The sequence below is a fragment of the Cinclus cinclus genome, unplaced genomic scaffold, assembly GCF_963662255.1.
Source record: "Cinclus cinclus unplaced genomic scaffold, bCinCin1.1 SCAFFOLD_66, whole genome shotgun sequence".
NCBI lineage: Eukaryota > Metazoa > Chordata > Aves > Passeriformes > Cinclidae > Cinclus > Cinclus cinclus.
Genome location: NW_026912123.1, coordinates 320,708 through 392,077, shown reverse-complemented (window position 1 = coordinate 392,077; position 71,370 = coordinate 320,708). Strand labels below are relative to the sequence as shown.

Here is a 71,370-nt window from a genome sequence, read left to right as displayed (position 1 = left end):
GTGGCCGAAGAAAGACGGCTGCCCCGCGAATGTGGTGCCAGAAGGCAAGTTTCAGCAGGGCGTTGCGGGCGAGCCTAATGTGTAGCCGCAGTTGTTCTAGGCGAGATTGTAGCCGAGAAGCTTTCCGTCTCCATTCACGAGACAAGAAAAGCAGAAAGCCAATGGTCTAGAGGGTTGAGAAGAAAAGTGCTCGTAGCGAGCTCGTTGCGGCAGAAGCGAAAGCCAGGAGCAGCGTGCTCGGTGCGAGATGTAGACGGCGCTTCGCCTCCTTGGGAAGGAAATCGCGTCTGGGCACGAACGGCAGCCAGCGAAGCTTCAGAACAGCAGGCTGTTCTGCTCAGCGTACGAGCCTGAAGTGAGTGGCAAGGGCTAAGCGGACAGTTCCAAGGCATCTAGCTTTCCTGCTAGCAATGCCATTTCTACCCTGCTGTGGATAACATTGTCCTATGCCCTTATGCTCCGAGAGACAGAGAGCACCTCGGCAGACGCAGTGCAGAGGGAAAGGACACAGTATCCGAGGGAGCGTGGCGCCGCTTAGGCGGGCAAAGCAGAAAGGTGCCGCCCGGCACTGGCTTTGACTTCCTGAGCTTCCTTGCTAGGACAGCAGCTGCCGAAAGCTGGCAACTAGGCTGCCAGAGTGCAGAATGTAGGCGGTCTGGCACGCCTGCTTGCCGAAAGCCAGTATCAGCGAGACAGCGCGCTAGGCTCTGTTTCACAGCACCTTGGAGAACACGCCCTTGAAGAATGCCGTCTCTGTTCCGCAAAAGCTCTGCCACAGTGAAGGTGGAAGAAGCAGCTTGTGGCCACGGGCAGAGCTGGTCAACAGCTGCGCCTAACTTTCCCAAGCTGCGAGAGCATTCTCAGCCGAGTTCTGCTTTGACAGAGCTATTGCTGAACTTTTGCAGCCCCGGAGGCTGCTGAAACCAAGGCTGTGTTCTGCCTCTTCATTCTTGCCTTCCTGTGCTCCAGCGAGAAGTGAAGCTCTGGCACGGCATTCAGCTTTGCCGCCTCTCTGCACGGAAAGCACTAGACAGAACTAGTGTGCTTCGTGCATGCTCTCTCCTCGCTTTTATTGTCACTGCTCTGCTTTTTGCTTGGCAGCGTTCCAAGGCTCCACGGCATACCTCTTGCACAGCGAGAGGTGGCCGGCGAGGAATACTTGCTGGCTTAAGTCGTTCCATGCTCAAGGCATTCATCAGAGCAGCACAATGCGGGAAAAGAGGGGGGAACATGGCAGGACAAATTTCTATGCTGGATCATGATTTTCTGCGAGACAGCTCTTCGCAGCGCGAGTATTTGGCCAGGCTGAAATCAGCGCCACGGGAAGCCAATCTGACAAGCGGAGTGCAACGAGCCCGGAGATATGGGGCCACTTGGCAGGTGGCCGAAGAAAGACGGCTGCCCCGCGAATGTGGTGCCAGAAGGCAAGTTTCAGCAGGGCGTTGCGGGCGAGCTTAATGTGTAGCCGCAGTTGTTCTAGGCGAGATTGTAGCCGAGAAGCTTTCCGTCTCCATTCACGAGACAAGAAAAGCAGAACGCAATGGTTGCGGCAGAAGCGAAAGCCAGGAGCAGCGTGCTCGGTGCGAGAAGTAGACGGCGCTTCGCCTCCTTGGGAAGGAAATGGCGTCTGGGCACGAACGGCAGCCAGCGAAGCTTCAGAACAGCAGGCTGTTCTGCTCAGCGTACGAGCCTGAAGTGAGTGGCAAGGGCTAAGGGGACAGTTCCAAGGCATCTAGCTTTCCTGCTAGCAATGCCATTTCTACCCTGCTGTGGAAAACATTGTCCTTTGCCCTTCTGCTCCGAGAGGCAGAGAGCACCTCGGCAGACGCAGTGCAGAGGGAAAGGACACAGTATCCGAGGGAGTGTGACGCCGCTTAGGCGGGCAAAGCAGAAAGGTGCCGCCCGGCACTGGCTTTGACTTCCTGAGCTTCCTTGCTAGGACAGCAGCTGCCGAAAGCTGGCAACTAGGCTGCCAGAGTGCAGAATGTAGGCGGTGCTGCACGTCTGCTCGGAGAAAGCCTATAAGGGAGAGGTGGCGTGCTTGTTTTTGTTTCAGACCTCTTCAACAGTGAATGGGTGAGGAGTCGCTTATCGCTGCGGGCATATCTTGTCAACAGCTGCACCTTACTTTGCCAAGCTGCAAAAGCATTCTCGCTTGAGTACTGCTTTGATAGAAATATTGCTGCAGTTTTGCAGTTCCGGAGGCTGCTGAAACCATCTGTGTTTTCTGCCGCTTCATTCTTGGCTTTCTGTGAAACATCGATAAGTGAAGCTCGGGCAGGGCATTTAGCTTTTCCGCGTTTCAGCACGGAGGGCACTATACAGGAATACCGCGAGTCGTGAATGCTTTCTCCTGCCTTTAGCTCCACTGCTGTGTTTTCTAATTGGCACTGTTCCCGTAGGCCACGTAACTGCCGACCAGCGAGAAGTGGCCGGTGAGGAGTACTTGCTGGATTACTCGTTTCCATGGCCAAGGCAATCACTACAACAACAGCATGTGGGAAACCAGGAGGAAACATAGCAGGGCAAGTTTCTCCGCTGGAACATTTTTCTCTTGGAGACATCTCTGAGCCTTACGTCAAAGCGCTTTGCCATTAGGTTTCGAAATGCAAAGAACTCCTCGGCAGATGCAGTGAATAAGGAAAAGACACAATAACCTGGTGGGTGTGATGCGACTTACGCGGGCCAAGCAGGAAGGTATTGCCCTTCACCGTCTTTGATTTCTTGTCCCTGCCTTTTACTTCCAGGTTCTAATAACTAACTTCCGTGCTAGTTTGCTGTGGTGTCACTCCGTTCTGTCCAAGGAATGGAGAGAATTTCAGGAATTGGGCAACTATCTCATGTAAAGCCCGCTCTAGGACAGCTTCTCTTGCTAAGCTCTGACAGAACATAACCGTCACCCTAACCCCTAACCCGTACCCGAACCCTAACCCTAACCATAACCCCAACTCTATCCCTATCCCTATCCCTATCCCTATCCCTCTCCCTAAACTAAACGTAACCCATACCTGTACCCGAACACTAACCCCAACACCAACGCTAACCCTAACACTAAACCCAACACTAACCCTAAGAGTAATATTAACACTAATCCTAACCCTGACCCTAAACCTCATCCCTAAACCTAACCCCGCACCCTAACTCTAACGCTAAGCCTAAGCTTAATAATAACATTAACCTAAACTTAACCTGAAACCTAGAGCTAGACATAGGTGGCACTTTCCCCCAGGAAGCCAAACTCAAGAGCCCACAATGCTGATGTCTTTTTGTAGGGTACGTTTGGCCCTCCGTTTGTACACAGGGCCTGGGCTCAGCACACACCTGTGAGTCAGTTGAATAAATCCCGGTTTACATTTCAAGGGTTCTCCTTCTGGCACTGCATGCTTGCCTATCTGGACTGGCATGTTCATCTCCCCTCATGGACACATTCACGAACAACTGACCAGATTTGGCAGAGAACATCCAATAAAACTCAGAGTCCGGGAGCAGAAAATCTCTTGGCGTTTAGTTCCATCTCTCACCTGTTCCAAATGCAGGGAAGATGGGCTTTTGTCACACATCACAACAGCAGTGATGGATCAGGGCTTTTGTTAAATTTAATGAAAGGGTATTAAAAATAAACTAAGTGTGATATGTCTTTTAAGGCCATTAAAGCTTTTTAAAACCCAAGGAGATCATCACAATGCCCGAGTTCAGTCTCCTATTCGTACTGGTTTTGATAACATGAAATACATAGGGTTCTTTTAAGAAATGGTAATTTGTAGCATCTAAACCTCTGGCTCCTCTTGATTTGCACTTACAGCCCCTTGCAGGAAGCTCTGCAGCCTTTTTTTCCATCCTACATTGGAGAGAGGATGCGTATGAGTGACACACATATGCACAAACTGTCTTTCTGGCTCTTCAAAAAGTTAAAAACGCCTGTAAGAAAAATGATATAAAGCAATAATGTGTCTCAGACTGTTCAATAAAAAGGAAAACGGAGCTTTAATGTCCCTTTAATGAGAGGTGTTGAATAAAATCTTCTCCCTGAGTTTGCACACAGTAATAGCATTTTTTTTAACAAACAAAACTAAGATTTTTTTTTTGGACCAAATAAGTTAGGTCTGTATGAGAACAGCTCAGGAGGCTTTCAGGGCTCACAGCGATGATGGCAGAGCACAGAACATTAAAAATGAAGTGTTAGTTCCCTGACTTAATGCCCGGATGGAGCCAAACCATTTTGCAGAGAGACAAAAGAGCTTCTTCTCCTTGTTTCCGAGCTCCCAAGTCAGCCTGTAGTTCATCTCCTGCACCAGTGCAGACCAATCTGACGTGGGTAAGTAACAGATCCGGCTCCCGAGCTCCAAGCCACACGGCCCCGACGCGAACGCAAGTCAGGAATACAAAAACAGCTGTGCAAGAAAGATGAGAGAAAAATCAGAAGAGATATTCTCCTATTTCTACACAGCAATACCGAGCCAAGCTGTCTACATCCAGGACCAAGTTTTCAAACAGTTCCCTAACTCTTTACCTAGATGGAAAAGGTCAAGTGGCTTGGCCCATGCCAAGCCAATGATCCTATTCATGAGAAGGAACAAACCAGCTCCCTGTCAAATCAAACAATTTGAAATCTGACCTGTCAGGTGCTCTCATGGACCAGCAATAGGGATCAGCATCCAGGCCTACGTGGATTTGTTTCTTGCAGACCGTTTTCCCTCTTGGAATTACATTTCTTTTATAGCTTTTGTTCCATTTTAGTCCTTGAGAAGCAAGTTCTGGGTGAATACCATGCAGAGGTCCAGAATGGTAGTGCTGCTTTATTTTTCCCATCAGTTCCTAGCTTGGTGTGCTGACAGACTATCCCGGAATTCAGAGGTCAAGCAGGGTTGGCTTTGCATTGCCTGTACCTCTGGTCCCACTTTTTGCAAACACAACTTGTGCCAAGGTCACTGAACTCATCACCTCAGCTTTTCCCTCCAAAAGATCCCCTCCTTATTTCCCTGTAGGTGAACTCAGATCCACTCTTCACCTCCACTGGTCATCCAAGTGTCCATTCTGTTCCCCCAGTGACCCCAGCAAGGTCCCTTTGCCTTTCTCCTGCCCCTCTCCAGCCCCAGGCCGCTCCTCTGCTTGCTCTCTCCCACGGGCCTCATCCTACACGGTGCCTCTCCTCCCTTTCTCGCCGGCTGCTGCCAGGGAAGGAGGACACAGAGTCCCGAGGGCTGAGCCCTGCCTGCTAGCCCTGGAGAGTCCTGGCTGCGCTCCCCATGGGCCTCGGAGAAATTTGCCAGAGGAACCGCCTGCCGGGCTCCCTTCAACTACCTCAGCAATCCCCTCAAAAATGCCTCCTCACTCCCCTGGACATCCCCTCGCATTTTCCTACACAAACACTTCTTGTCTCCCCTCTAAATGACACCGGGGCTTTCAGCTAAATCAATGGCATGACCCGTGCCGCCTACTGCTCATGGGTCACCCAACCACAATCAAGAGCAAATGCTGGTTGGCCTTTAAGAACCTGAAATAACTTTGAAGCAAAAGAAATAATCTTTTTTCTTCTTTCACATGCTGGACTTGCCTCTGGGGATATGTGCTGAGCTCTCGCTGCAGGGGACTGTCAGGCCCGAATGGCTGGGAGTTCATCTTCTTCTCCCTTGGTCGTCAGAAATTGTCATTAATTACACCACAGAAATGCTTTCTGAAACCTTTCCCCTTTCCTGTCCTTTGCTGGTACATCTTCTCTCTCTGCCTTTGAATTTACAGCTGTTCTTAGGCGGGACCAAGGTGAAATTTTTAGCTGGATTTTTCTAAAATTTCTAATTATACTGAAATTATTTCCAATTCCCCAATGAGAAGAGCACAGACTCACAGCCATTCAGGGCTGGCAGCCACCGAGGGAAATCTGAGACAGTATTAATACAAGTGACCTTTCCTGTGAGTAGCCATCACTCCAGTCCTCCAGCCTCAGCAAGTTTCTGCCGTGAATGGACCCAACTTCTAATGCAAACCTAAATTTCCGTCAGCTTTTGTTAGAAAGATCCCGGACAGTAAATCATACTACAGAATTTAAAATTTGCACAAAGAATAACAGACCCAGGCCAAACCCAACCACCCCATCACTGCTCCACCCCACTTTTGGCAGAAACATATTGTTTACAAATCTTCTCCTTCCCTGCTGCTTAGTTCTTCACTGCACATCCCCAGAGAGGATTTACTCCACCTTTCGTTCACCACAGCACCTCTCTCCTCAGCACAAATCCCACTTGGCACAGATAAAACGGAGCAGACCTAAGGCAATGGATCCAGCAGCAGCTGCAATTCCAAGCTCCCCGTTCCCTGGATTGCCCACCCAAGCGCTCCTGGCAACCTCACCTCAGCCCGGACTCTCTGTCCTCAGAGGGAAACACAGCCTGATGGGACACGGCTCTGGCACTCCACTTCCTCTTGCTCCTGCTGACCTGGAAAGCCACAGGTAAACCCAGTCCCCCGGACTTCGAATCCCTGGACACCAGCAGAGCTGGAGTTTCACCCAGATTCCAGATTCCCAAGGCACTTCATCCCAGCAGGGAGGAAAAGGGGAACCCTGTATCCTCTGACTGACCTCACAGCACAGGCAGGACCGGGAGCCCTCCACTGGACTTTGCACAAAGGGACACCCAGGGTGCTGCATTGCAAGAAATCCCAAAGAGAAATGCCTCCAAAACCTGACAGAGAAAGGTTTCAAGTCACTCCAGAACACAGACGGCTGTTCATGCCTTCTCAGGCCACACCAACCCTGTCCTATCCACCTGAGCTGTGCAGGTGAGCTGTGCAAAGGCTCCCCTTCCTCCCAGGCAATTGCTGTCTGAAGCCACAGATGTCCGCCCTGGGCAGCACCTGTAAACAATGTGGGAAAGGCAAAATGAGAATGTTTTCTGTCAGAAAATGAATAATAATAATGATAATAATAATCAGAACTCCTGACAAATTTAGTAACATCACTTTCATATGATAAATACTGGCCATGCCCATCCTTCCGGCCCATGTGAAAACAGGAAGGAGAACTACAGGAAAAGCAGAGTCCCTTCTTTGGATGTCTAAAGACTCTTCTGCACTTTATGCTCTTTGTGCTCTTTAAATGAATGGATTGCTGCTAAAAGAACCTCAGGCCCGTATTTTCTCAGCCACAGGCAGGACAAGGTGACTTGAAGCTGGAGAGCAGGGAGATGCAGGACCTTGGCAAGCGAGGGATAAGAGCAGGGGAAGCAGGGGAGGTGGCGGGGGAGAGCTGGACACTTGAAGGAACAGGTATTTTCTTGTTTACATTCATCAGTGCTGGGAACTTGGAAAACACGTGGTGCTGCATGCATCGAGGACACAATGCCCATGCTGTGGTTGTCTTCCCTTTACTCATAAGCCTTGGCTTCACCCCCTTTCCAGGGTGTCAGATCTTCCCCCTGGTCTCTCTGACCTGCCTCGGCTAGCTCAGGGTCAGAGAGATGGGGGATTTTTTATCTGACATGGACAAAGGTAAAAGATGAGAGGAGGCTCTCTTTCCTGGGATGATCCAAGTTTATTGTCCTGAAGGGTTCCAGGGAGAAGAGAGATAGCATGGGAAACACGGGGTATTTTCAATCCCAACTCAGGGGCGGAGGAATCCCGTATCACAGCCACTCAGGGCTGGCCAGGGGAAAGGGAGGGGTTAAGGGAAGGGGACAACCACGATACAAACCGAGAGTGAAACAGAACGAACCATCCTCAGTGCAACACAAAAACATAAATGTGCATTACAACACCAGGGGAGCAGAGAAGTCCTCCAGGCTAAAGGTGAGTCTGGTCCCACTCCAGGGATGTATCCACTAAAGGAGGGGAGTTGGTTATGGGAACTGACCACAAAAATCAAACCAAACAAACACTGAAAGGGACTCTGTCGAGCTGTACCACCGAGTGTTGGCAGCAGGCAGAGGCACGAGGTGCACGCATGACCGAGAAGTACCACTTGACTTGGTTTTTCTGCTTATGTGGATTTCAGTTCTGCTTCACTTCACAGCTGCTATTCTGTCAAGGTCACTTGCATTTTCACAAGCCTGTGTCACGTGTGGTCAAGGCTGGAAATCCTCCCTTAGGATTTCCATGTCTCATCTGGATTTGCCAGGAAGCACGTGCACACAGAGATGCCCGTTTCCGTGACAGGTCACTCAGAAATCATGTAAGCCAGCAACTTGCTCCTCACTGGATCACTTGGAAATACATAAAAGAGCCAGAAGAAAAATAACCAATCAACAACCCACATTTGTTGACATAGCTTAGTGCAGCTTCATCCTAATATTCTGCCCAGTGATGGAGAGAAAGAAGGAGGAAAGCTGTTCTCCCACTTCTCCCAGTTCTGCACCAAGCAGCTGGAAACAGCCAGCACTGCCCTCACCTGCAGCTGTGGCAGCTTCCCTCCTTCCTTCAGCCTCGCCCTGACTTCTGAGGGGCCAGAGGCACCACACCACCCAAAAGCATCAGCGCTCACACCCAGTGCCAGTACGGATGTCTTCATGGTCCATCTTTGGCCAAACAAACCTCGGGCATGGTTTTGCTTTCCTGACAGACTTGGGCAATCTCATTCCCATTTATCAAGGCAACGCACCCCCCTCCTCCCTCCCCCCCCCCCCCCGCGTATGGCTCTGGAGTAAGAGCCCCTCTGGAACAAGAACTCGAGAGAAGACTGCAGGGAAGAATCCAAGAGCAAAATGAAATCCCACATATTCAATGCAGGCCGGCTTCTGGCAGGTTCCTTGTGGCTTTTGGGGCACAAGAAAAGCCTTTAGACCATAAAAACATATGTGAAAACCCCACACCGAGCACTTGGTTTTAAAGCTGTTATTGCACTTCATGTTACAGATAACAGAATTGCTTTGGGATTTGGCATTTCCTGCACCCACACAAACACATTAAAATAATTAAGTGCTGAGTCCTGAAGCTCAGTTCTTCCAATCTTATTTTGGTGGTGTCACTTGACATACCAAAATCCAAAGCAATACTTCCAAAAATGAAAAGCAACTCCCTCCCCTCCCCATTCAGTTTTCCAGTGGAGGGATCCTTTTAAGAACAAGTTAAAGAAAAGAAGAAAAGCCCAAGACCTACTATCAGCTAGTGTACCAACCCCCTGTTTTCCATAGATTCTCATTATGCCTGATGGCTTCTCTAAGAAAATCAATTTGTACATGTAAAAACCTGTCAAGTAGGGGCAGGGGTTTCTGAGCCCCCACCTCGCAGGTGAAGGATCTGAGGAAGAGTGGCACAGAGGGATCCCAAAGTGCCCAAGAGAGGTTCAAGTTCACTGTGTTTGGGCAGCATTATTTGAAACCAAAGTGCTCTGCAGCTGCCCCAAGCCTGGAGTTCACAGAAACAAAATGAGCTCCCCCTCCTGCCTCGTTTTCTGACTTCTCTCATCAAGGGACAATCACATCATGCAAAAAATAAGAGAGAAGATGCTAACACCAGTCCAGTGCCCCCCAACAGCTGGCACCAGGATTCATTCCCTCCCCTGGCTGATGGAACTTAAACCCAGCTGTTCTGGGATTTAAGGAGCAAAGCCCAGCTTTGCCACTTGCTGTTCCACTCCTTCCCGCATCTGCAGAGCACAGAGATTGCTGGGTTCCATATTACATCTCAAAGCAGCAGCCCTGGGAGTGCTGCTGGAACCCAGAACACCCCCCCCCCCCCCCCCATTCCCAGACACCAACCGGACTGGTCAGCCTCATACTCCTCAGGGACAAAAAAACCAAAAACCAGTAAAAAAAATGGGTATTTTACACCAAACAGGACCCATTTCAGAGGACAAATATCCCACACTGCCACCCCGAGCATGCCCAAGGCTTTGTGACAGAAAAGCAAAACTTCACATGTGAAGCACCATTTCCCTTGGAACAACACCCTCCATAAAAATTGCCACATAAAAGCCCAGGTGTTTGCAACATCCTCGGTAACACATTGCACATAAAGGATCAGGTCCCTGGGTGTCCTTGTTTGAAAGACAGGTGTTTGCTAAGGAAAGCAGAAGCTTCCCTTTGGACTGAAAAATGTGATGCTTCCTTCCTTCCGATTATAATGATTTTGAAATTAAGGGAGCTCTCAGCCAAAGATATGTGGGTAGGAATAACAGTTCTTTACTAGTATACCTAACAAGACAAACAAGAACAACAGCTATGAAATTACCCACAAACAGAACAGTAACTCAGTCCCAGTCCTTTCTGAGCTGCAGTTCCCGGTGCTGGGGGCGGGCAGGTCCTGCAGAGCCGCAGGAGGGCTGGGGGTGATGGCAGCGTTGTCCCAGGGGGAGAGAGAGATGGAGAGAGCCCTCCGCTCACGGTGTCGGTCCTGGTGCTTGGCAGAGTGCTGGATGGTGGTAGTTTACAGCAAGAAGAAAGCAGGGCAAGGTCCGACAGCAGTGAGGATGGTTCCCGACGCTGGGATGGCGGTGATGGGAAAGAGGCAGCGATTGTCCTTCTCCTCTGAACTCCGAGGGGAGAATGGGCCGAGGCCCCGCCTTCCGCTTCCTCTTCTGGATGTTTGAATCTCGGGGGGTTTCCCTCTTCTCTCCCCTCCCCCTTGCCACCAGGGCCTAGTCAACAGGTATCTTAGCATGACAATGGGGAAAATTCCACAGAGGGAAAAAGGAAAGAACCAACCCCCAACAGGTGATCATCCTTATCTCTGTAGGAAGTATCTTCTGTTAATGGGCCATTGAGTCCTACTGTATAACTGATGAGATTACATCATCCTATTGGGAGATACTCCAGCCAGGAGGACTAGCCAAGCCTTTCCTACCTAGATAAAAAACTGAGGCTTAGAACGCCAAAGGCAACCTTTTTCCACTGGATTCCAGAGGAAGAACCAGGCTTTTTTTCCACATCATTACTGGACCCTTTGGAGGAAAACTGCACCAGCACCCTGACTGACAGGGTATCAGGTTGTATTCTGACTCTGTTAGTGGTTGTATTTTTTTTTTAATTGCATGTATTTTGTTTTTCCTTTTTCTCTTCCCTATTAAAAATTGTATTACTGACTTGAAGTCTCACTGGTTTTGCTTTTGATCCAGTACAGGTGGGTTGGACTGTGAGGGTACACAGAGACCCACTGGGACATACTGGGACATACTGGGAATGATACTGGGCAATAATGTAGCAAACTGAGGATACTGTGAGTGATACGAGGTATAGTGGGACCAACTGGGGACACAGGGAACAGTGTCTCATCCGCCACAGCCTCACAGCCCCTCATAATACAGTTCGGCACCAAAAACACCTGCAAAGTTCGGTGCCCAAAAAGCCTGGTTAGAGCCCCCCAAGCTTCCCCCAAGTGCTCCAGAACCACATGCGTTCTGCCCTGGGGACCTCAAGTCACGGCTCGGACTCAAAAGTGTCCCCCAGGTGCTTTCCCGGACCCCAAATGCTTCGTCCGAGCCACTTCCGGGACTACAGCTCCCATCATGCTCCGCAGTCCCGTTAGAGTGCTATTCCAGCCGTGACTACATCTCCCATCAGGCACCGCGACCCACAAAGAGACAATGCGGATGCGCCCTCCTGTGATGCTCCGCGGCTGTATTCAATCGTATTATGCCCGTGCCTACAATTCCCATCATCCCCCGCGCCCCAGAGAGCCCCGTTCTAGCCCCCCAGGTGCCCGCCCGGACCCCGAAGCGCTCCACATTCCCCTCCCTGACCTCCAAGTTTTCGCCCTGGACCCCCAAGAGCTCTCCCAGCCTCCGAGGTGTCCGTCAGAATCCCTCAGTGCCCTGCCCAGTGCCCACCCGGCCCATTGAAGTGTCCTACATACCCTCAAGTTCTAAATTCCCTGTGTAGACCCAAGACTGCCCCAAATGTACCCCAGAAATGTCTCCCTTGACTCCAGAGTGGCCCCTTTTACCCTGTCTGAGAAAATGATAACAAGGATTAGAGAAGGACTGAAAAAAGTCTACTTATCATACAGAAGGAGAAAGCAATAGCCAGTAGTTTTCAATTAATTAATGAAGGGAATTGTGTTACTTAGAACCAATCACCAAGAATTTTTATGATTGCTAAAACCGTATCGATTTTTTAACACATAAATGAAAAATTAGGTAATAAAAATATTATTTTTATTATTAAAAGAAAAACATCTTTGTAATTTTATTATTTTATTAATATATAATTATAATAATAAACATGCAGGGATTTTTTTTATGTTTTAGGATGTCAGTCCCAGGTGGGCAATGTCTGACATGGTGAGGTTGGAGGTGAGAAGCAGGTTGTCCAAATAGGGTCAACCCTGAAAGGGATCATTCTTCTCTGTGCCCAGACCTTCTAAGGTGACATTCATCATCAAGATCACCTGGGGAATGCTTCGGTCACCTCTTCTCTGAATTGAAAAATTTAAAAAAATATTCACTTGATTAAAACCAAAAATCATGAGGTGCACTTTGAACTCTCTCTCCTTAACGCTGACACTGACACTGACACTGACACTGGGGATCCAAGAGCATTGTGACTGAGGAACCTCATGGAACCAAGAGTCCATTGCTACACTGTGCAGCCTGTGGAACCAAGGGGAGCACAGTGACATTGCGGGGCCTCATGGAACATTGGAGACTATTCTGACACTCTGGGACCCACTGGAACAAGGGACTGTTACAGCTTGGCAGGGCCTCATGGAATCAAGGGCACGGCAGTGAACACTGTGGGTCTGCACAGGATGAAGGGTTCATTCTGACACCGTGGAACCCAGGATACCATTGTAACACTATGGGGCACCATGGAAACAAAGGTGCATTGTGACAGAGCAGGACCTCATGAAACCATCGAGGCCATTTTTACACATTGAGGCCTTGTGAAACCAAAGGGCCATGGTGGCACTTCAGAGCCTTGTGGAGCAAACAGGACCCTAGTGACACTGTTGGACTCAGTGGAACCAAGGGGCCATTGTGACACTTTGGGTGTCATGGAATCAATGGTCTGTTTTGACACTGCAGGCCTTAACGAATCACAGAGACTATTGTGGCACTGCAGGTGATGTCTTGGAGTGGCTACCTAGAACACAGGCTAGACAAGGTTAAGGGAATAAAGTCGGTGCTTATTAAAGGCCTTCAATAGATACACCTTGGACAGTGAAAAGCTTCCCAGAGGCTACACCCAAGGTGGATGGTGGTCATGACTTTTTCAGACAGATAGAAGTTTGGTCTGTTTGCATATAAGGGGTTAATCCTCCAATTACAGCTTCCGCTAATGAAGTCATATTCCCTCAGTTTGCTCCCCCCTCCCAATTCACTTTTGTTTATTGTATTTGGAACCTGAGGCTGTAGGGTGTCCTTGAGTTTCAGAGGAATCTTTTTGTCTGACCAAAATGTGAAGATAGTTAACTAATACTTTCTATGGAGTTTAGAGTTATGCATTGATGCATAACAGGATTTCAAAAATATAAAGGCTAAAATCTTATGCCATGACAGGCCTCACTGAACCAAGGGGCCACTGTGACACTTTGTGGCCCCATGGAACCAAGGAGTCCATTGTGACGCTACAAGGCCTCATGGAAGCAAGGAACCATTGTGACACTCTGGGGTCTTGTTGTGCTAAGGGGTGATTGTGTCACTGTGTGACACCATTGAATTAAGGAGTCCATGGTGACACTGCAGGGCCCCATGGAACTAAGGATTCATGGAACAGTGCGGACCCCATGGAACCAAAGATCCACTGTGACACAGCAGGGCCTCATGGAATTCTGGAGACCATGATGACACTTTGAGGCCACGTTGAATCAAGGGGCTCTGCAGGGCCTCGTGGAACCAAGGAGACCATTCTGCCATTGTGAGTCCCCACAGAACCAAGGGTCCATTGTGACACTGCATCACCAAGGAGACCCCTGTGACACTGCAAGGCCTCATGGGAACAAGGGACCTTGCAGTCCCTTGTATATCTGCAGAGGGATTTGTCTCCTCTACAACGCATGTGGGGGAGACACCTGGCTGAGGGCTCCACATCCTCCTGCCTTAATTTTCTTTGCATTTCTCATTGTTCTTTCAAAATACCCAAACCCAGGGTGAAGATGTTGAGCTAAGACAACGATGGCAACATGGGGGGGGATCTTCCAGGGGATGTGGGGGGTGCTGTGTTCAAGAGGGTTGAGGGTTCCTGGGAGGGATTTGGGGGTCGCTCAGGGTCTTGGATATTCTAGGCTGAGCAGTTCTAATTGCTTTGGGAAACTCTGGCAGAGGTTCTGGGGCAGTTGATCAAGGATTCCCTGCCCAGGAACTGTCCACATATCCCCTGTACCAGTTTTGGGTTTCTCCTGTCCTGGATCCCCCTCTCCTCGCTGTCATTCTCCTTGCCCCCTGCTCATTCTCATGTTACCTCCCTCCTGGTCCCACCCTGCTCCCATCCCAGTCTGGATCCCACTCTTGGTCTCATTCCCTGTCCCGTATTCTCTGTCTGGTTGTCATTCTCATAATCCCGGTCCCATATTCCCTGTCCTGTTCCCGTTCTCATATTCCCAGTCCTCATGCTGGTCCCGCATTTCCATTTCCATATTTCCTGTCCCATTTCCGTATTTCCATTCCCAGCCCTATTTCTAATCCCGGTCCCATCTTTCTAATCCCTATCCCATATTCTCTCTCCAGTTGCTGTATCTGTATTCCCTGTCCTGTTCCCACATTTCCATTCCCAGTTCGTGTCCTGTATTCCCCGTCCCAGTCCTGTATTCTTGTTTCTGTTCCTGGTTCCCGTTCCCATTCCCTGTCCCCATTCCCTGTTCCCTCTCACCAGGCCCGGCCGCCATCGCTCCGGCCCCCCCGCGGCCCACACGTGACCAGGGAGAACCCCGCGCTGCTTCCGCCCACCAATCACAGCGCGCGATCGCTCCTGGATTTGCATAACCACGCTTTCGGTCCTGACCCCGCCCACCGCCGGCTGAAGCCGCGTCCGGGCGCTGTTTATTCCCAGTTCCGTCCCAGTGCTCCCAGTAAGAGCGGTCCTAGCACGGAAAGCGCTCCCAATTCCTTCCGGGTTCTCTCAGGATCGCTTCGAGTGCTCCCAGTATTGGTTCCAGCACTGTGCAGGGCACGGCCACTTTGGAACCCCCCAGGGCAGAGCACGGCTGCTTTTCAGTGTCGGCACCGACCTGGGCCGGGCTGGGAGCGGAGGAGGGGGAGGAAGGAAAGAGGAGCGGGAAGAACAAGAAGGGGAAAGTCAGGAACATGAGGAAGAGGAGCTGCAAGAGAAAGAGCAGCAGCAGAACCACTCGGCTCCCCCGCCCGCCCGCTCAGGCTGCAGTTCCCCCAACTCTGGCAGCATCACCCTGCCCCCCCGGAACCCACAGGTGAGCAGGAAGGGGAACCTCGCCCCAAAACCAGCGGGGGCGTCTCTGGAAGGTTTTCTTTTTGAGGGGCCAGGGTACGTTTGGATCTTGAAGGACCCCGAAGCTCAGCCGGAAATGCCCCGGGAGGGATCTTGGCAGGTCCCACGTGGTGATCACCCAGTACTGGTGGGCAGAGGGCCAGTATGGGGTTTGGGGATCCCCAGGAGAGCCGTGGGGGAATGCGGGAGCCCCGGAGAGGGGAGAGCGCAGAGGGGCATTCCCAGAGCCAGGGAACCCCCGGCAGCCTGGAGGAGTGCAAGAGGTTGGTGATGAGCAGCCCCAGGCTCTCTGAGGTTGAAAGGGGTGATGACATCTCCAGCTACCCTTGGCCCGCAGGAACATCAAAACCAATGTGCTCAGCCCTTGTTTTTCCCCAAAACCAGGATTTCCCATTCCCAAATCATGGTCAGATGGAGGAGGAGGCCGTGAGGAAGATGGCCCAGAAGCCCTATGCAGGTGAGGGGGAAGTCCCTGCCCCCTTCCCCCTCTGTCCTGCTCCATCTCCCAGCCCAGCACGGCCCCCGGCTGCAGGACAACCCCGCTGCCGACACCGTCCTGCCGGGGACATGCTGGGGGGATCTCCTTCCCCCTCCCTCTGGAACAGAGGCAAATCCCATCCTCTCCTTGTCCTTCCTCCCCCAGACAAGGAGCTGAGGATGGAGACCAGGGAGGACAAATCCCCACAGCTGAACCTTATGGAAAAGGCATTTTAAACCAGCTCCATGGTGCAGGAATCCAAGGAGGAGGAAAAGCCCCAGAGATCCCTCATGAGGGGTTACAAATGCAGATCACGGTGATCCAAAGCAGAAAGACCCACTCCGGGCCAGGGAGGTGGCCAGAGATGCTGCTGGAGCTTAGAGCTGAGAGTCCATGAGCAGCTTCATGATGGGGAGAAGCCCCACAAGTGCTCAGAATGTGGGAAGAGCTTCAGCAAGTGATCCTACCTGATCCAACACTGGAGAATCCACATGAGGGAACAGCCCTATGAGTGTGGGGAGTGTGGGAAGGGCTTCAAGACAAGCTCTGACCTGACTGCCCACCAGATGAGCCACACAAAGCAGAGGCGTGCCGATTGTGAGGAATGCAGGAAGACATTTAAGACTAGCTCCAGTCTCCTCAGGCATCAGCAGATTCAGAGGAGAGGCCCTTCCACTGACCCAACAATGGGAATGGCTTCAACCAAAACTCCACTGTCGTCACCCACCAGCGCATATATACTAGGACGAGGCCCTACGAGTGTCCCAAATGTGTGAAGTCCTGTTCCAGAAGCTCTCACTTTACCCTACACCAATGAAGGCACCACTAAGGGAAGCCCTGCAAATCAAGTGCAGGAAGAGCTTCATGTGCTGCTCCAGCTCCATCCCCCGTGGCAGGATCTGTGCTGGATGTTCCTGTGGCCCCCAGTGGGCAGAGCATTGCTGGTCCATGGTGCCCGTGATCTATGTTAGAAATACACCTGGCTGGGTGGCTCCACATCCTCCTGGCTCCCCATGGGCACCTGGACATATCCACAGATCAACATCAGAAATCCATTGTGAAGAGCACGTTTGTCGACTTCTGACCCGAGAAAAATCTCACTCTTTGCATCTTCTGGTGGTATCAAGCAACACTGAATGGCCTTGGAGGTCTTCTCCAATAGAAATCCATCATTTTAATCCTTTCTGGCTCATGGGCATCTTCCACAGCCAAATGGGAACATACTGGGGCAAACCCCACAATTTTGGAGATGGTGGGGTGGAAACCCCTTCAAAAAGGGTTCTTCCCACCCAGCCAAGCATGTGGATGCTTTGCCAGCAGGGACACATAAATTCTTTTGTTTTGGCCTTGAAACAAAAAGGTTTCTGTTCATTCCTTTGAAAGCCCTGTAACTGGGGTTAAAAATAACGACAAGGAACTAAGACATGGGTGGGGCCATGGGGGGAGATGGATGAGGATGTGAGGAACATGGATGGGGACATTGCGAAGTGCTGTCCAATGCAGGTACTGCCACCACATCCCCACTATCACCACCACAGTGCACCAGCCAGATGTCATCACCCAGCAGGGCAGGAGGTGGAACTTGTTCGGCTGTTGACAAGTGGCCCGGAGGTGAGTGACAGTCACCAGGGCGTCCTAGGGACTCCACGCTCAGAGGACCCCAATGGCCCAAGGTACAGCACAAGGGTCAGTGCCACCCACAGTGTCATGTGGCCCCATGCTACATGTCACCAGGGGTGTCCTGGTGACATTGTCCCCCTGCTATCTGTCCTGGTGGCATCATGTCCTTTCCCCTCTGTATGTCCAAATTCCCTACCATATCTTCCTCTCGCCTTCCATGTGTCCCCTGCCCCCAGTGGGGCCAAAAACCATGAGGTCCTGGGCTGTCTGAGGGGACCCATCCTGTAGTGTCCCTGTGTCCCTCAATGTGTGCCCATGTCCCTCAGGATGTCCCCATGGCTGCTTCTGGCACGGAGCATCTGCACTCACCCTGGCACAGGTAGGAAAACACTGTAACACCCCATGACATCCTTGTCCTCTGATTTTAGGTCCTTCTCCCCTCCATTTTCAGTCCTTTTCCCCTTTTTTGGGTTCAGTGCCCCCTATTTTGAGTCTTTTCTGTGCTTGTTTGGATTCTTTCCATCCTTTACCCCAATTTTATGCACCCTCGCCTTCACTTTGGCACATTTTTGGGTGCATCCCTCCCTTCCAACCCCCTCCGCACCTTTTAGGCGCCCCTCACTCCCCTACACCCCAACTCCCTTCCCCACAGACATCTCCCCAGCTGTGTCCCCAACTGTCCCCCTATGCCACATGGACTCAGTGCTCACCATCCTGGATACCCTTGAGTCCCCGGCCTGGGACTGTGGATTTCCTCTTCCAAGAGATTCAGAGCTGGACCGGCTGCCAGGGGATGCCGATGGCACCAGAGCTCAGGGTGGGTGGCCTGGTGAGGTTGGTGGGAGGGGGTTTGGGGTCATCTTGGGACTGACCAGGGGCTTGTCCACTCTGCAGTGAGAAGCAGCCCTGGCCAGGGAGTCTGGGATGGATGGGGGCAGGAGAGATTGGACACTGGTGGACACTTGATGGACACCTGAGTCATGGATCCCAGCTTGACACTTGTCTGGATAGCTCTTGGCCCTGCAGCCCCCCAGCCTAGGCAGCTCCGAGCCCAGATAACCACCAGCCTTGATACACACCTTGGGTGTGTATCACCTAACTGGCCCACCAGCCCATCCCAGTAGCCCCAACCCCAAAACCCCCCAAAACAAACCCAATTCCAGAACATCAATTCTGGATGCTCCCTGCAGAGTGAGGGGGAAACTGAGGCACGGGATGAGGTGATGGGAGGAGACTTTGAGACTCACCCTGGAGACCCCAAAACGAGCACCCACCCCCCAAATTGTCACTGCAGCATCTCAGGCCCCCCAGCTGTCACACTGGGGCGACTCCAGGAGCCACTGCAACCCCAGGCCCCTCGAGGGGTGACCTGTGGTGTCCCTCTGGTGTCACTGGCGAGTCCCCAGCAGAAGCAACATCACCTCCTCAGCAGGAGGAAGACGAGAAGGAGGTGAGGATGTGACTGAAACTCCTGCCCGTTCACATGGGGAGGTCGCCACACGAACGGGGGCCAAGCACAGGTGGAGCAGCGGAGGTACCATGGGGACTGGGGGGGGACATGGGGACAGTCCCCAAGGTCCCCTCAGGGGATGCTGTGGTGGGGGCGGGGGGGAGGGGGTGCAGGGTGGAGCAGCATCTTCAGGGGGATGTGGGGAGATGGAAATGGCTGGGAGTGACCCCAGAAATGTTTTCACCACCTCCTCCTGTAACATGTGGGCCGCCCCCTTCTTTGGGGTGCTGGTAACAAATTGGCAGATGGCGGTGACAAAAAGCGCAGGTGCCACCTCGGGGATTGCACAGAGAGAGGGTCCTGCAGCATGACCAAGACCCCCCTGACTGAGGGGCACCCCAGGGTGACAAAGGGGGGGGGGGGTCAGGGGTGTCCCCAAGGTGTGAGGGGAGCAGGTTTTATGGGGAAGTGTGGTTGGGGCGCAACAGAAATGCGTCCAGTCCTGCCGGTGTCCGGAGCACGAGGGGGACATGGCACCTGTTACCCTGTCACTGTGTCCCCCTGTCTCCCATCATCCACTGTACCCCACTGTCCCTTTTGCTGGGCAGCAAGGGGTGGTGGCACTCCTGGATGGGTGTCCAGGTGGATCTGCACTCACCTGCTATGGACAGAGTTGTCAAACGTGATGTGGGGACACTGGGTTGCACTGTCATTGGCATTTCACTGTCATTGTCACCATCACTGTCAGTGCCACTGCCATTTGTCACTGTTATTGTCACTGTCACTGTCCTTAGCACTGTCACTGTCACCATCACCATCACTGTCATAGCACTCACTGGCTGCTCCCCAGGGTCCGCAGAGGTACTGGGGAACAGCCAGGGGACAGATGGATAGATGTGGGACAGAAGGACATGAGTGAGACACCAGGAGAGACATAAGGCACACAAAAGGGACATGAGAAGATACCAGAAGGACACTCAGGGGACACTGGGACACTTGCGGACACTCACAATATCACTGAAGGTGTAGCAGTCGGGGATTTTCTGTTTTAGTAGCGTTTGGATGTTGATGGCCTTGAGCTGGAACTCCATGATGACACTGATCAGCCTGAGGGGACAAAAAACACTACAAGAGGCCTCAAAATCACTAAAAAATAAAATAGGAAAAAATCCACCTCAAAATCCCAAAGAAACCAATGCAAAAGGGAAAACTCCGCCGCAAAAAATCCCCAAAAAAGAGAACAAATCTGCCCATAAATCCCCAAAAAACCCTGTGAGTTCCCCAAGTTCAAAAAAAAACCTGGAAAAGGAAAAATTTGACCCCAAAAATCCCCCAGAAATTAAAATTCCACCCCAAAATCCTAAAAAAAAAAAAAAGGAAAATTTCCACCCCAAAATCTCAAAAAATCCAATGCTAATGGAAAATTCCACCTGAAATCCCCAAAAACCTCAGGAGTTCCCAAAATAACAAAAAAAAAAAAACATTCTAGAAAAGGAAAAATTCTGCACCAAAATCCCCCAGAAAACATCAGGAAAGGGAAAACTTGGCCACAAAATCCCCAAAAATTACCCTGGGAAAGGGAAAATTTCATCCCATAATCCCACACAGGAATTCGGAAAAAGGGGTCGCAAATCCAACACTTGGATTTTAGGGATGGGAAACTTCCCTGGGTGGGACTTGTGGGATTTACCTGTGGAATTGGAGGGTGAAATTGCTGTCAGTGCAATCCAGCACCAGCAGTTGGGGGTCTCCAGGGTACACCCCCAGGCACTCTGTGGGCTTGGGACTGGGGTCAGGGAATGCTGAGAGCCCAGAAACCCTGGGACTTCCCAAATCCTGAATCACATATACTCCAGGACCATCCCAAACCTTGCACCTCAAACCCAAACCCCAAACCCCAAACCAAAACCCTACTCCTAAACCTCTTGGGACCATCCCAAATGCCTTTAGAGTATCCCAAATCTCAAATCCCAACCCTAACTCTAAAACCCAAACCCCAAGTGTCCCCACCAGTGATGACGCTGGAGGCAATGTCGAAGGTGTCATTACCAGGGTCAATGTCCCCTGTGCGGAAGAAGTGCTGTGCCTGGTGCCATCTCTGGTGACACCTGCAGTGCCAGCATAGGGGTAGTGGCCCAGGGTCTTGTTGAGGACAGCCAGGTACTGTGGGGACAGGGAAACAGTGCTGGGGATAGCACTGGGGCACCTCAGCGTCCTCAAATCACACCAGTGTCCCAAATCACCTCCATAGGCTGAGGTCCTTCATGTCCCCAGATGACCACTGTGTCCCCAACTCTTCTAACCCCTTTCAGTGTCCGTGTGCCACCTTCTTGAGGACAAAGGCATGGGGTGGGAGGTGCTGGCCTGGCACAGCCCTCGGGGTGCCCAGTCCCCCTTGTCACTCCCACACCTGTGCATGTCCCTGTGCCAGGGCTGGCATTAACGGTAGCACCGGGCCAGGCACTGGCACAGACACCAACCAAAACGGCTTGCAACCAGCAGGGCCACCCATGGGGTGGGCACGGAGCCACCCCAGCCTGGCCCCACGCCTGGCCTGTCACTGCCATGCCCACCAGCATTGCCACACCATAGACTAATGTGTCCCCTGGCACTGCCGTGCTCGTGGTGGCATCTCCACGGGCATTCCAGCACCTGCGGCGGCACTTCCATGGCCATGTGTGCCTTGGTATCACCACACCCCTGGTGGCACCTCTATGACCACCTCATCCTGACACCCCTGATCACCACCCCCTGTGGATGACAGGGACACTGTGAGCACCTGCACCCTGTTCTGTCCCTTCAGTTACCCCCTTGTAGACATCTCTGCTGCCAGTGGCACAGGTGCCACCTGATGCCACCGTGTGGGACTTGTCCCAGTTATCGCCGATGGATAGACACCTGGTGCCACTGGGCAGGGATGATGTCCCCAGGGCTTGTGGCAGAGCAGGACCCACACTGGGAAGGCCACATCCGAGGCCACCAAACTGTACCCAGCAGGCAGGAGGGACACCGGTGAGAACATGGTGGTGCCGCAGGGGGGGTGGCAGGTGACGTGTGGGGCACATGTGGGCACAGGAACTCATGCATCACGGGCTGGGGCAGGTACCATGCTCCAAAATCATGTCCCCTGTCCCTGTGTCCTGTTCCGTGTCCTGTGCCATGCTCAAGGTCATGTCCTGTGTCCTATACCACACCCTGCACCCTGTGTCATGTCCTATATGCCCCATGTCCCATGTTTCATGTCTTTAGTCCCATGTCCCATGAAACCCTTCACGCTGTGCCCCAGTCATGCCCAGGGCCCTACACCAAGCCCAATCTTGGCATCATGGCCCTGGGAACTGGGACTGGCACTGGGGCTGGAAGCCACCTGGGACAATGCCTGGCATCATGACACAGCAGCTGGAAACGTGGTGGGGACTGGGACTAGACCAATGGACACCGGGTCTGGGGCTGGGCACTGGAACTGGACACCAAACCAGGATCTATCTTAAGCCCCCATACTGGTCTGGCAGCACTGAGGTTACTGGGGATACTGGGAGCTACTGGAGGGGTACTGTGGGTGCTGACTGCTTCCCCCCCAGAACACGACAAGAGGAACCCCCGGGGGGGGGGGGGGGGGGGGGAGGTGGGGGGCAGGAGCCCCGAAAATGAGACACGCGAGTTCCCAGTTCAGCAAGGTCACGGTGCGACAGCCCAGTCCCTGGCTCCTCCCCTGTCCCTGTCCCCTCCTCGGTCCCCAGGGCATGACACGGGGCTGTCCCTATCCCAGTCCCTGTCCCCATTCCCGGTCCTGTATTCCCGGTCCCTGTCCCCATTCCCTGTTTCCATTCTAGGTCCCTGTCCCCATTCCAGTCCCCATTCCAGTCCCCGTTCCCACTCCCGTTCCCGCTCCCGCTCCCATTCCCGTTCCCTCTCACCGCACGCCGCCGCCATCGCTCTGCCCACCGCTCCCGCCCTCACGTGACCAGGGAGAACCCCGCGCTGCTTCCGCACACCAATCACAGCGCGCGATCGCTCCTAGATTTGCATAACCACGCCCTCTGCTCCGACACCGCCCACCACCGGCTGTAGCCGGGTCTAGGCGCAGTTTGCTCCCAGTTCCCTCCCAGTGCTCCCAGTAAGAGCGGTACTGGCAGGGAGAGCGCTCCCAGTTGCTTCTAGGTGCTGTCAGGATCGTTACCAGTGCTCCCAGTATCACTTCCCAGTGCCGCGCGGGGCGCAACCGCTTTGCAATCCCCCAGGGCGGAGCGCGGCTGCTTTTGCGCGTCGGCACCGGGCCGGGCCGGGCTGGGGGAGGAGGAGCGGAAGGAAGAAGAGTAGTGGAAGGAAGAGCAGCAGCAGAACCGAGCGGCTCACTCGCTCGCCCGCTCTAGGCCGCAGCTTCCCCGACTTCCCCGGCATCACCCCTCCCCCCGGAAGCCGCAGGTGAGCTGGGAGGGGGAGCTCGCCCCAAATCCATCGTGGGGAGGTCTCCTGGAGGTTTCTTTGTGGGGCAGGAGATGTTTGGATCTTGCAGGACCCCGAAGCTCAGCCGGAAATGCCCCGGGAGGGATCTTGGCGGGTCCCACATTGCGATCGCTCGTTCTGGCGGAGAGGGGGCGAGATCGGTTCTGGGGATATCCGGGAGAGCCGTGGGGGAATACGGGAACCCCGGAGCGGGGAGAGCGCAGAGGGGCGATCCCGGAGCCGGGGGACCCCCGGCAGCCTGGAGGGGTGTGGGAGGTTGGTGATAAGCGGCCCCAGGCTCTCTGAGGCTGAAAGGGGCACTGGCTTGTCCAGCTGAACTTGGCCCGCAGGAACATAAACCCAACGCGCTCAACCCTTCTTTTCCCCCAAAAATGGATTTCCCATTCCTAAACCTTGGCCCGATGGAGGAGGAGGCCGTGAGGAAGAAGAACATGCCCCCGGAGCCCCAGGCAGGTGAGGAGGAAGTCCCTGCCCCTTTCACCCTCTGTCCTGCTCCATCTCCCAGCCCAGCACGGCCCCCGGCTGCAGGACAGCCCCGCTGCCGACGCCGTCCTGCCAGGGACGTGCTGGGGGGATCTCCTTCCCCCTCCCTCTGGAACAGAGGCAAATCCCATCTTCTCCTTGTCCTTCCCCCTCTAGACAAGGAGCTGAGGATGGAGACCAGGGAGGACAAATCCCTGCAGCAGAACCTTGTGGAAGAGGCTGTTTGGAGCAGCTCCATTGCACAGGAAACCAGCGAGGAGGAAAAGCCCGGGAGATCCCACATGAGGATGGGCTGCAAACACAGTTCTTGGGTATCCGAGGAGGAGAACCAGGGCCAAAGAACCGGACAGAGCTGCAGCCAGAGCTCAGAGCTGGGGTTCCATGAGCATCTTCATGATGCGGATAAGCCCCACAAGTGTTCAAATTGTGGGAAGAGCTTCAGCAAGAGATCCTCCCTGATCTGGCACTGGAGAATCCACATGGGGGAACGGCCCTATGAGTGTGGGGAGTGTGGAAAGAGCTTCAGTACGAGATTCAAACTGATCCGCCACCAGATGATCCACACTGGGGAGAGGCCCTATGAATGTGACATACGCAGGAAGAGGTTTCAGACCAGCTCCAATCTCGTCATGCATCAGCGGATTCACACAGAAGAGAGGCCCTTCCGCTGCCCTGACTGTGGGAAGGGCTTCAAATACAACTCCCGCCTTGTCTCCCACAGGCGCATCCACACTGGGGAGATGCCCTATGAGTGTGGGCAGTGTGGGAAGTGCTTCAGGACAAGCTCTGAACTGATTGTCCACCAAAGGATCCACACAGGGGAACAGCCCTATGAGTGTGATAAATGCAGCAAGAGGTTTCTGACCAGCTCCAGTCTCCTCCTGCACCAGCGCATTCACATAGAGGAGAGGCCCTTCTGCTGCCCCGACTACGGGAAGGGCTTCAGGCACAACTCCAACCTCGTCACCCACCGGCGCATCCACACTGGGGAGAGGCCCTATGAGTGTTCTGAGTGTGGGAAGAGCTTTTCACAGAGCTCTCACCTGACCAAACACCAATGGAGGCACCACTAAGGGAAGCCCTGCAAATCAAGTGCAGGAAGAGCTTCATGTGCTGCTCCAGCTCCATTCTCCATGGCAGGATCTGTGCTGGATGATGCCGAGTGACCCCTGGTGGGCAGAGCCCCGGTGATCCATGTTAGGAAGACACCTGGCTGGGCGGCTCTTCATCCTCCTGGCTTCCCTTGAGCACCTGGACATATCCACAGATCAACATCAGAAATCCATTGTGAAGAGCACGTTTGTCGACTTCTGACCCGAGAAAAATCTCACTCTTTGCATCTTCTGGTGGCATCAAGCAACACTGAATGGCCTTGGAGGTCTTCTCCAATAGAAATCCATCATTTTAATCCTTTCTGGCTCATGGGCATCTTCCACAGCCAAATGGGAACATATTGGGGCAAACCCCACAATTTTGGAGATGGTGGGGTGGAAACCCCTTCAAAAAGGGTTCTTCCCACCCAGCCAAGCATGTGGATGCTTTGCCAGCAGGGACACATAAATTCTTTTGTTTTGGCCTTGAAACAAAAAGGTTTCTGTTCATTCCTTTGAAAGCCCTGTAACTGGGGTGTCCTGGTTTGAAGGACAGGTGTTTGCCAAGGAAAGCAGAAGCTTCCCCTTGGACTGAAAGAAAATATGATTCTTCCGATTATTATAATTTCGGAATTAAGAGAGCTCTCAGGCAAAGATATGGGGGTAGGAATAACAGTTCTTTACTAGTATATTTAACAAGACAAACAAGAACAACAACAGCTATGAAATTACCCACAAACAGAACAGTAACTCAGTCCCAGTGTTTTTTGGCTGCAGGCACCTTTTCCCTGAGCTGCAGTTCCCGGTGCTGGGGGCGGGCGGCTCCCGCAGAGCTGCAGGAGGGCTGGGGGTGATGGCAGAGCTGTCCCAGGGGGAGAGAGAGATGGAGAGAGAGCCCTCTGCTCACGGTGTGGGTCCCGATGCTCAGCAGAGTGCTGGATGGTGGTAGTTCACAGCGAGAAGACAGCCGGGCAGGGTCCGATGGTGGTTTCCCGACGCTGGGATGGCAGGGATGGGACACAGACGGCGATCGTCCTTCTCGTCCGAACTCCGCGGGGGAAATGGGCCGAGGCCCAGCCTTCCTCTTCCTCTTCTGGCTGTTTGAATCTCGCGGGGCTTGCTTCTTCCCTCCCGTCCCCTCCCCCTTGTCACCAGGGCCCAGTCAACAGGTATCTTAGCATGACAATGGGGAAAATTCCACAGAGGGAAAAAAAAAATAGAAAGAACTAACCCTCAACATTATCCACCCCGAATTTTCCCCTACCATCATGCCAAATCAAATTAAAAATCTTCAAATTATAGACATCCATACAATTACAGATACAGGCACAGTATTGTAGGTAGTTCACCCTAAAACAAGGTCTCCTTGGGGTATGCATCTGGTCTTTCCATCCCTTTGCATGATCCACCAGGTACACCCTGGCCCTTGAGCAAAAACCACCCCCCGAATTGGATTGTCTTTGCTGGAGGCAGGGTTCACCCAAACAGTTTTTCCTAGCATACCTCTCATATGCACCACTGGAACCTTGTCCCCATCTGGTGTTCTCAAGGGCTCAGACTGGGCAGGGCCTGCTCGATTAGTGGAACCTCGGGTGTTCACTAACCATGTGGCCTTTGGTAGATTAATCTCTCAGTTTTTGAAAGTCCCCCCACCCAGTGCCTTCAAGGTGGTTTTAAGCAGCCCATTGCACCGTTCCACTTTCCCAGCCGCTGGTGCGTGATAAGGAATGTGGTACACCCACTCGATGCCGTGTTCTCTGGTCCAGGTGCTTATGAGGCTGTTTTTGAAATGAGTCCCATTGTCTGACTCAATTCTCTCAGGGGTACCATGTCTCCAAAGGACTTGTTTTTCCAGGCCCAGGATGCTGTTGCGGGCAGTGGCATGAGGCACAGGGTAGGTCTCCAACCATCCAGTGGTGGCTTCTACCATGGTCAGCACGTAACGCTTGCCTTGGCGTGTCTGAGGCAGTGTGATGTAGTCAATCTGCCAGGCCTCCCCATACTTATATTTGGACCACCGCCCCCCATACCAGAGGGGCTTCACTCGCTTGGCTTGCTTGATGGCAGCACACATCTCATAGTCATGGATAACCTGGGAAATACTGTCCATGGTGAGATCCACCCCTCTATCTCATACCCACTTATAGGTAGCATCTCTGCCTTGGTGACCTGAGGCATCGTGGGCCCATCGAGCCAGGAACAACTCTCCTTTGTGTTGCCTGTCTAAGTCTATCTGTGACACCTCTATCCTTGCAGCCTGATCTACTTGCTCATTGTGTTGGTGCTCCTCATTAGCCCGACTCTTGGGGACATGGGCATCTACATGATGGACCTTTACGGGTAGCTTCTCTACCTGACTGGCAATGTCTTTCCACTCATCAGCAGCCCAGATTGGCTTTCCCCTACGTTGCCAGTTAGCTTTTTTCCATCTTTCCAGCCAGCCCCACAGAGCATTGGCTACCATCCATGAATCAGTGTAAAGGTAAAGCTTTGGCCACTTCTCTCTTTCAGCAATGTCCAGGGCCAGCTGAACAGCTTTGAGTTCAGCAAGTTGACTTGATCCACCTTCTCCTTCAGTAGCTTGTGCAACCTGTCGTGTGGGGCTCCATACGGCTGCTTTCCACTTCCGGTTCATCCCCACGATGCGACAGGAACCGTCAGTGAAAAGAGCGTAGCGAGTTTCATCTGCTGGCAGTTGGTTGTATGGCGGGGCTTCATCAGCCCGGGTCACTTGTTCTTGCTGCTCTTCATCGGCAAGACCAAAATTTTCACCTTCTGGCCAGTTTGTAATTATTTCCAAAATCCCAGGGCGATTTGGGTTTCCGATACGGGCGCGCTGTGTGATGAGGGCAATCCACTTGCTCCATGTGGCATCGGTGGCGTGGTGGGTAGAGGGGACCTTCCCTTTAAACATCCACCCCAGCACTGGTAGTCGGGGTGCCAGGAGGAGCTGTGCTTCTGTGCCAATCACTTCTGAGGCAGCTTGAACTCCTTCATAAGCAGCCAAGATCTCCTTCTCTGTTGGGGTGTAGTTGGCTTCAGATCCTCTGTAACTTCGGCTCCAGAATCCCAGAGGTCGGCCTCGGGTCTCACCAGGTACCTTCTGCCAAAGGCTCCAGGACAAGCCCTTGTTCCCGGCTGCAGAGTAGAGCACATTCTTCACCTCTGGTCCCGTCCTGACTGGGCCAAGGGCTACAGCATGAGCGATCTCCTGCTTGATCTGGGCAAAGGCTTGCTGCTGCTCAGGGCCCCAGTGGAATTCGTTCTTCTTCCGGGTGACCAGGTAGAGAGGGCTCACGATCTGGCTGTACTCAGGAATGTGCATTCTCCAAAAGCCTATGGCACCTAGGAAAGCTTGTGTTTCCTTCTTGTTGGTTGGTGGAGACATCGCGGTGATCTTATTGATGACCTCAGTGGGGATTTGGCGCCGCCCGTCTTGCCACTTTACTCCCAGGAACTGGATCTCTCGGGCAGGACCTTTGACTTTGCTCCTCTTGATGGCAAAACCGGCTCCCAGCAGAATCTGGATGATCTTTTCTCCTTTCTCAAATACTTCCATTGCCGTGTTCCCCCACACAATGATGTCATCAATGTATTGCAGATGTTCTGGAGCTTCACCCTTTTCCAGTGCAGCCTGGATCAGTCCATGGCAGATGGTGGGGCTGTGTTTCCACCCCTGGGGCAGTCGGTTCCAGGTGTACTGCACGCCCCTCCAGGTGAAAGCAAACTGAGGCCTGCACTCTGCTGCCAGAGGAATGGAGAAAAATGCATTGGCAATGTCAATGGTGGCGTACCACTTTGCTGCCTTGGACTCCAGCTCGTATTGGAGTTCCAGCATGTCCGGCACGGCAGCGCTCAGCGGTGGAGTCACTTCATTCAATGCACGATAGTCCACAGTCAATCTCCATTCTCCATCAGACTTGCGCACAGGCCAGATGGGGCTGTTGAAGGGTGAGTGGGTTCTGCTGACCACCCCTTGGCCCTCCAGCTCACGGATCATCTTGTGGATGGGGATCACGGCATCTCGATTTGTCCTGTACTGCCGGTGGTGCACTGTGGAGGTGGCAATTGGCACTTGCTGCTCCTTCACCTTCAGGAGTCCCACTACAGATGGGTTCTCTGACAGTCCAAGCAAGGTGTTCAATTGCTTAATGTTTTCTGCCTCTACAGCAGCTATTCCAAAAGCCCACCTGAGTCCCTTTGGGTCTTTGTAATAGCCATTCCTCAGGAAGTCTATGCCTAGAATACACGGTGCCTCTGGGCCAGTCACAATTGGATGCTTCTGCCACTCTTTCCCAGTCAGGCTCACCTCAGCCTCCAGCAAAGTCAATTCCTGTGATCCCCCTGTCACCCCAGCAATAGAAACAGGCTCTTCCCCCACATGTTCTGATGGTATTAGGGTGACCTGTGAACCAGTATCAACTAAGGCCCTATGTTTTTGTGGCTCTGATGTGCCAGGCCATCGGATCCACACCGTCCAAAAGACCCAGTTTTCCCGTGCCTCTCCCTGGCTAGAGGCAGGGCCCCTCTAGCACTGGTTATTATTTCCTTCCTGGGCATACATGTTGGAGGTTCCCTCAAGGGGATCTGACAAATCATCCTCCCTTTTGTAATACCCTGCATCTTGGTTATGGGAAGTTGAGGCTACCTTCACTTTAGTGGAGCTCCTTTGGTTAGTGTTTCCCTCCTTGAGTTGACGCACCCATGCTGCCAGGGCAGAAGTGGGTTTCCCATCCCACCTCCTCATGTCTTCCCCATGGTCACGCAGAAAGAACCACAGGTCAGCTCGTGGGGTGTATCCTCTCTCCTTAGCTGGGGGACGTTGGGCTCTAACTCTGGGATCTGTGACTCGTACTGGTGCTGCATTGACCTTCCTCATCTCCTCCCTCACCCCTCTTATCTCCTCCTTGAACTCCTCTCTGAGTTCCCTAATCACGGCAGAGACCTGAGCCTGCATTGGGCCATTCATTATACTCTCAAAATTTCTGAGCTTATCGGCAACAGAACCCACTGTCTCGTGGTTGGTGTCAGCATTAATGGCTGCAATGAATGTGGTGTATTGAGATGGCCCCAGGTGTGCCAGATTCCACAACATCTGCCCTGTGCACCTGACCTTGTCGGGGTCATTGTCATGTTGTCCACCCGTCCCAAAGAGTACCTCCAGTATTGCCACTTCTCTCAGCTGTTGGATCCCCTCCTCAGCGGTTTTCCAGCACATTCTATGGTGGTGCTCCTGCATTCTCTCTCTATGGACAAACCTCTCTCTTACACTCATTAAAAGCCGCTCCCAGAGGGAAAGGGGGCCTCGTTCCCTTACGAATATGTGATCCACACCTGAGTCCTGGGTTAGGGGTCCCAAATTCCTTGCCTCAGTACCATCCAGCTGCACACCTGTACCCATAAGGTCCCAGACCCGCAGTAACCATGTTGTAAAAGCCTCACGGCCCCTTCGTACAACATCTTTACGCAGATTACGGAGACTCTCGTATGACAGGGACTCTGTGACGATCTCAACCTCTGGCTCCCCTGCTGGTTGTGAGGGCCCTGCTTTCTGATCATTATTATCTAGGTGCTTTGTTTTCACCTTAGACTTTCTAGTTTCCACGGGGGCAACTGCTGCTGGCTGTGAGTGCCCTTGCAGTTCAGCTGGAGCCTGGAGAGATGTAACATTTGTGGGTTCCACTGCTGCACCATCAGGTTCTCCCTCTTTAAGGCAGAGGGAGAGTTTCTCAAGAGCTGGGGAAAGGTACTCCTTCAGCATCTGGCCCATCTCCTTCACTAGAAACCCCACCCACTCTGGATGGTTCCTTTCTGAGGTGAGCTCTGGGGCAGAATCAGGCTCAGGGGCAACATCCTTAACCTCTGGGGCAGAATCCTTAGTCTCTGGGGCAGAATCCTTAGTCTCTGGGGCAGGGGCAGAGTCAGGCTCTGGGACAGAATCCTTAGTCTCTGGGGGAGAATCCTTAGTCTCTGGGGCAGGGGCAGGGTCAGGCTCTGGGGCAGAGTCCTTAGTCTCTGGGGCAGAGCCAGGCTCTGGGGCAGGGCCAGGCTCTGGGGCAGGATCCCTATTCCTTGGGGGACGTATCAGGGTTGTCATCCAAGTCAATCTCCCCTCATCTCGGAATGTTAAATAGAACAGGTTTACAAGGCCTATTAGCAATGTCAGCCACTATATGATATCATTACTGCTTAGAAGAGATTTGAACCCCTCAAAAGCTGGTGGAGCAGACCCAAAAAACTGTGTAAGGGGTTGGGACAAAATTTTCCCTGGTGTCATATCCTCACAGTATGTACCATTATTAAAGTAGCCCCAAAAACATACAGTTAGAGTGTGATAGCTCCGAATCCATGTGCCCACCTTCCAGAGGAAGTTAAAAATCCATGAATTTCTCACGTTATCAGCCCACAAAAGGAACTGGATAATAGTTACAGCAGCCTGAGTTATAGGACCCATGTTCAAGTAAGGGATTGCAAATGGGAGAGATAAAGCTGGGGCCACATGGAGCCCAAACCACGGTAAGCTGGACAACATGATGCCACCTAACACAAAACTGAGGTAACTCAAGAACTGTTATTCCTTTTTCACCCTTTTCTCTCAATGCCCTCGGGCCCCACGTTGGGCGCCAAAATCTGTCCTGGTTTGAAGGACAGGTGTTTGCCAAGGAAAGCAGAAGCTTCCCCTTGGACTGAAAGAAAATATGATTCTTCCGATTATTATAATTTCGGAATTAAGAGAGCTCTCAGGCAAAGATATGGGGGTAGGAATAACAGTTCTTTACTAGTATATTTAACAAGACCAACAACAGCTATGAAATTACCCACAAACAGAACAGTAACTCAGTCCCAGTGTTTTTTGGCTGCAGGCACCTTTTCCCTGAGCTGCAGTTCCCGGTGCTGGGGGCGGGCGGCTCCCGCAGAGATGCAGGAGGGCTGGGGGTGATGGCAGCGCTGTCCCAGGGGGAGAGAGAGATGGAGAGAGAGCTCTCCGCTCACGGTGTCGGTCCCGGTGCTCAGTAGAGTGCTGGATGGTGGTAGTTCACAGCGAGAAGACAGCCGGGCAGGGTCCGATGGTGGTTTCCCGACGCTGGGATGGGACACAGACGGCGATCGTCCTTCTCGTCCGAACTCCGCGGGGGAAATGGGCCGAGGCCCAGCCTTCCTCTTCCTCTTCTGGCTGTTTGAATCTCGCGGGGCTTGCTTCTTCCCTCCCGTCCCCTCCCCCTTGTCACCAGGGCCCAGTCAACAGGTATCTTAGCATGACAATGGGGAAAATTCCACAGAGGGAAAAAAAAAATAGAAAGAACTAACCCTCAACATGGGGTTAAAATAAAATGTTGAAGTAAGGCATGGATGGGGACATGTGGCGGACAAGGACATGGGTGAGGTCATGGATGGGGACGTGAGGGGACACAGCCTTTCATGGAGACATAGACATGGATGGGGACACAGACCTAGCTGGGGACATGAAGGTACATGGACATGGGTGGGGACACGAACTGGGACAGCATCAATGCCACCAGCACCTTCATCTCAGTCATGGCAAAGCACTGCCTAATGCAGTTCCTGCCACCACATTCCCACCATCACTGCTGCAGTATCCCAGCTGAATGTCACCATCCACCAGGGCGGGAGGGTTGTCGACAAGTTGTTGTCCGGGCTTGTTCAGTTGGTGACAAGGGGTGTGGAAGCAAGTGACAGCCACCACAGTGTACCAGGGCCACCACCCTCAGGGGAGCCCAACCACCTCTGAGGACAGCGCAAATGTCAGTGCCACCAGCAGTGTCCCATGCAGGGTGTCACCAGTGGTGTCCTAGTGGCAGTGTCCCCACAGGTGTGGCAATGTTGTCCCCTGCTGTGTGTCCTGGTGGCACTGTGTCCCTTCCCCTCCATTTGTCCTCATCCTCCACTGTGGCCATTACCTCTGTGTGTCCCTGTCCCCTTCCAGGTGCCCCCATGTCTCCTCCTATGTTCCTGTCCTCCACCCCTGGTGGGGCCTGATACTCCAAGGTCCCCAGCCCATGTCCTGCAGAGTCTCCCTGTGTCCCTCAGGATGTTTCTGTGGCTGCTCCTGGTGCTGAGTGTCTGCACCCACCCCAGCACACGTAGGGACACGCCATGACAGTTATGACACCCTATGAAACCTTTTCTCCTTGGATTTTGGGTCTTCCCCCCTTATTTTGGATACTTTCTCCCTATTCTGGATACTTTATCCCCTATTTTGTGTCTTTCCCCCTCTTTTGAGTCTTTACCATTTATTTTGTTTCCTTTCCCCTTATTTTGCTTCCCTTCCTCATCTTTTGGATCCTTTCCCCCATTTTCCATCCTTTCCCCTAAATTCAGGCACCTTCTTGCTTCTGGTACGTTTTTGGGTGCCTTCCCCCTCCTCCAATCCTCTCCGACTTCTTAAACCTCCTCAGCCCCCACACAGGTTGCCCCCCAGGCATGTCCGCAGCTGTCCCATGCCACATGGACTGGGTGCTCGCCATCCTCGGCGCCCTTGAGTCTCCAGCCCGGGGCAACTCCCCCGGCACTGCCCCCAACAGCGGCACCCCCAAAACTCTGCCGTCTCGGAGCCGCCGAGCGGGTGCCTGGCCCTCGGCCCTGAGCACAGAGCTCTGCCCGGGGGCTCCCGGGGAAAGGCGGCGGCGCTCGGCAGAGGCCCCAGCCCGCCCAGCCCGCGGCAATTCCCCCGCATCAGGACAAAATCCTGCCCCGAAGGAGCCACTTGCAACGTCCGTCTGCGGCTCCTCCGTGCCCCGAAGATCCCGGCAGCTGCCCCGCGCTCGCCAGGCGCTACGGCTTCCGCAACCGGGCACAATATTCACTTCATGCAATCTTTGCTATCTCTGCTTACAGGTGCAAAACCAGCTGCTGCTCAGACAGTCCCAGATCAGACTGAAGGGCTCCCACCCAAAATGCTGCATTCCGTTCTGACCCACCATTAAGAAATCCAAGAGCAAAACAGACAGCTCATTACAGAAAACCTTGCAAAATCACATCTGACAACATTTTGGTCCAAAATCGCAAATATGAACAGAAGCTGAGCAAGTCAGCAACGTTAGAAAACAAGCTTTGAGCATTGCGACTACAAGAGCTCAGGCAATGCAATTAATTGGAATCAGGCCTCTCTTTCTGACATGTGAGCAATGCCATCCAATTTCCCAAACCAGGGAAATGGGGGGTCCTGGCAGCTGCCACTTCACACGCAGCAATGACACAGAATAGGGCAGGGAGAGCAGCTGCCAAACTCCTACCTTCTACTTGCAATTAAGAACTTTTATTCTGATGTCTAATAAAGCAACGATTAATAGTCAAAAAGACTAAAAATACCTGTACTAATTGTAACACAACTAAGAATAACTGTACTATTGATAGCAATAATAGAGCTAATAGCAATAATAAGAATTAATCATGGTAATAAAAACCCTACCACACTTATACTAGGTTTGCCAGGCCAGGTTTTGGTATGGGGGGTCTCTAGAAGCACCTTCTGTGAGAGGCTGCTGGAAGCACCTGCTCCTCCATGTCCTGCAGAGTCAACGCCAGCCGGCTCCAGGACGGACCAGCCGCTGGCCAAGGCTGGGCCAGGTAGAAATGGTGGGAACACCTTTGGGAAAACAGACTGAAGAAAAGCAGTTCTCGTGCAGTTGTAACTGTGGCCAGGGAAGAGCAGGGCGAGAACATGAGAGGAACAACTGTGCACACAGCCAGGGCAGGGCAGGAGGAGGGGCAGGAGCTACTGCAGGTGCTGGAGCTGATTGCCCTGAGATTCTGTGGTGCAGTCCCTGGTGAGGCAGCTGGGCCCCTGCAGCCCATGGAGGGCACAGAGTGCAGAGGTGCACCTGCAGCGCCTGGAGGGGCCCGTGCCAGAGCAGGGGGACGCCTGAGTGGAGGCTGTGACCCCATGAGAAACCCGTGCTGGAGCAGGGACCTGGCAGGGACCAGCAACCCGTGGAGAGAGAAGCCCACGCTGGAGCAGGGTCCTGGTAGGACTTGCGAGCCCATAGGAACGTGACCCACATTGCAGCAGTTTATGAAGAACTGCTGTCCCTGAGATGAACTCACCTTGGAGAAGTTCATGGAGAAGCGTCTCAGGGAGGGACCCCATGGTGCAGCAGGGGAACGGCTCCTCTCCCTGAGCAGCAGCAGGAGAAACAACATGTGATGAACTGACCAGAACCCCCATTCCCCATCTCCCTGCACCCACTGGGGGAGGAGGCAGAGCTGGGAAAGAGGGAGGGATGGGCAGAAGATACAGTTATCTTACTTCTCACTCTCCTGGTCTGATTTGGAGAGCAGTTAATTCAATTAATATCACCAATTTCAGACCTGTTTCACCCATTGTGACATTTGCTAAGTGATATGTCCCAGTCCTTATCTCAACCCAGTAAGCCTTCATTCTGTTTTCTGTCTCCTGTCCGTATCTGGAGAGGAGTGAGAGAGCAGCTTTGGTGGGTGTCGGCCATCCAGCCAGGGTCATCTGACAACACTTCCTTTCTCTCATTCTTTCTTTCTCTCTTTCTTTTCACAGGTCACTGTGAAGAGGTTGAGTGGTGCTTTGATGGAGGGAGTGAAGGTGGCAGGGAGCAGCAGGGACAGGAGCCACAGGGATGTGGCACAGGCATCAGAAGGGCCCAGGCAGCTGGCAGGGGCTCTCCCCCTGGCCCAGCAGCAGCCCCGTGCTGTGCCCAAGGCGCTCCCACCAGGGGCTGGGCCCAGAGGCAGGGGGAGACTCCAGTCCCGGGGGCGGCGTCTCTGCCCCGATCCCCGTCCAGCCCAGCCTCCCCCGAGTGCGCAGTGACCGCTGGCACGGCTGCACTGGACAGAGTGACCTGTGGGGACATTGAGAGCTGCCCCCACTGTGACACTGCCCTTGGGATTTCACAGGCACCAAACAAATCACAGCCAGCCCTGCTCCTTGTGATGTCACAGGCACCAGAGCACATCACAGTCCTGCCCCTTGTGATGTCACAGGCTCCAGAGCACATCACAGCCCTGCTCCTTGTGATGTCAAATGTGGAGGCCCATGGCTTTGCCTTAGAGGAATTTCCCTTGAGTGGGCTGTGATTAGCTTATCTCAACCCTCCTAGAAGGATGCTCATTAGGTTAGCACACCTTTTCTTGTCATGGTGAGCTACTGAATAGCTTCTCTTATCCCACCATGCCCTAGTATCCATGTTAATCCTTTGTAACCAATTGGTCTTTCCCCCTTGCTCTCTCCCATAAAAACCTCAGTTATTTCCCTCAGTTCTCTAGGGAGCAGTCGTTCCTGGCTCCCTTCACAGAGCTGCTGAATAATAAAGGAATCTTTGTGGAATTTGCCATAAGACGCTTCCCGTCTCTCTGTCCCTGAGGCAGCCTGGGAAAGCCTTGCAAGCAGAGCTGGAATCGCTGAGATTAAATCACTGACCAGAGCTGATGACTTGTGGCCACAGCTACCCCTTCCTGAGGCTTATCCAGTGGCCAGGAGAACAGACAGAAGATCCCCTAGAAGGCAGTTCCTTGCAGGACTCTCTCTCTCTGGGAAGGCTGGCAGCTTCCTGGGTCTGAAGCATTGAATCTCAAAAGACCCCCTACCAGCCTTCAGTCACAGGTACCAGAGCACATCACAGCCCTGCCCCTTGTGATGTCTCAGGCCCCATGAGTGCCCCAAGTGTGGGAAGAGCTTCTCACAGAGCTCTCATTTCACCAGATACCAAGATGCACCACTGAGGGAAGCCCTGCAAGTGCCCGGAGTGCAAGAAGAGCTTTGTGCCAGTCTAAGGTTGCAATGTAAGATGTTAACCACAAGTATATATTCTATCACCATCTGTTAAAAGCAGGTGGAGCAGTGTTCCTTCTCTCTTCCATGACCCATCCATCATAACTCCAGGGGGCAGGGGGAAATATCTTCTGTTAATAGGCCAGCTGTTAAAGCCAGGTGGGGTAGTTTTGTTTACCCCTTTCAGGACCCATCCTTTGTCCAGGAAGGTGTGATAATTGATAAAAGATTCGTGTCAATCATAAAAGTAGTGGGGTTTGTATAAACCAGAATACTTAGGTCTGAAATGAAGCATGGACATTAGATAGAGAAAAATAGAGAAAAATATATATGATTAAATCATTCTCTTTAAATACCCCTGTTATGAATATTGTGTTTTTTAGTAAATTGTATTCAATACCGGTTTGCAAAATGAGGATTTCCCACAGCCTGAAAGATTTTGCAAAATCAGATTTCCTGCCTTTGTGTAATCAATTGCAACCTATCTGCTAAGACCAGACTTCCCACTTCTGCTGTTCTTTATCTACCAAAACCAGATGGTTACTTGACAAATTGTCCGGAGATTTCACAAGCGGTCCCATGGATGTTTTTTTGACCACCACCGCTTACCTGGCAGAATTATGACAACAAAAAAAATAACAGTTATTGATTACTACGAGGAAAAACATCCTATAAAAAGGAGCTGCAAACCAAGGTTTGACAGAGCGTGGAGTGGGCGCTGACCCCTCACGTTCCCCAGCGCTGCTTGCTCCGTCTATATCAAATAAAGCAACTTAAATTTTGCTAAATATGGAGACTTTCTTTCTCATTTATAACAAAGGTATTTTCTGTTAATAAGCCATTAAGTCTCGCTGCATGATTAATCAAATTACATCATCCCATTTGAAATGCCCCACCCAAGGGGAAGAGCCAAGCATTTCCTACCTAAATAAAATCTAAAATTTGAAATATCACAGCAACCTTTTCCCACTAAATTCCTAGAGAAAGACCAGAAAGACCAGGCCCATCTTCATCACCAGTAAATCTTAAAAAAAAAAAAATCAAAAAGAACACACCCTTCTCCAAAATCATTGCTTCAACAAAACCACATCTGTCACTCCAGTAAAACTATAGCCTGCATGTAATCAGACTGCTACCAACACTGTGACCAATAGGGTGTCAGGTTGCATTCTAACTCTATCAGTGTTTTCTTTTTAATATTACTATACTTTTAATTTTCCCAGTAAAAATCTGATATTCCTATTCCCATATCTTTGCCTGAGAGCTCCTTAATCTCAAAGTTATAACAGAGAGAGAGAGAGTTTACATTTTCCATTTCAAGAGAGGCTCCTGCCTTCCTCAGCAGACACCTGTCTTTAAACCAAGACTGTGTTCCTCCAGCTCCATCCCCCATGGCAGGGTCTGCATTGGATGATCTCCAGTGACCCCTGGGTGGGCAGAGTCCTGGTGATCTGTGGTGCCACTGATCCGTGTTGGGGAGACACCTGGCTGGGGGATCCACATCCTCCTGGCTCCCCGTTACCTGTATTTTCTTTGCATTTCTCTTTGTCCTTTCCAAACACCCAAAACTGGGGCAGAAATAAAGATGTTGAACTAAGATGTGGAAGGGGACATGGGGGGATCTTCCAGGGGATGTGGGGGATGCTGGGTTCGTGGGACTTCAGGGTTCCTCAGAGGGACTTGGGGGTTGCTCAGGGCTTTGGGCACTGCAGGCCCAGCAGCTCTGTCAGCACTGGGACACCCTGGCAGAGTTTCTGGGGCAGCTGACCAAGGACCCCCTGCCCTGGAACTGTCCCCATGTCCCCCCATCCTGGTCCCTGGTGTGCCTTGTCCAGGATCCCCCTGTCCCTGCTGCCAGCTCCCTTGCCCCCAGCCCATTCCCAAGTCACCCCACTCCTGCTCCCATGCCAGTTTGGATCCCATTCGAGGTCTCATTCCCTGTCAGTGTCCTGAATTCTCTGTCTGGTTGCCTTTCCCAAATTCCCAGGCCCATATTCCTTGTCCTGTTCCCACTGACATATTCCCAGTTCTGCTCCAGTTCCATACTTCCATTTCTATAGTCCCTGTCTTGTTCCAAAGTTCACATTCCTAGTTCTGCTCCCGTACTCAGGTTCCCAATCTTCCTAATCCACATCCCATATTCTCTCTCTGGTTGCTCTTTCCATATTCCCTGTCCCATACCCATGTTTGCATCCCTGGTCCCATTCCCACTTGTGTCCCATATTTGGGGTCCATTCCCAGTCACTGTCTCCAATCCCAGTCCCAGCCCTGTATTCCCGGTCCCATTCCTGTATTGCCAGTCGCTGTCCTTATTTCCAGTCCCTGTTCCCCGGTGCCCTTTCTCAGTTCCCACCCCCATTCCCAGTCTCATTCCAGATCTTGGTCCCCATTCCTGGTCCCATTCCCAGTTCCATTCCCAGTGCTGTCCTGTATTCCCAGTCCCATTCCTGAGGGCCGCCTCTCCCATGGGGGCCGAGGGTTTCACAGCTGGGGCTGCCGTGCCACATGAACCCTTCAGCCCTGCTGCTCTCCTTGGCCAGCTGCAGAGAGTACAAGGCTTTGGGCATTGCTCAGAGGCCCCCAGCTGGCCACAGCAGCCCATCCTGCCAGCACCCCTGTGCCTCAGAGCCCTCCCTCATAGTGGGGCCATGCAAGGGCCATGGGCCTGCACGAGGCTCCTGTTCTTGACACAGGAGCAAGGCTGCAGCTCCAGCCTTGGGGCCCTGGGCCGCAGCAGCCCAGGGCAGGCCCAGCTGCAGAGCTCACAGCCCCGGGGTGTTTCACTGGAACACTTCTGAACACTAATCCCCATCCCATATTCTCTCTCTGCTTGCTGCTCCCACATTCCCTGACCTGCTCCCATATTCCCATTCCCGCTCTCATTCCCGGTTCCTGTCCCGTATTCCCGGTCCCATTCCCCGTCCCATTCCAAGTCCCCATTCCCAGTCACACTTCCCGTTCCCGAACCCGGTTCCCATTCCCCGTCCCCATTCCCGGTTCCCGTCCCCTCTCACCCGACGCCGCCGCCATCCCCGGCCCCCCCAACGTCGATTCTCACGTGACTGGGGAAACCCCGCGGTCCTCCCTCCGACCAATTACAGCGCGCGATCGCTCTGGATTTGCATAACCATGCCCTTGTATGTGGCCCCGCCCACCGCCGGCTGCAGCCAGTGCTCCCAGTAAGAGCGGTCCTGGCAGGGATAGCGCTGCCAATTCCTTTCTGGGGCTCTCAGTATCGCTTCCAGTGCTCCTAGTATCGCTCCCAGTGCCCCGCGGGCGCAGCTGCTTTGGAATTCCCCAGGGCAGAACGGGAGGGAGAGTAGCAGCCGCAGAAACACGCAGTTTTCCCCTCAGGCAGCAACTCCCTCGGCTGCGGCAGCATCACCCCCCCTCGGACTCCGCAGGTGAGCTGGGAGGGGAAGCTCGTCCCAAATCAGTCGGCGGAAGGGTCTCCGGGAGGGGTTTTTTGCAGGGCAGGGATCTTGCTGGACCCGGAGCCGGGGGACCCCCGGCAGCCTGGAGGGGTGCGGGAGGTTGGTGCTGAGCGGGCTCTGGGCTCCCCGAGGCTGCAAGGGGCCCTGGCTTCTCCAGCTGCCCTCGGGCAGAGGGACCATCAAACCCAGCGTGCTCAGACCTTGTTTTCCCACAAACCAGGATTTCCCATTCCCCAACCTTGGCCCGATGGAGCAGGGGAAGGAGACCAGGAAGGACAAATCCCCGCAGCAGAACCTCGTGGAAGAGGCCGTTTTGAGCAGCTCCACGGTGCAGCAATCCAACGGGGAGGAAAAGCCCTGGAGATCCCGCATGAGGAGGGGCTGCAAGTGCAGATCACGGGGATCCCAGGAGGAAAGACGCGGCCAGAGCTTGGAGCTGGTGGTCCATGAGCAGCTTCATGATGGGAAGAAGCCCCACAAGTGCTCAAAAGTTGGGAAGAGCTTCAGTCAGAAATCCAACCTCATCTGCCACTGGAGAATCCACACGGGGGAGCGGCCCTATGAACGTGGGGAATGCGGAAAGAACTTCAGGATAAGTTCAGAATTGACTGTCCACCAAAGGAGCCACACAGGGGAGAGGCCCTTTGAGTGTGATAAGTGCTGGAAGAGATTTCAGAGCAGTTCTGATCTGCTCAAGCACTATCGCATTCACATGGATGAGAGGCCCTTCTGCTGCCCTGACTGTGGGAGGGGCGTCAAGCAAAACTGCACCCTCGTCAGGCACCGGCGCATCCACACCGGGGAGACGCCCTACGGGTGTGGGGAGTGTGGGAGGAGATTCTCACAGCACTCTAACTTGATCATACACCAACAGAGTTTCCACTAAGAGAAGCTCTGTGAGTGCCCCGAGTGTGGGAAAAGCTTCATGTGCTGCTCCAGCTCCATCCCCCATGGCAGGATCTGTGCTGGATGATCCCCAGTGACCCCCAGTGGGCAGAGCTCTGGTGATCTGTGTTGCCACTCATCTATGTTGAGAAGGCACCCGGCTGGGGGCTCCACATCCTCCTGGCTCCTCGTGGCCTAGATTTTCTTTCATTTCTCTTTGTCGTTAAAAACACCCAAAATCGGGGTAAAGTCATTGTACTAAGGCATGAATCAGGACACGTGGTGGACAATGACATGGATGGGGAAATGGGAGACGTGGACATGGATGGGTACATGGCCATGGATGGAGACGTGGCAGGACAAAGACATGGGTGGGGATGTGTGAGGACATGTAAGGACACAGCCCTGGGTAAGGGGACATGGACATGAGGGTACATGGACATGAGTAGGAACATGGGGAATATGGATATGGGGGGACGTGGATGGGGACATGAACTGGGATGGCATCAATGCCACCACTTGTGCCACCACAGTGCCACCAGCACCTTCATCTTGGCCATGGCAAAGCGCTGCTCAATGCAGTTCCTGGTGGGAGGGAGTTTGGGGTCATCTTGGGACTGACCGTGGGTCTTGTCCACTCTGCAGTGAGGAGTATCCCTGGCCAGGGAGTCTGGGATGGATGGGGGCAGGAGAGGTTAGACACTGGTCCTGATGGACACCAGAGCCATGGATACCAGCTGGACACTGGTTCAGATGGACACCAGAGCCATGGATCCCACTCTGGATGGACAATGCTCTGGGTAGATCCCAGCTGGACATTGGTCTGGACAACCCTTGGTCCTGCAGACCCCCAGCCTGGCCAGCCCCCAGCACAGATGATCACCAGCCTGGCAATGCCCTGGCCAGCCTCACTGGTCCACCAGCCCATTCCAGTTGCCCCAACCCCAAACACCCCAAAATAAACCCAGTATCAGAACATCAGCTCTGGGTAGTCCCTGCAGAGTGAGGAGGAAACTGAGGCATGAGCTGGGGGGGGTGAGTATGGTGGTGGGAGGGGACTTCAGGACCTAGGGATCCACCCTGGAGATTCCAAAACAAGCACCCAACCCCCAGATTGTCACCGCAGGATCTCAGGCCCCTCAGCTGTCACACCAGGGGGACTCCAGGAGCCACCGTGACTCTGCAGTCCCCTCGAAGGGTGACCCGTGGTGTTCTTCTGGTGTCACCAGTGAGTCCACCGCAGGAGAAGGAGGAGGAGGTGAGGATGTGACTGAAACTCCTGCCCGTTTACATGGGGAGGTCGCGACAGGAACTGGGGCCAAGCACAGGTGGAGCAGTGGAGGTACCACGGGGGGTCAGGGGGGAGGGGAGGACATGGGGACAGTCCCCAAGGTCCCTTCAGGGAATGCTGTGGCAGGGGCAGTGTTTGGGGGGGGGGGGGGGTGATGTGGGGTGGTGCAGCATCCTCAGGATGATGCAGGGAAAAGGAAATGGTCGGGAGTGACCCCAAAAATGTTGCCACCACCCCCACCTCGGGGATTGCACAGAGAGGGGGTCCTGCGGTGTGACCAAGCACCCCCTGACTGAGGGGCACCCCAGGGTGATAAAGAGGTGGTCAGGGGTATCCCCAAGGTGTAGGGGGGAAGGGAAGTGTGGTTGGGGCGCAACAGAAATGCCTCCAGTCCCTCCTGCACTTGGGGCACAGGGGTAGCGGGACACCTGTCACCCTGTCCCCAGCAGGGGTGGAGGCTGCGGGAGGCTGGCATGGGTGGGCAGGAGAACCCAAAAATTTGGAACCCCTGGGTGGTCAGGAAATTTGGGACCCTTCAAGGTGGGGATTCCAGGCTGGGGATGCTTCCCACCACCACCCTCAAATCCAGCTCCTGGACCCACCCAAATTATTCTCCCTACCCCATCACTCCCAAATCTGTCCCCAAAATGCCTCCCCTGTCCCACCAACACCAAATCCAAGCCCAAAATTCCTCTCCCCATCCCACCAGCCCCAAATCCAACCCCTGGTCCCCCCAAAATGACTTCCCGCATGATGCCGCCAGCAAATGCAGCCCCTGAACTCCCCAAAATTGACTCCCCGCCACCACACATGGAGGTGTGAGCCCCCCCGGACACCCCTGAGCCCCCCCGCACTACTGAAGACCTACAAGTGGCACACTGTGGCCGCCACCACCCCAGGAGGGGACCCCAAAAGGGGCGGGGGGTCCCTGGGGAGCCAGCGCTGGGAGCGGCTGCAGGGCTGGAAACGCTCCTACAGCCACCCCGACAGTGACAGGGCTGGTGACAGGGGTGTCCCCAAGGGCAGCGTGCACTGGGCGCTGATCCAGAGGGTGTTTTCTGTCCCCTCCAAGGTGCCCAAGGAGCCGTGGGGTCTTGAGGGGACACAAGGGACAAGGCCATCCCTGCAGCTGTACCTGCGCCCTGTGGGCAGGAGGAGGGGACACGGTGACAGCAGTGCCAGGGCAGAGCTGGGGACACAGGATGGGACAGTGTAACTTTTTGTTGTGTCCCCTGCCGTGTTGTTGGGCAGGGGAAAGTGACAAGGTTTGTGAGCGCTGGCCTTTCAGGCACTTAGCTTCATGGTTTCTCACAGAAACCTGTAGTTTCCAGCCGGCATAAAAAGACCGGGAGAGCAGCTCAGACTTTTTTCCACAGGCTTTATTATTGTCCGTGAAGGGGTCAGGCTACAAATCCAAAGATAGGGGATCACACATGTACTTTTATAGGTTTTGGGGGGATCACAAGTAAACCAATGGAAAACAGGGTAAACACATTTTGGCTAACTACATTATCTTTCTTTGTTTGGGACAACCAATTATAAAGAACCAAACCCAACCAGTAATATTCTAAAAAGATAGGAAGAGCTTGCATTTTTATAACATGAGTCATTCGAAGCAAGTAGTTTTTCTTATCTCAAAGGAGGTTCCAGGGGACTGTTGAAGGGCTGTTTGCAGAGAGATTCATCTCCTCTACAGGGCAGGTGAGTTATTCTGGAATGGAAGTTGAGTGCTGGATGCTGAAGTAATTTCAGAGAATGTGCTGAGTTGGAAGGGACCCATCAGGATCATTGAGTCCAACTCCTGTCCCTGCACAGGACACCGCAACAATTCCACTATGGTCCTGAGAGCACTGTCCAAATGCTTCTTGTCCCAAGACAGAATTGGGGCTGGGACCACTTCTCTGGGGACCCTGTTCCAGTGCTCAAGCCCCCTCTAGGTGAAAAAGATTTTCCTAATATTCAACCTAAGCCTCCTCTGACTCAGCTCCAGCCATTTCCTCGAGTCCTGTCCCTGCTCATGAGAGTGAAGAGATTGCTATTATCCTCTGGACACTCTGCAATGGCTTTATGTCTTCTCTATGTTGTGCTGTCCCTCAAGGTGAGGCCACCCCAGTGCAGAGCAGAGCATGACAATCCCCTCCCTGGCCCGGCTGCTGATGCTGGGCCTGCTGCCCCAGGACATGGTGGCACTTTGGACTGCCAGGGCACTGCTGACTCATGTTCCACTTGCCCTTGGCCAGGACCCCTGGGTCCCTCCCCACAGCTGCTCTCCAGCCTCTCCTTCCTGGTCCATACACCAAGGCAGGGGTGCCCCATCCCAGGGGCAGAATCTGACACTGCCCTTGTTAAACTCCACAGTTGGTGATTGCCCATCTCTAGCTGTGAGGTCTCTCTGCAGAGCCTCTCTGACCTCCAGGCAGGTGACGGCTCCTCCCAGTTTAGTGTCATCAGTAAATTCACTGATTATCCCTTCAAGCCCTGTGTTCAGGTCCTTAAGGAAGATGTTGAAGAGCCGGGGCTGGCAGTGGAGCCCTGCAGAACCCACTGGTGACCACTGTCAGTGTGGTGTCACCGCAGTCACTGCCACCCTTGGTGCCTGACCCCTGAGCCAGTTGCTTGCCCATCCCACAATGTGTTTATTCAGCTGTGTGCTGGACACTTTGTCCAGAAGCATTCTGGGAGACACAGTACCAAAAGCTTTGCTGAAATCCAGAAAGATTCCATGTGCTGGCTTTCCTGCATCAACTGATGTGTTTTACCTTGTTGTAGAAGGAAATCAGACTTCACCAGCAGGACCTTCCCCTCATGAAGCCATGCTGACTCTGACTGATGCCTGTATTGTCCTCCAGGTGTTTTTCAATACTTCCCAGAATAAACTTTTCCATTATTTTATTTGGTATTGAAATGAGACTGACTGGCCTGGAGTGTCTGGGGTCCCCTTTCTTGTCCTCCTTGACATTTGTACATTTGCCAGATTCCAGCCAGCTGGGACCTCTCAAATCCCAGATGTGAGCTCTGTGTATACTTTGATTACTCCAGGGGAAGCAGCCTGCTCACACCCGCATGTCTGAGCTTCTATTCTCCTCAGGCAAACCCACTCTCAGGGCAGCAATGGTTAAAAGAATAATTAAAAATACTTCCCATATACAGGCACAAAGTCATTGCAGATAAAACAATCTTTACAAAAGCTCATTAAGGTGAGACTCACAGGGCAAAAGTGGACTGCCGTGAAAGTCAGGTTGGAAAAAAAAAGTCATGTCTGTATTTAGTATAAAATCCCAGTTTCAGGAGAAGTTGAGGAATGTGTTATTCCAGAAGGAATTGTCTTAAGTAGATATATTGTACTTGTTCTTTGCAAAGCAAAGGAGTCTGTCCCATTCTGCTGTTTAAATTAAACTGTCTGATTACATTTCAGGGATTTTGGTGGCTTGGAAACAGTTTGGTGCAATTTTGTGAGCATTCTCTTTCTGTGCATTTCAGCCCTATGTTTGAGGAGCAGTCTCCTGTGTTTTCCTGTAGAAAGCAGGCGTTATTTGGCTGGATGTGTGGGGCATAACTCCAGCAAACTCACACAGTGATAATAGAAAATGCTTCTGTTTTTATACTCTATTTTATATACATATTCACTGATTTTCCTGGAATAAAGATACATATTATAATCCTTTCTCCCAAAATCATTAACATATTTAATGTCCATCATGTAGATGCCCATGTCCCCAAGAGTTGGGCTAATGTGGAGCACTGACACAATGAGCAGGCAGATCAGGCTGCAAGGATAGAGGTGTCACAGATAGACTTAGACTGGCAACACAAGGGAGAATTGTTCCTGGCTCGATGGGCCCATGATGCCTCAGGTCATCAGGGCAGAGATGCCACCTATAAGTGGGTATGAGATAGAGGGGTGGATCTCACCATGGACAGTATTTCCCAGGTTATCCATGACTATGAGATGTGTGCTGCCATCAAGCAAGCCAAGCGAGTGAAGCCCCTCTGGTATGGGGGGCGGTGGTCCAAATATAAGTATGGGGAGGCCTGGCAGATTGACTACATCACACTGCCTCAGACATGCCAAGGCAAGCGCTACGTGCTGACCATGGTGGAAGCCACCACTGGATGGTTGGAGACCTACCCTGTGCCTCACGCCACTGCCCGCAACAGCATCCTGGGCCTGGAAAAACAAGTCCTTTGGAGACATGGTACCCCTGAGAGAATTGAGTCAGACAATGGGACTCATTTCAAGAACAGCCTCATAAGCACCTGGGCCAGAGAACACGGCATCGAGTGGGTGTACCACATTCCTTATCACGCACCAGCGGCTGGGAAAGTGGAACGGTGCAATGGGCTGCTTAAAACCACCTTGAAGGTGATAGCATAGGGTTAAAATGTTTCTAAAATCATGGGAATTGTATAAATTTAGTGGATGGTAAGGTAGGCCTGGGGAACTAGGCCCTGGGAATGGGAACTAGGCCCTGGGAACAAATTAGATCAGGTGAAACTGCACCTGTGTAATCACCGTATGATAAATGATACGATTGTTTGGTAGTTGAATATAGTTATTGTTTAATTGTAATAAGAATCATGAGAAAAGGTGTTTGGAGGACCTGATGAAAATTAGAGTAATTCATGCTTGGATAAGATCAATGTATACAATAGAACAATATGAGTTTAATAATTAATATATAGTTACATAATTAAAAGGGTATAAAATCATGTTCATCTCAAATCCATGTTGGGGTCAGATTTGGGTTTGTAGCCCAGTTCCCAGAGCTCTTGAATAAAAGCACCTGCATATAATCATCCTGTGACTATATGTTTCCACGCTAACATTTTGGTGACCCAGATGGGACCTTGTGAGTGCTGCTGATGACCCCATGACCTGATCACGCTCCAGCCGGCACCAAGGGATTCTCGGGGAGCCCATCGGCACCAGGACCCCCCACCGCTGACAACGTCCCCTGGAGAAAGGTAAGGTTCTTTTAATCTGGTCTGGTTGCCTGCCAGTTAGACGCAGCGAAAGCTGTGTGTTGTTGGGCTAAGGAATTCCTGGTATTGCCTAGGCACCGTCTGTCAGTCAATCGCAAAAGCATTGCAGGTTCAGCATCAGGGGTCTATTATAGCTGTAACATGGAGAAGTTCAAATGGATTTTGGGCGGCAATGCCCCCATACTACACACTTATCCTTTGGGGTGCTTAATAGCACATTGGAAGGAAGGTAATTTTGGGCACGAGTTACGTAAGGTTAAGTTGATTGATTATTGCAACACTTGGTGGCCAAAATATGTCTTGCATATAAAATAAAAAATTAAAAAAGGTTAAAAAAAGAGAGAAAAAAAAAGGAAAACGTGGCTGAAAAACGGTTCTTTGCAATATGACATGATTTCACAGTTATTGATGTTTTGTAAACAGGAGAGGAGATTGGATGAAGTTCTGTACATTGATTTGTTTTCCTGTTTGCAGGAAAAACCAGAGTGGCTGGCTCAGTGTGGGTTAATGATTGTTAAAATACCTGAAAACAATAATTGCATGGGTTGTGTCCAAGGGAAGCGTTGTTTAGAACACCTGGCATTGGATGAAAGTTTATATTGGAAAAATGATATAGATGGTGAATTGCTGGTAGCCCTCACGGCATCAAGGGAATCTGACCCTACCTCACCTGACCCTATTTCACCTGACCCACTTACACCCCCCTGCCAAAAGATACCCTCCTCCCTCACCTACTCGTGCTCAGGGATACCCTCCTCCCTCACCTACTCCTGCTCAGGGATACCCTCCTCCCTCACCTACTCCTGCTCAGGGATACCCTCCTCTCCCTCCAACGCCTCCTTCACCTGCTCCTATCTTCCTGTACCCTCTTTGCTGTCTTCACCTGCCCCTCCTTCCCCAGAAAGTGACCAAGATGTAACTGTAATACAGAGATATGGGGAGGGTGCAAAAGGAGTAGATAGTAGTGGGAGCGATGAAGATAAACCACTAACCCCTATTGCTCGTTGGACATGATTAAAATTAGCCCCGGCTTGGTCTAAAACAAGAGAGGGTTTATTAAGATCAGACAAACAAAAGAGAACTGTAGTTGCCCCTTTGAGACAATGAGCGGGAGTGGACAGACCGTTTTTTGTAAATGTACTCTTTTCCCCAGGAGATTTAGTAATTTGGAAGCAGTCAGCTTGGACTTACAGAGAAAACCCTGATAAAGTGGCCAGAGTAGTGAAAATTATTCTGAAAACTCAAAATCTGGACTGGGATGACATCCAAGTTATATTAGATACTCTAATGGCCTCTACCAAAAGGAAATGGTAGTTAGTGCAGCCAGGGAAAGGGTGAGAGAAGAAATTTGCAATGGGACTTTGGATTATAACTTTCCTACTGTGGACCCATTGTGGCATCCTAGTAGCCCACCTGGAGTGGATATGATGGGGCTGAGGAAATATCGAGGGTGGATGTAGGTGGGGGGGTTCAGGGTGCCATGCCTGGGACTGTGAATTGGTCCAAATTATATGAGATCAGGCAAGAAAGGGGGGAGTCTCCAGCTGCCTTTCTGGAAGGACTTGGGGAAGCAGCCAGGAAATATACTGACCTCCAGGTAGATGCAGAACAGGTGAAAATTCAGCTTGCTCTTGTCTTTCTTGGCCAATCATGGGATGACATTGGGAGGGAGTTGCAGAGATGGGGGGTGGGGGGGGGGGGTGAGTTAAGAAGTTTGGACAGGTTGCTTGAGGTAGCTTGGACGTTTATAACAATAGAGAAAAAGAGGTTAACAAGCAGCAGGAGCAGAATCTCTTGGCAATAGTACAAGGAAATTCAAGGGGAGGTGCTAGAAGCAGCTGAGGCAGAACTATGGGGAGGGGTGGGTTTGGCAAGGGCGGCAGAGGGTCAGTCATGCAAGGGTTGGGCTTGAATCAGTGCCCATTGCAAACAGCATATTGCAAAAGCCATACAGGTCAAACAGTATCCTATAAAAACAGAAGCACGGCAAGGAATAGCAAAGACTATTGATAAATTCTATAATATCAAACTCTAGAAGAATGTGAATCAGAATATAATACACCAATATTCCCAGTAAAGAAACCCAATGGGGATTATAGGCTAGTACAGGATCTAAGGGCAATAAATAAAATAACTAGACATTTATCCAGTACACATTGTTGACATCTGTAAAAGAGATATATAAATGGTTTACTATAATTGATCTAAAAGATGCTTTCTTCTGCATACCCTTGACAAAGAAAGTAGGAAACTGTTTGCCTTTGAGTGGGAAAATCCAGGAAATGGAAGAAAAACCCAGCTCACCTGGACATGACTACCCCAAGGATTTAAGAACAGTCCGACCCTATTCAGAAACCAACTGGCAAAGGAACTAGAGATCTGGACCAAAGAGGGGCAAGTACTGAAAGACCAATACCTTTTGTTGCAGTATGTTGATGATATACTGATAGCAATAGAAGAAAAGGCAACCTGCATGAAGGGAACAATTGAGATTTTGAATTCACTGGGAATGGGAGGGTACCAAGTGTCTAGAGAAAAGGCACAAATTGCCCAACAGACTGTAATTTACCTGGGATGTGAAATCTCACAAGGACAGAGAAAACTAGGTACTAACCATATCCAAGCTATTTGTGCTATTCCAGAGCCCCAGAATCTTCACGAGCTGCGAATCTTCCTTGGAATGGCAGAGTGGTGTAGTCTGTGGATCAAGGACTATGAGCTAATTGCCAAACCCCTGTATGAAGCTCAAAAGACACAGCCCTTCACTTGGGGCAAACCACAGAAAGAGGCCTTGGTAAAATTGAAAGAAGCACTGACAATTGCTCCAGCATTAGGGTTACCTGATCTGTTTAAAGGCTTTCAGCTGTTTGTACATGAAAGGCTTCACCTGGCACTGGGAGTCCTGACTCAATGTTTGGGAAGCTGGAAAAGGCTGGTGGGCTATTTTTCCAAACAACTTGACAATGTAAGTGCCGGATGGCCTTCATGTCTGCGGGCAGTTGCAACCACTGTAATGTTGATACAAGAAACCAGGAAACTCACGATGGGAAGACACATAGATGTCTATGTGCCACACACGGTAACCACTGTTTTAGAGCAAAAGGGGGGGGACACTGGCTATCTCCAAGCAGGATGATAAAATTCCAGGTAATCCTGACCAAGCAGGATGATGTCACATTAAAGACAACTAACTTTTTGAATCTAGCCTGGTTCCTAGGTACCACAACTGAAGAAGGCCCATTAGAGCATGACTGTGTAGAAGACCTAAAAGATGTCCCATTAGTGCAACCAGAGTGGGAGTTATTCACAGATGGAAGCAGCTTCATGGGGAACTGAATCAGATACGCTGGATATGCGGTAACAACAATCAGTACAGTAGTTGAGGCAGAAGCATTACCACCAAACACATCTGCCCAAAGGGCAGAACTGATTGCCTTAACCAGAGCACTAGAATTGAGTGAAGGGAAAAAAGAGAACATATGGACTGACTCAAAATATGCTTTTGGAGTAGTACATGTGCATGGAGCACTGTGGAAAGAAAGAGGACTGCTGTCTTCTCAGGGTATGCACATTAAACATCAAGACACAATCCTGCAACTAATAAAAGTAGTGCAAAAACCTGAGCAAATGGCAATTATACACTGTAAAGCACACCAGTCAAGAGGTTCTAAAATTTGTGAGGGAAATCGAAAGGCAGACTGGGCAGCCTGACAGGTTGCTCAAAAGGTGCAAACAGCAATGGCATTGATACCTTTAAAACTTAATGTATCTCAATTCAATTTGCCTCCAAAACCAAAATATTCAGAAGACAAGAGACTGGGACGTTTGCTGAATGCACAAAAGAATTCAGAAGGGTGGTATGTAACTACACAAGGGCAAACAGTGGTATTCCCCCCCCCCCCCTTAATAATATGAGAAATTTTACAAGTTAAACATAGTGAATGTCATTGGGGTGCAGAAGCACTGGTGAAATTGCTAAAACAAAATTTAATCTCAGTATGAATGTTAACAATGGCAAAATCAGTAATGACAAAATGTGAGATTTGCTTGAGAAACAACCCAGTGGCTAGACAACAGACACAGCTAGGAAGAATTCAGGTAGGGATAGAACCAGGAGACTATTGGCAGGTAGATTTTGTAGAGTTACGAGAACCTCAAGGATACTCGATAATATCTCTTAATGGGGGTTGACACATTTTCTGGATGGCCAGAAGCCCTTCCCTGTCACTCAAACCAAGCAAAAGAAACAGCTGAATGGTTACTACAAGAGATCATTCCCAGATTTGGGGTGCCTATAGGGATATCATCAGATAGGGGCCCACATTTTATAGCCACAGTGGTAAAAGAGGTGAGTAGGTTGCTAGGAATAACCTGGGACATCCACACACCATGGAGACCCCAGTCAAGTGGACAGGTAGAGAGGATGAATCAGACATTAAAGAGGCAAATCAGTAAAATATGCCAAGAAGCCAAACTGCCATGGCCACAAACTTTACCCATAGCAATGCTGAGGATTTGGATAAAGCCTAGAAGTGGGATGTTAGTCAGTCCTTATGAGATATTGTATGGGAAACCATATGAATCTCCCGAACCTAATCCAAATGTATATGTCACAGGGAAGCAGGAAGTGCATAATTATGTTCTGTCTCTTGGGAAAACTTTAGCTCAGCTTTCGAGTGCCCTCATGTGGAATAGGCCACTGACTCTTTGAGAATCCAGTTCATGACATCAATCTAGGAGACGACATGTACATTAAGACTTGGGACGAAGAACCATTAAAAGAAAGGTGGAGTGGACCCTACCAGGTGCTGTTGACCACTTTTACAGCAGTCAAGGTGGCTGGAGTGGATCCCTGGATACACTATACCTGAGTGAAGAAAGTCTGTCCTGGACTGTGGACTGCACAAGCTGTAGGACCAACAAAGCTGCAGATAAGATGTGTTTAATTGTTTTAAATGATGTCAGGAATTGTGCCAATGCTCATTTTATGGTTATTAATATTAATGTCACCAGCTGGAATTAATGTTACTTTGGGATATGGAATGCAAAAGGATCAACTGACCACTCTTCATTCCAGAATGAAGAGGGAGGTCCAGGCAGAAACTCAGGTGATAAAAGTTTCCAATGCAATTTGGGCTGAGAATGTAATAATGATTGGATTAGTCAAAGACTTTGCCACAATGCAAAACACCAATACCGAAGGCAGCGGGAGACCTAATAAGCTGGGGAATCCTAACATCAAAATTATCTGAAGTACAAAAGAACAAAACAATGCATGTAAACAAGTACCACAGTCGAGGCAAATAATCAAGGAGACCTGGAAAGTAATAGGGGAATGGACGAGGCCTTTGAGAAAACAGGACTGTATTTCAAGTCATGGAAAGGTAGGACAAATCATAGAATAGTGGGTTGAAGATCAAAACCTTGCAAACTGGGAATGCTTCTTGCCACGCTACAAAAAGATTAAAGAGAATATCACAGAGACCACTCTTGTATGGAAGTGTGAGGAAAAAGATTGGAAAGGTCAAACAGAACCCTGGGACAGTGTGTGGTCCATGAGTATACTTCAGAAATTTCAATATACGGCAAATACCCCTTGGTGCATTAAAATGGGAAGGACCTGAGAATGAAACAGATCCAGCAGTGATGAACACTGCCATTAGCAGTAGAATAAAGGCAGAAATAGTGAGTTGGTGGGCATGTAATAAAACTTATGATTGCACTTCTGACAACATAAAGGTAAAACAAATGCCACCACTAGCAGTAGCCTTGCAAATTGGTTGTGCCTGCAGAGGGATCAAACACAAACGAAGTAAAGTGAATTATAAGATAATAGTGGGATGTGGCAAGAGCACAATCCAAAGTCCAGGACAATTTGTATGGGCAACAAGTGATGGTACCTGGACAACACACCTGCCTGTAGATTTGGGAAAGTAAAAGAAATTACCTGGGCCTGCCTACTTTATGTCCAGTTTGGAAAAAATCCCCATTTAAAGGAAAACATGAACTTCTGCAGATAAGAACAAGATGAGAAGTTCCAGATCAGGATGAAACTTGGCAAGAACCCTCCAGTGGAGTGGAATTTGGGTGGGCCCGAGAGTCTTTATTCGGTCCTATAACAAACTACCAAAATAGAGAAATGTTATATAAACTTACAGGTCAAGTAGATACACTAGAAAGAGTCACCCAGGAAGGATTTGAAGAACTAAATGTTCACTTACAAGCAACCACAAAAATGACTTTACAAAACCGATTGGCCTTAGATACGTTACTCCTTAAAGAGCACGGGGCATGCGGATTTTTAAATGGACAAATTGATCATTGCTGAATCCACATCCCAAACATAACTGCAGATGTAGAATATTATATCAATCAGTTGAAACAAATAAGGTATTAGGCACAGAAGAACAAAAGGACTTGACTACGAGCTGGTTAGACAAAATCTTCAAAGGGTTAGGATGGAATGTGAGTTCATGGGTTAGGTCTATCATTGAGAATTTGGTAATCTTACTAATTATGTTCTTAGTGATTTGGTTAGTCTACAGAATCCTGAAAAGAGAAATACAGAAAAGGATATCCTGGAACTGAAAGATAATGAAGACACTGACACAGGACAGAAATCCACACCCATCATCTTCAGGTTCCTCGGTTTGTGACAACATCCATGACCATGGTTACAACAACCATGGATTTGAAGACGAACATCAAGTAAAAACTCGGAAGCCAAGAGGACTGTATCAAGTGAAAGCATTTGCACTTATTATAGTGAAGTAAAAATACTTTCAAAGGGGGGAAATGATAGCATAGGGTTAAAAATGTTTCCAAAATCATGGGAATTGTATAGATTCAGGTGATGGTAAGAAAGGTTGGGTCTGGTAGGCCTGGGAATGGGAACTAGGCCCTGGGAACAAATTAGATCAGGTGAAACTGCACCTGCGTAATCAACATATGATAAATGATACGACTGTATGGTAGTTGAATATAGTTGTTGTTTAATTGTAATAAGAATCACAAGAAAAGGTGTTTGGGGGACCTGATGAAAAGTACAATAATTCATGCTTGGATAAGATCAATGTATACAACAATATGAGTTTAATAATTAATATACAGTTACATAATTAAAAGGGTATAAAACCATGTTCATCTCAAATCCATGTCGGAGTCAGATTTGGGTTTGTAGCCCAGCTCCCAGAGCTTTTCAATAAATGCACCTGCATATAATTATCCTGTGATTATGTGTTTCCACGCTAACAGGGTGGTTTCCCTCCCCCTTTCTTCCCTGGTGAATTGGATATTTAATATAGATTGTAATTCCATCCAATTATACCTACTTAGTCTGAGGAATTGATTTAGTCTCTCAGATACCCCTATAGGATCTTCCAATAGTTTTCCCATCTCTTTTTCTAAGTTTCTTACCTCCCCTGTGTTCAAGGGAACATTTACAAATCCAGTTAATTCAGTCTGTTGTCCCGCTAATGGGACTTCCCTCAGGGGGTAAAGGGGAGCCTTTGTGTCATTATCTCCCTCCTCTCTGCTGATCCTATCGCTCCTGGTATTTCTTTGACTCCAGGGAGTCCTTTGAGCTATTGGAGTACCAGAAGGGGAGGGAGCAGAGACATTGGGGGGGGGGGGGGGGGGGGTGTGTCTCCTGTATTTTTTGTATTTATATGGAGGTGGGAGATTATCAAGGGATTCCCAGGTAACCTTTTTTGTTATCCTCATCCTCTTTTTCCTTGAACGCACATCCCGAGAGTGGTTTATGCTGTTCTGTCCACAGAGCAGCACAGTCACATTCCTCTCTCCTAAATGGTTCTTTACAAGCAACATATGTGTTTAATGCTCGACAAATCCACCCCTCAAACGATCTGAACATGGCCCAATACAGATTATCTCTACGGATCATTTCTTTGGTCCACTTTATTAAACAAATATTGAATCAATTTTTCTTTACTTTTTCATTTGTATAATTCCCTTGTGTCTCAACGTCATTCCCAAAGGGCTGCCCGGTGGTATTTCTGGCAACCTACTGGTCGGGTTTTTTTTGTTTTTTAAATTTAAGAACTTTGACCCCTTCATGGGTAGTTTGGACTTAAAACCTTACTCTTTCTTTGTCCTATTTTTACCTCAAAGGAGTGTTTTGAGGTATTTGTGCTCCCCCTTGTATTCTGCCTCTCCATGGGTCAGGATGGGAAGGAATTCTGCCTCTACCTGGGCTTGGGATGGGAAAAAGCAGCTTTTTCCCTCTGCCCCTCTGACTCCTGTGTTGCTCTCCCCCCTTTTTCCCCCCCAAGTCCCACCTCTGCCTGAGATGGGATGGAAAAATGTGGGAGTCCAGAGTCTTCCCCTGGCTTCCCGGGATGCCTCCAGACCCTCCAGGCAGGGGGCTCAGAGGGCTTGGTATAGTGCCCAAGACCCCTGGGGACTGGATTTTAGTCCCTGGAAAAAATTACCAACATTGCAGGAAGAATTACAAGTCACAAAAATTAAGTAGAGTATAAATTAGATTGTTAGAAGGTAGAAAAGTGAGTTTTTAGAAATGTTTATATTAGGGGCTTTAAAGCTAAGATGGAGGACTTTGGGCATGGTATGTCTTTTCTTCTTCTTCTTCATGTCATCCACCTTCTGAGTCAGGATGGCATTACTGGATTGGTTTGGGACAAAGTTGGACAGTGTAATAAAGGTGTCATGTGTTGGACAGTAATTGTAAACATTAGGTATGTAATTTATAGTATAAAAGATACGTCCTGCCCCAAGGGCATGGAGAGTGTGCCTTGGATCAAGCTACTACACAGACCTCTGTTAGTTAAAGAATTTCTTAGATAAGAAAGAATAAACAACCTTGGAAACCACAGAAAACGGCTTCCTAATTCTTCTTCGGTGCTGGAGCTGGGAAAACTTGAACTCTAAACCACCTAAATGTCCTGTTGTGGGTGATCTCCAGTTCAGGAAACCCCACAGACAGTGACATCTGGCGTCCCTGGGTGGGCATGGCTCACAAATGTGACCACACACCCTGAATAACAGAGAGAGGCACACCACTGGAGAAGACTGCAGAAATTTTGACCTCTGCTGAGAGAAAGCCAGCTCCAGATTCGACTCGGAAGGGAGGAAACCCGGGAACTCCTCACCCCTGTGCCCGACTGGCCAGAGATCAGGAAAAACCGTCCAGCTCGACTTTGAAGACTTGCCTTTGGGTAAGACAGGTCAAAATTCAGAAACTATGGGGGATGGACTCAGTCAGGAACAAATAAGCCTTTTATCCACCTTAAAAGGTGTGGCATCTGCTCATCCCATCCCCATCTCAGATAAAGAACTTAAGAATTTACTTTTGTGGGTCAGACTAAGGTATCCACATGCTGAAATAAATTTGTTATTTGAGCCAGGTTTTTGGCAGGAAATCAATCGTTCTTTGTTTCACTTAGCAACTCTAAGAGACAGGGAGGCAATAAAGCTTTTGTCTCCTGCCAGGATAATGCTAAAAGTCCTATCTCGCAGAAATGCGGGCTTATCCATTTGTCAGAGGGCAATCTAAGGTCCTCACCTAGCCATCAGCTGGGGGAGCGAGGTTTTTTACCGTCTTGCCATCAGCAAGTGGAACAACAATGGTCTAGCCAGCAGCAGACCGTTACTGGTTATCAGCCAGTGGACGAACCTTGCTACCAGCAAGGTGCAATTAATATAGATGAAGGGCCTGAGGAAGGTCAAGGTATATGCCCTGAATTACTAGAATCTCCAGAATCACCCATTTTCCCTGAATTACCCACAGTACTTTATCCAAAGCCGGGAAAAATTAAGTTAGAAATATTTCCCAGCGTGTTAGAGCACCTAGACTTTCTTTTCTTTAGCCCTTCAGAAACCTTGTCCCCAGAAAGCGGGAGGGAGCTGCAGACGACTCCCGGGGAGGTAGGGGGGACAAGGGGGGAGGCGGGAAGCGCGAGAAAGGCAGATAATACCGCGGAAACAGCGGGGAGCGGAGCGGGCTCGGTGCGCGGCATTGCCGAGGTAGGCGGGACGCAGCCGTCCGCGGCGCCGACCGAGACGCGCGGATTGGCAGCGGCGGGGGGCAGAGCGGTCCCGGTCCCGGTCCCGGAGGCGGCGGGAAGGGCGGCCCAGACCGCGGCGAGCGCGGCAGCGGCGGTCCCGGCCCCAAGTGCAGCGACGGGGATGGAGACCCCGGCCCCGGCCCCGGCCCCGGTAACGGCGGGCGCGACAGGGAGCGGCACATGCGCGGTGATAGTAACACAGGCAGTGGATAGCGCTTGCGCGGTGCGTGCGAAACGCGGCGAGCATGCGCGGGAGACTCGAAACTCGGAAGTGTCAGCGATAGGGACCGGGAACCCAGATACGGAGAGACGCCGTATAGGGCGTGGTAAAAACAAAGAAACCGCTCAGATGAGAGCCAATCAAGCTCGGAAGGGCATGAATTCAGTGATAGCGATAGTGATTACGATAGGAGAGGAGGCATGTCCAAGAGCAGGGCAGCGTCTTCTGGGCAGAGAGGAGGCGCGGTCGGGACAGGAGTGGCCACACCCCCGGGGCTCTGCCAGTGGAGCCGGGGCGTGCCCAAGCAAAAGGTGTTTCCATGGACACAGACTTGATCGAGCCTCGGTTGCCATGGCAACGGCAACAGAAAAGTAGATTGTTACAAACGTAGGCAGCAGTTCCATCTGGTGGCGGAACCCTAACATTACAAGACTTTTTTCCGATTTCTTATAAAAAATCGTCTTTTAAAAAGAAAATACAGGAAGTTCCTCATGAGCAACGGGATGATACATTATATATTACAGTGTCGGAGGGGATTCTGGCGTGGACAGCAGATGCCAGTGCAAATCAAGGACAATTGGTTACAATACCAAAAGATGTTTTTTAGGCTTTTTTACAGCAGATGGGAACAACTCTGGAATGTCGTCCAAAGATGAGGGCAGATTTTCTACAGACTCTTCAGGCGACTCTTGAGTCACAGATGCTCGTTCCTCAGCCAGGACCAGGAACAACACAACAAAGAGTGCAGGTACCAGTGAGGCCCGTGAATAAAGCTGCAGCGTGGACACAAACACATCAGATGGCTCCTCTTTACAGGCCAATTTCCATGGAAGCACAGCCACCTGCAGCGCAGACATTAATAGATTGGGCACATATAAGGCTGAATCTAGCAAAAGATAATGTCCTGTGACTGGAACAGGTGACATCGCCATGCCAGTCAATTATGATGTCCAAGGGCAAAATCCAAGGTGAGAAAGGTTGAATCATGAAGTAGTGAAATATTTAATTAAGGCAATCAGGGACAATGGACTGGGATCTTCATATTTCAAACAGCTTTTGAAAGGTACTTTTAATATATATGAGTTAACTCCGTACGATCTCAAGTCTCTTGTTTCTCTGATTCTCACAGACACAGAGGAACTCATCTGGGACAACAGATGGAGGAGGGCTCTGCAAGAACTGAGAACCAGATATCAAGGTGGGCCGAATGCAGCTCTCACCTTGGCAGAATTAGCAGGTGATCCTCCGAAAAACAATCCAGCTCAGCAAGCGAGACTTCCATGAGAAGTGTTAACAGATATCAAAGAAGCTGCACGCAAGGCAATTCTGCAAATTGCACTAGCAGGCATGCAGGACACAATTGATACAGACATCAGACAGGGCGTGTCTGAACCCTTCTCTTTATTCACAGACAGACTCACACAAGCCGTGAACAGGCAAGTCACTGATGAAGCAGCCAAACCACATTTGTTAAAGAGTCTTGCATTTGCAAATGCCAATCAAGAATGCAAAAGAGTTATTAGTGCAATTCCTGGTCAGCCCTCTTTATCAGAAATGGTTGAAGCCTGGAATAAAGTAGGCACTCCACAGCATATAGCTTCAAGAATACAAGAATAAATGGAACGAGTACTTCAAGCACAAAATGAAAACTTTGAGCAGGTTCTTGTGAATTTTAAAAAGAAAAATAACTCCCCTGAAGGACAATGCTACAATTGTGGGGGTTTTGGACATTTTAAAAAAATTGTCCTCAGCTTGCAAAGACTGGCAAGCCATCAGAGCTTTGTCCAAGATGCAGGAGACGAAAGCATCTTGCAAGTGAGTGTTACTCTCAGACAGATGTTGATGAAAAACCATTACCCATTCCAGGAAACTTCAAAAAGAGTGCGGGTCGTCAATGTGCGATGAGAGAAGTAATGGCAATAACACAGGGAACAACAACAGCACAGACGGCACAATTGTTAGGGAACGTCAATCAGACTCCCTCTGCAAGACGCTTGCAGGTGTCCCCTGTGGCCGAGAATTATTACCACCCAGAGCACAATGCATCCTGGCAGCTTCCAAAATAATATGCTTCCTGAGTGGAGAGCAGAGATCGATACCTACAGGAGTCAGAGGATCTTCTCAGAAAAGGCAAGACTTTTTGATAATAGGTAGAGACAGAAATAGTATTTTTGGTCTGATCATTTATCAGTCATTTCAGCAGAGTATAATGAAGATCTGACAGTTTTAGCTAGAGCTCTTCAGCCACCATTAACTATTCCAGAGAATACTCAGCAAAAGCAATTGCTTTGCCACCTCACCCACTGGAACATCAAGTTATGACAGCATTAGGCCAAGATCATCCTTATTATAATGATCATGTAGAAGTTCACACTACATGGCTGAAACACATAGGTCACAAACCAATTATTACTTGTGAGTTGACACATAATGACAAAAAACTAGTTATCACAGGAGTGCTTGATACAGGAGCAGACATCACACTTGTTTCATATATTTTCTGGCCAAGAGAATGGAATTTGGTAGTACCTTTGGGTCGAATCACAGGCATAGGAGGAAGCTCCGTATGTCTGCAAAGTGAGAATGCAATAGTAATCTCAGGGCCAGGAGGAAAACCAGCTATTACTCATCCTTTCATTGTGCAAAAGCCATTTACAGTATGGGGAAGAGACCTTTTGGCACAATAGGGCGTGAGTCTGAAAGTAGATTTTTAGTGGGGCTCACTGTGGCAATCACAACACTGAATTTGACATGGAAGACTGATAAACCTGTTTGGGTGGATCAGTGGGTCTTGGAGAAGAAGAAATTGAGTGCTTTGAAGAGTTTAGTCAAAGAATAGTTGCAAAAAGGACATATCAAGCCAACAAATAGTCCCTGGAATTTTCCAGTGTTTGTCATTCGGAAGAAGACTTTTGGTTCATGGAGACTGTGTCATGATCTCAGGAAGCTGAATGAAATCATGAAAGAAATGGGACCACTTCAACAAGGACTTCCTTCTCTCACGATGATTCAGAGAGATTGGCCGCTTGTGATCATTGATCTCAAGGATTGTTTCTTTAGCATACCACTTCATCCAGATGATGCTCATTGAATGGCATTCTCTGTTCCAAGTTTAAACAGAGAAGAACCTTAGAAAATATATCATTGGGTGGTTTAACCACAAGGCCTCAAGAATTCGCCAACAATTTGCCAGTGGTACATGGCGCAAGCTTTGGCTCCAGCAAGGAAAAGTATCCTGAAGTGAGGATCATTCATTACATGGATTTGCTCATTGCGGCATCGACACAACAAAAGCTACAAGAAGCTCGTGACTGTGTGATTACAGAAGTGCAAAAGGCTGGACTGGAAATCAGCACTTCAAAGATTCAAGAGATTGCACCTTGGAAATACATCGGATGGAAAATCATGGAGCAGACAATAAAGCCTCAGAAAATAGAAATCAGCTCAACAATCAACAATTTACAAGATCTACAACAATTTCTTGGAGAGATAAAATGGATGAGACCAATTTTAGGAATCAAAACTGAAGATCTTTCATCTTTGTTCAATCTTTTGAGAGAAGACAATAGTATCAAATCTCCCAGAACTCTCACACCAGAAGCACAGAAAGCTCGGGAGAGAGTTGCAGAAATCATACAACAAAGACAGGCACATCATTATGTAGATTTACTACCTTTTTGTTTAGCGGTGTTTTGAGAAGAGACACAGCTATATGGTTTGATTTTTCAATGAGACGAGTCTCAGAGAGACCCTCTTTTAATCATAGAGTGGATTTTTTTTATCTTACGGGTCCCTGAAAACGATTCTCACAAACCTGGAAATGATGTCTCAGATCATAATAAAAGGGAGGACAAGGTTGATGACAATGGCAGGCAGAGATTTTTCAATAATGTATCTACCTCTCAAAAAGCAGTACTTTGACTGGGCAAATCAAAAATCACAAGATTTAGCAGTTGCATTGTTAGATTATACAGGTGTTTGTACAATTCATTATCCAAGTCACAAGATGTTAAAAGCAAAATTAAGTTTTAGAGAGAAACCAAAAATAAGAGAGGAACCGTTGGATGGAATCACAGTATTCACTGATGGTTCAGGAAAGACTCACAAATCAGTAATTACATGGCAAAATTCAGCTATAGGAAAATGGGAGTCAGATGTGAAAATAGTGCAAGGTTCACCACAGATTGTAGAATTAGCAGCAATGGTCAGAGTTTTGGAATTGTTTCAGCAGCCTCTCAATTTGAACACAGATTCAGCATATGTAGCTAAGGTAGTTAAAAGATTAGAAGGATCACTTCTGAGGGAGACAAACAATGAAATTCTGTATTCATGTTTATCATGTATGAAAACACTGCTGGAAAGCAGAACACATAGATATTTCATCACACACATTAGAGCACACTCATCACTCCCAGGATTTTTAGCAGAAGGAAATGCACAAGCAGATAAATTAACCATGTCAGTTTTGCAAACTTTACCAGCTATCTTTGAGCAGGCGAAATTAAGCCATGCATTTTTCCATCAAAATGCACAAGCATTGATGGAATCCTTTCACATTTTGAAAAGCCAGGCAAAAGAAATTATTCAGTCCTGTCCAGATTGTCAAATGGTACAGCCACCAGTTTCTATGGGAGCAGTCAACCTGAGAGGACTGCAAAGTCTTCAATTATGGCAAACAGATGTTACAAAATATCCATCTTTTGGGAAACTGAAAAATATTCATGTTCCAGTTGAAATCTTTTCAGGGGCAATTTTTCCATCACTACATACAGGAGAAATAGCACAGCATGCATGAAGACATTTTTTACAAGCATTTGCATCTTTAGGAGTACTGCAGGAAGTCAAAACAGATAATGGTCCAACATATATTGGAAAGGTTCTGGACAAATTTCTAAAAAACGTGGGGTGTCAGACATACCTTTGGCATTCCCCACTCTTCCACAGGTCAGGCAATTATAGAAAAGATACATCATACCCTAAAAACACTTTTAGATAAACAAAAAATAGGGGAGGCAGAGGCTACGCCTCACATGCAATTGAATAAAGCTTTATATATATTGAATTTTTTGAATGGTTCTTTTTCAGAGCCAACTCCACCGATTATAAGACACTTTACTAACAATACAAGGGCAAAGCTGAAGGAGACTCCTTTGGTTTTAATCAGAAACCTGGAGACAGGTCAAATTGAAGGGCCTTTCAAATTAATCACTTGGGGAAAGGGTTTTGCTTGTGTCTCCACAGAGAGAGGACAGAAGTGGGTTGCCAGCAAGATGCATGAAGCCTTATCGGGCTCAAAAGCAAGCAGATGCCAACCCTGGAAGTGAAGAGGCGAGTTCACAGACAGAGTCAGAGACAAAGATCATGAACTCCTCTTCGAGCAACACATAAAGAACTCAAGAAATGAAAATGAAAATGTATATTCAGATAATTTTGTGTTCAATTTTTTTGTCAATTGTGTTAAGTGATGGGGCAGATTTACCCATGATGCAGCCAAGGGAGAATGTTTGGGAAAATTTAGCTTATGCAGCAGGTCTAGACACAGTTTCTTTGACACACTCCAGGCCGAAAAAGCCATTTTGAACGTTTGGTGGAATTGCCAGTGAAAGAATGGCCAGTTCCAGAGAACATCCTTCCAAAGGTGTTACAGGGTGTGTGAACTCCTGTGGACAGATGGCATGTATGGGTTCAATTTCTCCCTGTGGCTCCTTTGAACCAGAAGAATTGTAAATTTTTGGTTCAGCAAGAATGGATTTCTCTATCGAATTTAATTCTTTGGGAGTGACAGAGAACAAAACAATATATGTTACTCCGAATCATGATGTGTATAAAAATGCTTCATCGTGGTGTAATTATACTAAGGTTTCAGACAAACCATCCTTCCAAGTTCCTGCGCAATTGCCACAAGGGACACTTTTAATTTGTGGGGACAGAATTTGGCCTGCTATACCTGCAAACATCAAAGGAGGTCCATGCAGCGTTGGAAGACTTTCATTGTTAACATCTGATTTGAAAATCTTAAGAAAGTTAAAACATAGAGAGAAGAGAGCAAGCTGTTTCTCTTGCATTGAACTGATGTCAACAGTATGAGAATATCCACTCTTCAAAACAGAGCAGCAATTGATTATCTATTGCTGACTCACAGACATGGGTGTGAAGAATTTGAAGGAATGTGCCGCATGAACTTGTCAGATCATTCCAAATCAATTAATGAGAACGTAAGACAGTTGCAAGAGGGTGTGACAAAACATGGAGAAGTCAGTGGATCATGGTTGGATGGTGTGTTTGACTTTTTTAATCTTTCGCCATTGTGGAAAGAACTTTTAAGAGTAGGGTTTTACATATTAGTAGGACTTGTAATTCTTCTGCTCATTCTGCCGTGCAACATTCAGTGCATTCAGCGAGCCATGAACAGGGTTGCAAAAGAGGAGTTTTTGGTGCAAACAGCAAATAGTGGGGGGAAAAATGTGGGAGTCCAGAGTGTTCCTCTGGCTTCCCTGGATGCCTCAAGACTCACCAGGCAGGGGGCTCAGAGAGCTTGGTATAGTGCCCAAGACCCCTGGGGACTGGATTTTAGTCCCTGGAAAAAATTACCAACATTGCAGGAAGAATTACAAGTCACAAAAATTAAGTAGAGTATAAATTAGATTGTTAGAAGGTAGAAAAGTGAGTTTTTAGAAATGTTTATATTAGGGGCTTTAAAGCTAAGATGGAGGACTTTGGGCATGGTATGTCTTTTCTTCTTCTTCTTCATGTCATCCACCTTCTGAGTCAGGATGGCATTACTGGATTGGCTTGGGACAAAGTTGGACAGTGTAATAAAGGTGTCATGTGTTGGACAGTAATTGTAAACATTAGGTATGTAATTTATAGTATAAAAGATACGTCCTGCCCCAAGGGCATGGAGAGTGTGCCTTGGATCAAGCTACTACACAGACCTCTGTTAGTTAAAGAATTTCTTAGATAAGAAAGAATAAACAACCTTGGAAACCACAGAAAACGGCTTCCTAATTCTTCTTCGGTGCTGGAGCTGGGAAAACTTGAACTCTAAACCACCTAAATGTCCTGTTGTGGGTGATCTCCAGTTCAGGAAACCCCACAGATAGTGACAGGAAAAGAACCTGGCCTCTACCTGGGTTAGGATGGGAAAAGCAGCACTCACTTCATCCCTTCACCAGCCGGGCCCCTCGCAGGAAACCAGAACCACGGTCAGAAGGACTCCACTCTTGCTTCATGGAAAAATCCACATCTCATTCAGCAAGCACACAGTCACCTCCACCAAACCAGACAGTCACTTACGGCTTCGACGCTCCTGTCTGGGTCTGCGTGCACAAGAATGACAGGTGATTTTGCCGTGGTCTTCTGGGGAGTTTTTTTCCTTGCTCAGCCTATATCGTGAGGTACGTCCATGGGTCCTGAGAACCACTGAGGAACCAGGGCCGTGGGAGCGGGGTGCCTCCCCGAAATCACAGTGTGTACTGGTTTGAACAGCAAAACCAGTGAGACTTCAAGTCAGTAATACAATTTTTAATAGGGAAGAGAAAAAAAGGAAAAAAAAATACATGCAATAATAAAAATAAAACCACTGACGGAGTCGGAATACAACCTGATACCCTGTCAGTCAGGGTGCTGGTGCAGTTTTCCTCCAAAGGGTCCAGCAATGATGGGGATAAAAGCCTGGTTCTTCCTCTGGAATCCAGTGGAAAAAGGCTGCCTTTGGCGTTCTAAACCTCAGTTTATATCTAGGTAGGAAAGGCTTGGCTCATCCTCCTGGCTGGAGCATCTCCCAATGGGATGATGTAATCTCATCAGTTATACAGTAGGACTCAAAGGCCCATTAACAGAAGATACTTTCCACAGAGATAAGGATGATCACCCTTCTCAGATGGTTATAGAATATGTATCTTGTACTGTAAACCAGGACAAAGTGCCTCTCAAGGCTCCAAGGATGTCCCAGGTTTCAGCACCAAATTATTATAAATGAGAAACAAAGTCTCGATATTTAGCAAAATTTAGATTGCTTTATTTGGTATAGACGGAGCAAGCAGCGCTGGGGAACGTGAGGGGTCAGCGCCCACTGGTTTGCAGCTTGGTTTGCAGCTCCTTTTTATAGGATGGTTTTCCTTGTAGTCTCGGGACAGTTTGCCAAGCAGCCATGTGGTCTTGGTAGATAAGGAACAGTAGACATGGGGGTCTTGTCTTAACAGCTAAGTTGCAATTGATTACACCAAGGCAGGAAATCTGGTAGTGCAAAATCTTTTAGGCTGCAATTGATTATACAAATGCAGGAAATCTGATTTTGCAATATCTTTCAGGCCGTGGGAAACCCCCGTTTTACAAACTGGTATCAGATACAATTTAATAAAAAAATCATAATATTCATAATAGGGGGATTTAAACAAAATTATTTAATCATATGTATTTTCTCTGTCTAATGTCCATGCTTCATTTCAGACCTGAGTATTCTGGTTTATACAAACCCAGCTACTTTTATGATTGACACGAATCTTTTATCAATTATCACACATGGAACAGGTCTGGCTGGCTTGGCCTCCCAGGGGCTACCTGACAGGTCTGGCTGCCCATGGAATGTCCAGGGCTGCCTCTCATCAGTCTCTGGAGCACTGGGGCTCTGTGCCTTCCTTCCTAGGGAAAAGAACCGGCCTTCTTGTCCTTCCTGACCATGACCTAAATTGGAATTTGGCCTCCCAAATTCCATATATCCAAGGATTGCTCCCAGACAAAAGTAGCCAGGATAGACAGGTCAGGCTGGCCTGGTCCTGCGGTGAATTTCTCAGACTATGAGCAGAATTGGTTTATTTGCCAACATCTTGGAGAAAGTCCAGAGATCTCCTGGGATGGGGTTTGGAGGCCTCAAGCACATGACCACGATACAGGGACAAAGGAGCTCTGTGCTCAGTGGAGTGGAGGCTGAGGATGGTGGAGGAGAGCCCTGGGAGTGCCTGAAGGGTGGTTTCAGAGATGGTGGATCCTTTTGACATGGCAGAAAACAGCCAGAGATAGAAAAGATTAATGCCAAGGGCCGCTGGGGAGGGCCAGACTGGACCCAAGGAGAAAGGAATTTCTCTGCCAGGGCAGGGCTGTGGTGCAAGAAATCCCCCAGAAAGAGTGTGGAGCAGCCCAAGGCTTTGTGTGGCCAGGCAGAGGCAGGCAGGAGGCAGAGCTGGCAGCAAAGGAAGGGGCCAGCGAGGTGGGGCAGCCGGGGGCTGAGGACAGCCTGCAGGGACAGAGGGGCAGGGCATGGGCACCGTAGGACAGCCTGGGCTGCAGAGGGCACAGGGATGGGCAGCAGCTGAAAGGCCCTGCCAGAGCCAACTCCTGCAGCACTTTGGCCATGGCTGCTGGCCCCGGGAAGAGCCCTGAGCAATGAGGGAGGGACAGGATCTGCCTTGCCAGGGACTGGGGCTCAGGCTTTGGCCTTTGCATTCCTGAAACACATCCAGGTGAGCTCAGCACCAGGGACACCTTTCTATTTCTTGTCCCCACCTGCCATCAGTGCCTCCAGGGTTCAATGATTTTGAAATTGGAGACTTTAAAAAGTCCACTTTATTGTTTAAGAACATTTTCAATTTCATTTGTCTAAAATGGAGTTGCCATGAGCAAAGTGCACTTGTGTGGGGACCAGCAGGTCTGACTGCCCTGGGCACAGGGAGCCCAGTTTTCCCTCTGAGCTCCCCAGTGTGCAGGCTGAGAGCAATGCTGAAGATGAGGCAGCAAGACAAACCAGAGCTCAAAAACAAAGAAGCTGCGCCAAGATCCCCCCTAGGAAGAGAAGTCATATTGGTGAGATTCCCAAGAAATTAGACCAGAAATGACCAAGGGAAATCTGTCCCAGCTTGTCATTGCCTTCTTTCTACAGTCTCCAATGCCCGGAGTGAAGAAATGTCCAACAGCAGCTCCCGCAGCCACTTCCTCCTGCTGGCATTGGCAGACACGTGGCAGCTGCAGCTCCTGCACTTCTGCCTCTTCCTGGGCATCTCCCTGGCTGCCCTCCTGGCCAACGGCCTCATCATCAGCGCCGTAGCCTGCGGCCACCACCTGCACACCCCCATGTTCTTCTTCCTGCTCAACCTGGCCCTCAGCGACCTGGGCTCCACCTGCACCACTGTCCCCAAAGCCATGCACAATTCCCTCTGGGGCACCAGGCCCATCTCCTGTGCAGGATGTGCTGTACAGCTCTTTTGCTTGCTGTTCTTTACCACAGCAGAGTAGTATCTCCTGACCCTCGTGTGCTACAAGCACTACGTGTCCATCTGCACACCCCTGCACTAGGGGATCCCCCAGGGCAGCAGAGCTTGTGCCCACATGGCAGCAGCTGCCTGGGCCAGTGGCTTTCTCCATGCTCTCATGCACACTCCCAGTCCATTTTCACTGCCCCTGTGCCGGGGCAATTCCCTGGGCCAATTCTTCTGTGAAATGCCCCAGATCCTCAAGCTCTCCTGCTCCAAATTCTACCCCAGGGAACTTGGCCTACTCATGGGTGGTACCTGTTTAGCATTTGCTTCTTCTGTATTCATTGTTTTCTCCTACGTGCAGATCTTCAGGGCCGTGCTGAGGATCCCCTCTGAGCAGGGATGGGATAAAGCCTTTTCCACCTGCCTCCCTCACCTGGCCGTGCTCTCCCTGTTCCTCAGCACTGTCATGTTTGCCTACCTGAAGCCCCCCTCCATCTCCTGCCCATCCCTGCATCTGGCACTGTCACTTCTGTACTCAGTGCTGCCTCCAGCCCTGAACGCCCTCAGCTACAGCCTGAGGAACCAGGACCTGAAGGACACCCTGAGGACAATGATCACTGAGTGGTTTTCAGAAGCAATGAACTGTCATTCTTCTGCATAGCTGTTACTAAGTTACTCATTAATGCCCACTTTGTGTCCCGTATTTTTGCTGCTGACACAGGTGTTACACTTCTGAGAACTTGCTCGCACCAAAATCTTGGACTGTTCAGGCAAATATTTCAGTATTTGCCTTTCTAGTGTGACCCAGAGACTGTAGAAATGGGGAGCTCTAGTACAGTAAGTGTGTGCTGAAACAACAGAAAGAACTCTGTGTTGTCTTGTTTGCCTGACATCTTTCCTCCCTGACATCTCTGGAGCTGCAGGGTCGGTGCCTGTGGGCAGAGCAGGGGGAGAAGAGTCCCAGCAGAACAGCATTGCCAGGGAGCCCCAGGGCTTCTCCTGTGTAACCTCCTCTTCCTTCACTTCCACACTCCCCTTCAGAGCCCCTGTGCTGGTTTAAGGCCTCAGGGCTCTCTCAGCTTGGTCCCTGCCCTGCTGGGTGACTGTCCAGAGACTGCAGGCAAGGACAGGTTGTGGGCACTGCTGGGACAGAGCTGGGCTCTACAACAGCATTTCCATGGTGCAAGGGCATGTCCCCGGAGCAGGGCCAAAAAGCTTCAATCTTCTTCCCAATTTGTTCTCAAGGATGTGCCCAACACAGTGCCCTGGAGAGAAAACCAGCAGTGAAGAGAAAAATGTGGCAGTGTTCAGGGTGGTGGCCCCCAGGTGTGCCCTTGCAAAGGCAGCGCTGCTTCCAGCAGTGGCCTCTCAGCCCAGGTCACAGAGGTTGCTCTTCCCTCCATGGAGGGACATCAAGTGACCGGGTGAGGAGTCTGTGTTTGCAGTGCAAGGACAAGACACAGCCCTGAGCATCCTCTGTGTGGGGTGGGGGTGGGGACGACGACGACATAAACCCAGGGAGCACAAACACCTTCAGCTCTTCCTGGAGTTTCCAGAGAGTAAGGTCCCCTGGGAACTCCTGAATGCAGGGCTGGGATGAGCTCCTGTGCCCAGAGCTCCCCGTGTCCATCCCTCCGGCTGTGGGGCACCTGGGGCAGGGGCAGGGCAGGGTGACACCCGCAGGGCTGAGCTCCCTGCCAGGCTCTGGCAGCGGCAGCAGAGCCCAGGGAGCCGCTGCCCGTGCTGCAATGAACTGTCTGTGTGTGTGCCAGGGAAGGACTCGTGTCCCTGGATGCCCCTGTTGCTGTGAGCGGGGCATGAGCCCAGCTCAGGGCTGGGCACCTGACAGAGCCCTGACATTGCTGGCTGTGCCCAGAAGAGAAGGCTTAGGAAAGGTGACCATGGTTAAACCTCTCTGTCCATCAAGTGACAGCCAAGTGTCTGTCACTGGCCCTCCTCAGTCAGACAACAGGAGAAAATAAGCTGAAAACCTGTGGGTCAACAGAATGAGAGATTAATGGGGAGGGCAGGGCAAGGAAGTAAAAAGCAAAGGCCAAATGCAGAAGCAAAGAAAACCACAGGGAGGCAAGAATTCAGTAGATGTAGTGGTTGCTTTGGAAGACAAACGTATTAATAGAGAAAATTCAGAGACCATCTCACGCCCTTCCTTGCCCTCAGTGTATTGCTGCCCTTGACATCGCATGGAATGGGAGAGCCCTTGGGTCACCCCAGCCAAGCTGTCCCCTCCCTGTGCCCTAAGGAACACTTGCCCATCCCCAGCCCATTGGTTGGGGATTGCAGAGACAGCCTGGGCAGAAGTCAGGGCAGGGTGGGCAGTGGCAGGGCAGAGCCAGGGGGGCAGCGAGATGGGAGTGTGCAGCCTGCAGGGGCACAGCAGCAGCTGTGGGACAGTGCAGGACAAGCTGTGCTGGACATGGCCAAGGGCCCTGGCAGGGCTGGCAGTGCCCAGGAGAAGCCAAGTCTTGGTGCCCTGGGGCACAGCAGCGTCTGTGCCACCAAGGGCTGGGAGGAGACACCTTGTCCTGAGCCACTGGGGCCTCCTGGCACAGCCCCAGCAAGGCTGGGCACTGTCACCCCCTTGTCCTGCCCTCAGCATCCTCCCCTGCCCCACACCCCGGTGGCCTCAGGGATCTGCTGGCATGAGTCCCTGGGGAGCCTTGGTCAGGAATGGCCCTGGGGGGCTCCTGAATGCTTCCAGGGACTGCAGGTTTTTCAAAGGACCTTGGCCTTTGCTCTTGCCTTGGAGTCTCTGAGAGCTTCCTACAATCCTGGTCTTCAATTATCTGCTCTAATGAGTCCCTGGAGATTCTTAGTCATTACCAACACTCAGTGGGGCTCATTAATGCTTCAGGGTACTTCAGATTTTTCAAGTACTAGGTGTTTCCCTTTTGATACCGACTCCAGGAGAGGTTTGTGCAATCTTGACCTCCAATTATCTACTTTAAGGAGTCCCTTGATTGCTCTGTTTTAGACACTGGGGGGGGGGGGGGGGGGGGGCCTCATTAATGCTTTGAGATAACCAAGGTATTTTAAGGTACTTTGCATTTTCCTTCCCACACTGAGTCTCTGTGAGGATTTTGTGCAATCCTGGCCTCCAATTCCCTCCTGCAAGGAGCCCATGAGCAGCCTGTGCTGCAGCTGGACCTCAGTGGGACCCATTAATGCCTCCAGACCCTTTGCATTCTTTTTTCTGACTTGGACTCCTGGAGAGGTTTCTGCAGTCTCCTCTCAGGCCCTGAGATTGTAGCATTGTGTGATGGATATTGCTCCAGGGTCTCTCCTAAGGAGGTCTGGCTTGCTCAGAGAAGCTGTGCCTTGAGGTTTGACCCGGTGTGGACAACCTTGCTCCACATTCCCCAACCGCATCCTGTCTGTCCTGACTCAGCTGACACCCCTGCTTTGCTTGGAGAACTGGCTGCACACACCCTAAGAAGGGTTTTCCTCTTTGTTTTTTTTTTTTTTTTTACACCAACCTACAACAGTTTTGATTGCTCCAAAAAACGAAAAGTTCCCCACTGAAAACAGACACCCTCCTCAAGTGTGTGCCAAGCCCCAGGCAGCACCAATACCATTCCAGAGCTGCCCTGCCCAGCTGTGAGGGTGGATTAGCATCCCAAGGTG

At 50.4% G+C, this 71,370-nt stretch overlaps 1 protein-coding gene and 1 long non-coding RNA gene across 2 annotated transcripts; both read left to right on the top strand.

The window, feature by feature from the left end:
- Positions 1-14,900: 14,900 nt before the first annotated feature.
- LOC134057448 (uncharacterized) lies at positions 14,901-16,103 on the top strand. The gene is made up of 3 exons (XR_009934305.1): positions 14,901-15,291; positions 15,714-15,786; positions 15,973-16,103. It is a non-coding gene; the product is annotated as an uncharacterized LOC134057448 (long non-coding RNA).
- Positions 16,104-22,849: 6,746 nt separating this feature from the next.
- On the top strand, positions 22,850-25,654 carry LOC134057447 (zinc finger protein 239-like). The gene is made up of 3 exons (XM_062514435.1): positions 22,850-23,302; positions 23,657-23,797; positions 23,984-25,654. Exons 2-3 carry the CDS (start codon positions 23,716-23,718, stop codon positions 24,898-24,900), a joined length of 999 nt encoding a protein of 332 aa, XP_062370419.1. The 5' UTR covers positions 22,850-23,302; positions 23,657-23,715; the 3' UTR covers positions 24,901-25,654.
- Positions 25,655-71,370: the final 45,716 nt, after the last annotated feature.

What these genes read in the sequence shown, in the direction of transcription:
- LOC134057447 (XM_062514435.1), top strand. Translation starts at nt 23,716, where the DNA reads ATGGATTTCCCATTCCTAAACCTTGGCCCGATGGAGGAGGAGGCCGTG. An exon ending in GCCCCCGGAGCCCCAGGCAG is followed by an intron (nt 23,798 to 23,983) that starts GTGAGGAGGAAG and finishes TTCCCCCTCTAG; the next exon opens with ACAAGGAGCTGAGGATGGAG.